The sequence below is a fragment of the Zingiber officinale genome, chromosome 7A, assembly GCF_018446385.1.
Source record: "Zingiber officinale cultivar Zhangliang chromosome 7A, Zo_v1.1, whole genome shotgun sequence".
NCBI lineage: Eukaryota > Viridiplantae > Streptophyta > Magnoliopsida > Zingiberales > Zingiberaceae > Zingiber > Zingiber officinale.
The window spans coordinates 104855115-104927203 of NC_055998.1; the positions used below are offsets into that span (position 1 = coordinate 104855115).

General features: G+C 37.8%; 1 protein-coding gene and 1 pseudogene across 1 annotated transcript; one reads left to right on the forward strand and one right to left on the reverse strand.

Annotated features, from left to right (window-relative positions):
• Window positions 1-27418: 27418 nt before the first annotated feature.
• Window positions 27419-28418, reverse strand: LOC121999587 (annotated as a pseudogene).
• A 5426-nt stretch (window positions 28419-33844) lies between these two features.
• LOC122001940 (10 kDa chaperonin, mitochondrial-like) lies at window positions 33845-37179 on the forward strand. The gene is made up of 3 exons (XM_042556934.1): window positions 33845-34047; window positions 35725-35864; window positions 36928-37179. The coding sequence occupies exons 1-3, from the start codon at window positions 33943-33945 to the stop codon at window positions 36974-36976; spliced, it is 294 nt and encodes a 97-aa protein (XP_042412868.1). The 5' UTR covers window positions 33845-33942; the 3' UTR covers window positions 36977-37179.
• The last annotated feature ends 34910 nt before the right edge of the window (window positions 37180-72089 follow it).

A 72089-nucleotide genomic window follows, 5' to 3' on the forward strand; every position in this document is an offset into this window, starting at 1 on the left:
CTTGAGTTAGTTTAAACTTATTTTCTTTTTCATATTATAAATATTTTTGCAATTTCATTTTTATAGATATATCTTACATTTGCTTACTTTAATTTTTGTAATTTCTTACCTGCAATTGATTTCTTGAACCTTGAAATATACTTTGGAAATTCTCGCTGTTAAGATCTGTATTTCTAGTTAGCAAATCAATTAATCAGATAAAGATGGTTCAGAGACCTTTGAAAGATTACTTTGCTCTTAAATTAGCAAGGAATTTGAGTATGATTATATTACTAGAAATATATACTTCCAACTTTGCTATCAATCCAGCCTTTATTTATAAAGTTCAAAAAAATCAATTTGGAGGATTAAACTCAGAAAGTCCATATGCACATTTGACAAAGTTTTACAAATATTGTGACACAATGAAGTATGAAGGGATTTCTATTGAATGGATTAAGTTAGTGGTTTCCCTTTTAGCCTTAAGGACGCTATGGAAGTATGGCTGAACACTTTGTAATCCATAAGTATAAGGACTTGGAACGAACTCAAAAGGAAGTTTTTGAACAAATATTTTCTCCCAAGGCAGACAACTCAACTCAGGAATCAAATATTGAACTTCACATAGAAAGAAGGAGAAACATTATGCTAAGCATGGAGTGGATTCTTAACTCTATTATACCAATGGCCACATCATATGATTTAGGACTGGCTGTTAATTCATATATTTTATATAGGGATTTCCAAAATAAGAATATACTAGATTGGGCATCCGATGATTCTTTACTCGGTAAAAGTTTGAATGAAGCATGTGAAATCATCGATCGAGTAGCAACGAATCTTAATAAATGGTAGGGAGAAAACCATATGACTCTCTCATTCAGAAGTCCAGAGGGTGGAAAAACCCAAAATCATTTTGAGGAATACATTCATCTCCACCATAAAGACCTTATAGAGCTACTGCCCTAGTGTAGAGGAGCACTGACACAGATGCTAGGAGGTATGAATTCTCCAACTAAAATAATTACAGACTTGGATTGGGGAGACTCCTTAGATGGAAATGGGTATAACGGTGATTGTTTGCTCCTTCTGTTAGAGTATATACTAAAAGTCTAGCTTTTTGTATAAATAATCATTTTGAAATAAGAATCACATTGGTCATATGTCGACATTTGTGCTAAGTGTAGTAGTCCATTTAATATATATTATAGATAACATGGTGTGAGGAGACACATAGAAGATTATGTTATCAGTTCCTTATAAATTATAAATAGTTGCTCACAACCAAGATGGAATGGGACAAACAATTGAAATGGTTGTAGTGTAATTTGGTATGAGTTTATCTTGACTATAAATTACACTAGTACACTTTGAGTGTATTGTGCAGGACCATTTGAGGTTGTTCTTTTTATACTGACTGTTAAAAAGAACAAGATCTCTGTTATTATGGAAGTGTGTACTCTTAATCATGATATAATAACAAGCACGTATACTTAATATTTATTTCTTTAATTTATCAAAGGGTGTGATTTAGTTCGTTAAATCAATATGCCCGATAAGTTGGGAAATGATATTATTTATATGGTGTGTTGTTGATTATAGAATGAAACTATGTCCTAGTAATCTAGGTTGATGATGCCCCCTTGAGGAGCTCATAAGGATTGTCATGTAAACCCTGTAGGTGGACTTAGTCCGACATGACAATAAGGTTGAGTGGTACTACTCTTGGAGCTAAGATATTAATTAAGTGAGTTGCCAGTGACTCGTTTAATTAGTGGACATTCGATATCTTAAACACAAGGAGACTAACACACTCATGATAAGAAGGAGCCCATATTGTAATATGAGATTGGTGCGGTAGTGCGATAATAACTCTTTAGTGGAATGAGATATTATTGATGAACTTGAGTTGGGTGTTTGGGGCAAACATGGGAAGCTCAAGCTCATCGGGAGACCAAAACCAATTCCTCCTCTAGGTCCCTATTGTAGCTTCTTGTATAAAGCGTTATATCCACCCAAAAGCCTAGTTTCTTAAGGTCTAAGCTAGGGCCGGCCAAGCCTTGATTGGAGACCAAGCAAGGGGCCGGCCAAGCAAAGCTTGGAGCCCAAGCTAGGGCCGGCCAAGCCTTGCTTGGTGCCCAAGCAAGGGGCCGACCACACACAAGAAGAGAAGGAAGTTTTATTTTGTAAAATCTTTCCTTTTATAGAGATCCATAAAAAGGATTTAAAAGGATGATTTTAATATAAAACTTTCCTTTTTTAGATTGGTTACAAAAGGAAATAAAAGGAGTTTTTATTTTCCTTTTATGATGGTTTTGAAAGAGAGTTTTAAATTTTAAAATCTTTCCTTTTATAGCTTTCTACAAAGGAATAAAAGAAAGATTTAAAATCTTTCCTTATTTGTAGTTATCTATAATGTGAAAGAAAGGTTTTAATTTTTGCTATAAAACTTTCCTTTTTGTAACCATGTTTTATTTTAATCTTTTATTTTATAGATATCCATAACAGAATTTAAAAGAGAGAGATTTTAATTTATAAAACATTCCTTTTATAACTATCCATAAAAGGGATTTTAAAAGAGAGATTTTAATTTTGTTTAAAATCTTTCCTTGCTTGGAGCACAAGCTTGTGGTCGGCCATGTCATGGGAGAAAAGGAAGTTTTATTTTTTGTTATAAAACTTTTCTTTTTTGACAAGACCAAGGAATGTAAAAGAGAAGGAGGGGGTGTCTCACCTAAGAACACATCTTTTATTCCTCTCTATTCTTCCTTGGTGGCCGGCCCTTGTTCTTTCTCTTCTCTCCTTTTGTTTTCTCTCTTGGAGGCTGACGACATCAATTGTGGGAGATATCTTGGTGGCCGGTAGCTTGAAGGAGAAGAAGAAGAGAAGGAAGCTCTCTTGTCTAGCATCCCTTGGAGGTTATTTGGTGCCCGGATCTTGGAAGCCTTGGAAGAAGCTTGAGTGGATTTCATCTTGGAAGATCGTCGGCCACATGACGTTCAAGAGAAGGAGAGGAATACAATAGAAGATCAAGAGGTCTATAAGCTATAAAAGGTATAAGTAGTTATCAGTTTCCGCATCATAACTAGTTCATCGTTTGTATAGATCTTGGAAAACTAAACACAAGAGGTTATTGGTTTTAGTTATCATTTTTGTTATCGATTTTATTTTTTTATTTCATGTTTCAATAATGTGTTTCTATTGAGGTCTCTATAGTTAAACCTAGTTTACTGTAAGAAGTTAAATATCCAATTTCTTTGTGAGACTTTATCTAGGAAGTGGTGGATGATCTCATACCCAAGAAGACCTAGTGCCTCGCCATGTTTAACCTGGAAGCCGATCTTTGAAATAGATATTTGATAACTTCTGTAATATGGTTTAACTTAGGAAGATCACATCGGTTGAACTTGGAGTAAGAATGTTAAGTTTCGTTCTCAATCCAAGTTTAACTTCTAAAGGGGAAATTTGGATTAATAATGTTAAGTATCATTTGCAATCCAAATTTAACTTTAGTAGAGCACATGGGTAACTAGGATAGTTCTATGCTTGTAGAAATTTTTGTACAGGGGAACTAGGACGGTATTCCGAGTAGCAACCAACAATTGGTATCAAAGCTAGGTTCTACCTCTGTGTGTTTAGTTTTTAGTTTAATTATGCAGATGTCATACATATTTTAGGTAGAATAATAGTAGGATGTGCAAATACATTAACTCTGTGGTTGTAGGCTCTAACTATTATGGCCTATTGTGATTATGTGTGATTGGACCCTCGAACATGTCGAGGGATTTTATGTGTGTGCATTATTGTATGTATTAAATACAGCAGGAGCTGTATTAGTTTTAGGATTTTACATTTTGTTCGATCTAGACTTTATGTACATTCCTTTATGGAATATAGGATCGATATATGTAAAATTTTATTTTTGTCGCGGATCGTATTCTTGCGAGGCGTGGTACTATTTGAGGACCATAGGCGCAGTGGAAAAGGAAGCAAGATAGATGCGATAACTAGACCTGATTGCGGTGGCTAAAGTTGGGAGCAGCTAGGGTTGACAGCACACGGAGGACAATGATGGAAGAGGCCATAATAGTTGGAAAATTATTTTTCCATATTTATTGCTTTTATTTGCTATGATGTGTGTGTGCATGTTAACATCCTCATCTTAAATAACTAAGTGGGAGAGGGATTTGTAAATAAATTCCACGGTCTCCATTACTGGCTTGTAAGTGATGCAAACAAACTTGCGCGTTGGCTCTGAGTGCCTTCCTCCACATTGGATGAGTTTGTTTGAGGGTCACTAGATCAAACTTCCTCTAGGATGGTTATAGGAAATTATTTAAGAGCGTGTGATCTTCTCCATCTGAAGGGGCACAATCCTATTTAATGGACTAAATATCAAGTAATGGTTTACACTTAGGCACATTTAATAGTATCCTCCCCATCGGAGTCACTGCTATTATATGTGTGACCAAAGGAATACCAACTATTAATTTTATTTGCCATAAAGTTAGGTTGACAAGAATAAAATTAATGGGTAAAACCTCCTCTTACAAATGTTTGAATTTGTATACGTCCACACTATCGTGGTATACAAAATTCACGGTGTTTTGAGGTGTTGGTGAATTTAAATAATATTGTTTGAGGACTCAATATTATTTTAAATTCTAAAGTTTTGACCAAAACTTATTTTGTGATTCTTAGGATGACTTTCAACCCACTAGCTATTATTCTAAAAGAGAACAAACTTACTCGTCCCAATTACATAGATTGGAAAAGAAACTTGGATATTATCCTAACTACTGAAGGCTATAAGTTTGTACTGATAGAGGTCTGCCCTAATGTACCTAATAGCGATTCTAGTGAAGAGGAGATTGAGCATCATAGGAAATGGGTCAAGGCAGATGAGATGGCGCGGTGTTACATTTTGACTTCAATGTCAAATGTACTGCAACATCAACATCAGGACATGCCAACTGCTTATGACATGATGAGCAATCTCAAAGATCTCTTCAGACACCAAAATCGGGCTACTAGGAACTGCTATGAGAAACTTAATGACAGCCACCATGTCAGAGGGGACACCCGTAAGGGATCATATCCTCAAAATGATGGCTTACTTGAACGAGATACAAATCCTTGGAGTTGAAATCGATGGGGAAACCCAAGTCGATATTATTCTCCAATCGCTACCCAAAAGTTTTGAGTAGTTCTGCCTAAACTACAATATAAATAAAAGGATTTATTCATTAGCGGAACTACTGACAGAACTTCAAGCAGCAGAAGGGCTATTTTGTCATAATTCTCAAATTCATTTTGCTGAAAATGTTTCTACTTCTAAGTCAAAAGGCAAGAAGAAGAAGAAGAAGAAACAAGCTGGATCGGCAAAGAAAGTGAATCGATCTCTAGGTACTGGACTAAAAGCAGGAGTGAAGAAGCCGAAGGGCAAGTGCTTCATTTGCAAGTAGTCTGGACATTGGAAGGCGGACTGTCCTCATAGGAAGGAGAACAATAAAGGTATATTTTATTCTCTAGTAGTTGAAATATGTTTAACGGTGTTATCTGTCAGTACCTGTTGTGTAGATATAGGAGTCACTAATCATATCTGCAATTCATTGTAGGGGTTCCAGGAAACCCGACAACTATATGAAGGAGAGATAACCGTCTACATGGGCAATGCTACGAAAGTGGCAGCTGTTACAGTGGAGATGTTTACTTATCATTTGATAGGAATAGAACTTTGATTTTGAGAAATTATCTTTATGTACCAAGTTTTAGAAAGAATTTAATTTCAGTTTCTAAACTATTTTTGGATGGATCTACTGTTTCTTTTGATGACAAAGTGGTTATCAAGAATAATAGGGTAGTTATCTGTTCTGGTACATTAGTTGGCAATTTGTATACTCTAAATCCGCTAACTCCTACAAAGCAACAAATGAAAATTAATAACACATCCTCTAATTCTAATAAGAGAAAGGAACCTTCGAAAATGAACCAAACATATCTTTGGCATCTAAGACTTGGTCATATTAACTTGAGTAGGATTCAAAGGCTAATAGCCGATGGACTTTTGGGTTCATTAGTGTTGGAAAACTTTCCAACTTGCAAATCTTGCTTGGAAGGAAAAATAACCAAGAGACCTTTTAAGGCCAAGGGGTATAGAGCAAAAGATGTGTTAGAATTAGTTCATTCTGATTTGCGTGGACCTATGACTATCCAGGCGAGAGGTGGTTTCGAATATTTTGTCTCTTTTATAGATGACTATTCGAGGTATGGATACATTTACTTAATGTACCGCAAGTCTGAGTGCTTTGATAAGTTCAAAGAGTACAAGGCTGATGTAGAGAAATGTCACAGTAAAAGTATCAAGACACTACGGTCTGATCGTGGTGGTGAGTACCTCTCAAGAGATTTTAGGAATTACTTATCAGAGGTTGGGATTCAATTCCAATTGTCTGCACCTAGTACACCCCAATAGAATGGTGTGACAGAACGAAGGAATAAGACTCTTATAGAAATGGTTAGATCAATGATGAGTTATTCAGAATTACCAAATTCATTCTGGGGGTATGCTTTAGAAACGACAGTATACATTCTGAACTTGGTACCTTCTAAATCAGTACCCTCTACTCCCACAGAACTGTGGAATGGGCATAAGCCTAGTCTGAGTCATGTTCGGATTTAGGGTAGTCCAGCACGTGTACTGAAGGGAGATGCTGATAAGTTGGAATCTCGTACAGAAGTTCGCCTGTTTATAGGTTATCCCAAAGGAACAAGAGGTGGTTTGTTTTATAGTCCTAAAGATCAAAAGGTCATTGTTAGTATGAATGCCCGATTTTTAGAAGAGGGCTATGTAATAAACCACAAGCCCATGAGTAAAATTGTTCTAGAAGAAATGAGAGAGGACACGCCTACTTTAGTACCAAGAGTGCAAGATGAAATATCACAAGAAACTGCAATACGTATCACAAATGATACACAACTACAGACAGTACGTCGTCGTAGTGGGAGCGTTGTGAGACAACCTGAAAGATTCATGTTTTTGGGAGAGTCTTCGGACTTGATCCCAGGTAAACATGAACCTGATCCCCGAACATATGACGAAGCACTCCAAAATAAAGATGCAGCATCTTGGCAAAGAGCAATGAATTCAGAAATAGAATCTATGTATTCTAACAAAGTCTGGGAGCTAGTAGAACCATCAAATAGTGTAAAAGCTATTGTATGTAAATGGATCTACAAAAGGAAAAGAGGGACAGACGGGAAGGTGAAAACCTTCAAAGCAAGGCTTGTTGCGAAGGGGTATACTCAGAAAGAGGGAATCGATTATGAGGAAACCTTTTTACCAGTAGCTATGCTTAAGTCTATTCGGATACTCTTATCTATTGCTGCTCATATGGATTATGATATTTGGCAAATGGATGTCAAGACAGCTTTCCTTAACGGAAGTCTTAAAGAAAACATCCATATGAAGCAACCAGAGTGGTTTATTGTAAAGGGCAAAGAGCATCTTGTACGTAAGCTCAATCGGTCTATTTATGGACTGAAGCAAGCTTCAAGATCTTGGAACATCCGGTTTAATGAAGTAATCCAGTCTTATGGATTTATTCAGTGTCCGGATGAGTCTTGTGTATACAAGAAGTGTGATAGAAACGTGGAGGTATTTCTTGTACTATACGTAGATGACATTTTGTTAGTTGGAAATAATATCAAAATATTGTCGGAAGTAAGGGTATGGTTGTCCAAGCAATTCGATATGAAGGACTTGGGAGAATGCACACATATTCTTGGGATCAAAATGATAAGGGATCACAAGAAAAGAATGTTGTGTTTATCCCAAACTTCATATATCGATACTATCCTAGCTCATTTTAGCATGCAAGACTCCAAGAAAGGTTTTCTACCTTTTAGGCATGGAGTATCTTTATCTAAAGAGATGTCTCCGAAGACATCAAAAGAGATAGAAGAAATGAGGGTAGTTCCTTATGCTTCAGCTGTAGGAAGCCGAATATATCCTATGTTATGCACGAGACCGGATATCTGTTTTACCATGGGCATGGTTAGCAGATATCAAAGTAATCCAGGGCAGGGACATTGGACTGTCGTAAAGCATATATTAAAGTACCTGAGAAGGACTAGAGATTATATGCTGGTTTACCAAGCAGATAATTTGCTCCCTATGGGTTACACGGATTCTGACTTTCAATCAGATAGGGACAATAGTAAGTCTACATCAGGCTATATGTTTACTTTAGGAGGTGGAGCCATAGCATGGAGGAGTGTTAAATAAAAATACATTTCTGACTCAACCATGGAAGCTGAGTATATGGCAGCCTCCGAGGCAGCCAAAGAAGTTGTATGGCTCAGGAACTTTTTGATGGACTTAGATGTGATTCCTAGTTTGCCCAAAATCATCACAATTTATTATAATAATAGCGGTATAGTAGCAAACTCGAAGGAACCACGAGCCCATAAGGCAAGTAAACACATTGAGCACAAGTACCACCTGATACGAGACATTATAAAGCGAGGAGAAGTTGTTGTCACCAAGATTGCATCAGCAGATAACCTGGCAGATCCTTTCACTAAGGCCCTTCCGACGAAAGCTTTTGATCGGCATGTTGAGGGGATGAGAATCAGATGTATAGCAGCGTTTATGGCAGCATAGTATTTTAATATAAGTGGGAGATTATTAGAGTGTATACTAAAAGTCTAGCTTTTTGTATAAACAATCATTTTGAAATAAGAATCACATTGGTCATATGTCTACATTTGTGCTAAGTGTAGTAGTCCATTTAATATATATTATAGATAACATGGTGTGAGGAGACACACAGAAGATCATATTATCAGTTCCTTATAAATTATAAATAGTTGCTCATAATCAATATGGAATGGGACAAACCATTGAAATGGTTTTAGTGTAATTTGGTATGAGTTTATCTTGACTATAAATTATAGTAGTACACTTTGAGTGTATTGAGCAGGACCATTTGAGGTTGTTCTTTTTATATTGACTGTTAAAAAGAACAAGACTTCTGTTATTATGGAAGTGTGTACTCTTAATCATGATATAATAACAAGCACGTATACTTAATATTTATTTCTTTAATTTATCAAAGGGTGTGATTTAGTTCATTAAATCAATATGCCCGATAAGTTAGGAAATGATATTATTTATATGGTGTGTTGTTGATTATAGAATGAAATTGTGTCCTAGTAATCTATGTTGACGATGTCCCCTTGAGGAGCTCATAAGGATTGTCATGTAAACTCTGTAGATGGACTTAGTCTGACATGACAATAAGGTTGAGTAGTACTACTCTTGGAGCTAAGATATTAATTAAGTGAGTTGTCAGTGACTCGTTTAATTAGTGGGCATTCGATATCTTAAAGACAAGGAGACTAACACACTCATGATAAGAAGGATCCCATATTATAATATGGGATTGGTGCGGTAGTGCGATAATAACTCTTTAGTGGAATGAGATATTATTGATGAACTTGAGCTGGGTGTTCGGGGCGAACATGGGAAGCTCAAGCTCATCGGGAGACCAAAACCAATTTCTCCTCTAGGTCCCTATTGTAGCCTCTTATATAAAGCGTTATATCCACCCAAAAGCCTAGTTTCTTAAGGCCCAAGCTAGGGTCGGCCAAGCCTTGATTGGAGACCAAGCAAGGGGTCGGCCAAGCAAATCTTGGAGCCCAAGCTAGGGCCGGCCAAGCCTTGTTTGGTGCCAAAGCAAGGGGCCGACCACACACAAGAAGAGAAGGAAGTTTTATTTTATAAAATCTTTCCTTTTATAGAGATCCATAAAAAGTATTTAAAAGGATGATTTTAATATAAAACTTTCCAGATTGGTCACAAAAGGAAATAAAAGGAGTTTTTATTTTCCTTTTATGATGGTTTTGAAAGAGAATTTTAATTTTTAAAATCTTTCCTTTTATAGCTTTCTACAAAGGAATAAAAAAGAGATTTGAAATATTTCCTTATTTGTAGTTATCTATAATGTGAAAGAAAGATTTTAATTTTTGTTATAAAACTTTCATTTTTGTAATCATGTTTTATTTTAAATCTTTTCTTTTATAGATATCCATAAAAGAATTTAAAAGAGAGAGATTTTAATTTATAAAAATTCCTTTTATAACTATCCACAAAAGGAATTTTAAAAGAGAGATTTTAATTTTGTTTAAAATTTTTCCTTGCTTAGAGCACAAGCTTGTGGCCGGCCATGTCATGGGATAAAAGGAAGTTTTATTTTTTTTTATAAAACTTTCCTTTTTTGACAAGATCAAAGAATATAAAAGAGAAGGAGGGGGTGCCTCACCTAAGAACACATCTTCTATTCTTCCTTGGTGGTCGACCCTTGTTCTTTCTCTTCTCTCCTTTTGTTTTCTCTCTTGAGGCCGACGACATCAATTGTGGGGGATCTCTTGGTGGCCGGCAGCTTGAAGGAAAAGAAGAAGAGAAGGAAGCTCTCTTGTCTAGCATCCCTTGGAGGTTATTTGGTGGCCGAATCTTGGAAGCCTTGGAAGAAGCTTGGGTGGATTTCATCTTGGAAGATCGTCGCTCACACGACGTCCAAGAGAAGAAGAGGAATACAATAGAAGATCAAGAGGTCTATAAGCTACAAAAGGTATAAGTAGTTATCAGTTTCCGCATCATAACTAGTTCAACTTTTGTATAGATCTTGAAAAACTAAACACAAGAGGTTATCGATTTTAGTTATCATTTTTGTTATCGATTTTATTTTTCGATTTCATGTTTCGATAATGTGTTTCTATTGAGGTCTCTATAGTTAAACCTAGTTTACTGTAAGAAGTTAAATATCCGATTTCTTTGTGAGGCTTTGTCTAGGAAGTGGTGGATGATCCCATACCCAAGAAGATCTAGTGCCTCGCCATGTTTAACCTGGAAGCCGATCTTTGAAATAGATATTTGACAACTTCTGTAATATGGTTTAACTTAGGAAGATCACATCGGTTGAACTTGGAGTAAGAATGTTAAGTTTCATTCTCAATCCAAGTTTAACTTCTAAAGGAAAAATTTGGATTAATAATGTTAAGCATCGTTTGCAATCCAAATTTAACTTTAGTAGAGCACATGGGTAGCTAGAATAGTTCTATGCTTGTACAAATTTTTGTACAGGGGAACTAGGACGGTATTCCAAGTAGCAACCAGCACCTTCCCACTATAGAAGACCCCTAGAGGAAAGTTTGAGATATGAAGAAGTAAAGGGAGACATGGATAGAATTGCTAGACCAATATAGGAGTATAAACAAATAATGATAATTGGGCAGAACTCTATTATACTCGAAAGTTTTCCACCTCAAGTGGAACTAAAGACTTTGCCATCTAATCTCAGATATGAATTCTTAGGACCAAACTCCACATTTCTTATAATAAACAATGCAAATCTGAGTAAGTTGGAAACCAAGAAACTGTTTAGAGAGTTAAGCTTGCATAGAAAGGTGATTGGGTATACTATTGATGACATAAAAGGAATCAGTCCTTCTTTATGCATGCATATGATTTTGTTAGAAAAAGGCCATAGAAGCTCCGTTAAACATTAAAGGAGACTCAACCCTAACATGAAAGAGGTGGTACGAAAGGAGGTACTAAAGATGCTAGATGTAGGAATTATATATCTCATCTCTAATAGTGAATGGGTAAGCCCAATACATGTAGTTCCAAAGAAGGGAGGAATGACAGTAATCAAGAATGACAATGATGAATTAATTCCAACAAGAACGATTAATGAATAGCGGATGTGTATTGATTATCAAAAATTGAACAAAGAAACGAAGATCATTTTCCCCCTTCCCTTTATTGATCAGATGCTCGAAGGGCTAGCAAAATATTCCTACTTCTACTACTTGGATGAATACTCTGGATTTTATCATATTCCAATACATCCCCATGATCAGGAAAAGACTACTTTTACATGCCCTTATGGAACTTTTACTTATCAACAAATGCCATTTGGATTATGTAATGCTCCCGCAACTTTCCAATGTTGTTTGATGGTCATTTTTACATATTTGATAGAAGACATAATGGAAGTATTTATGGATGACTTCTCAGTGTAGGGACTAACTTTGATTCATGCTTATCTAATCTCTGTAAAGTCTTACAGAGATATGAAGGAATAGTGTTGGGACACAAGATCTCAGCACCCAAAATAGAGGTCGATCAAGAGAAGATAGAGAAACTTTCCCCACCAATTAATATGAGGGGAGTACAAAGTTTTTTGGGGAATGCAGGATTTTATCGAAGATTTATAAATGATTTTTCTAAAATCTCCAAGCCATTGACTAATATTTTGATTAAGGATACAAAATTCTATTTTGACGAGAAGTGCTTGAAAGCCTTCAATAAAATCAAAAACGCTCTTACCACTGCCCCAGTAATCCAAGCATCAGATTGGGAACTCCCTTTTGAAATAATGTGCAATGCTAGTGGATAAGTCTTTGGTTGTGGTTGTACACTAGTAGTCCTTATGACCCGGAACAACACTGAGACTCTATATGCTGGGGTTGCACTTTGACTCATTTATCGACTCTAATAGGGTCATCAGGTGGTGAGATTGGGTATAGTAACGAAACATATAGGAGTCAGTGTATTATAGTCGTGGATTCACCGCACACCTACAGGTGTGGATAACCTATGTAATATATTCTTTTTTAGTGAATGAAGTCTCTGATTAGAGTTGTAAGATGTACTTTAGGAAAGGAGTTTTCTAATTACACATGCGATATCACTATAAGATATATCACATGGTTGTCAAATCAATATATAATCCTCGATGTACCAATGATTGTAGTCGTAGATTCGACCAGGATATATGAGATGAAGGGACCGAACTGTACGTTAACCATAATCAACTGGTTCTTGCAGGCACTATTCAGTGATACCTAGGAAATTATGAGGCGGTGCTGCTAGACGCTCTTACCATGATTCGTTGGGTGTTAATCAGAATTAGTTCTGACGTCCTATAATTAAGAAGTTAATCATAAGATGAGGCTATTAAGGGTATGCCCGAATAAAGGACAAGTATAGCCCTGAATCACAAAGAGTTATGAACTCACGGCTACTGTATCCCTGAACCATTGAGAGTCACACAAGTATTGGTTTCCCTATTTTCTATTGAGAAAGTCAAAATTCAAGTAGTTGAATTTGACGAATAAAATTTGATATGATCAAATGTTAGATTGATTTCCAAACAATAGAAATAAGAAGAGTGGAAAAGTTCCACACAAAGTCTATAAATTAAATTTATATTATTGTAATAGCGAGCAAATGTGTTTGCCATATCAACGATATTAGATCGTTGATATGATTACAATGGACTCGTATTATTGGGTTCTAATAAAATTTTAAAAATCGAATAGACCAATATGAAAGAGATAATGGATCTTAAAAATTCAAACCTAAGAGGAAATACAATTACAATTAAAATTACATCATGAGAAAATAAATAAAAAGAAGGAATTTCATTTCAACGTGAAATGCAATCAAGAGAAATAATAATAATTAGTTTTATACTATTATTTTCCCCACCATCCACATTTTTCCATTTTCCCACTCATTCTCTCCACTCCTCCACATAAGCCACGTTTTTGTTTTCTTTTGACAATTCCTTTAAGAGTTGAGTGGTGAAGTTTTTTCATCTCTACGGCTTCATTTTTTTTAGAAAGGAATTACGGCAGCTATTTTTGAGAGCTTGCTGAATTTTGATGTAGTTCTTTTTTTCCTTTGAAATCTTCGGTGGCTACCTCAATGCTTCATTTGAGAGAATTTGAACAGTGAGGTTTTCTATTTCAAAGAACTTAGACAGAAGAATTTGGACAGTAGAATCTTCTCTTTTCTTGAGAGTTGCGGTAGCCCCTTTGAAGAGTAAAAGATAGAGATCTTCTCCCTCTTTTCCATCGAAAAAGTCACGTCTCCTTATTGTTACTTCTCCTCTTTGAGAAGCATTGTTACTTCTCCTCTTTGAGAAGCATTGTAGCTGCCCACCTTCTTGAAGAATTTTAGAAGGCGTAGCCCGGAGGGTTTAGGGTTTAGACAACCCCTTGTGTAGGGGTAAGTGGGCAGCCCCTTCCTCATCTTCGAGGAAGTCGTTTTGATTGTCTCGACAAAAAATGACACTTGATCTCTAGTGCGATTAAATGTTGGAAAGATGACTTCGATCGTGGACCGGATTAGACGAAGGAAGTACGAACTCGTGACAACAACGAGGATCTATTTTATTACAACCGGAATAGTTGGAGTCATCCTCAAATGCAGACTGTTTGAAAGGTATGTTTATACTTGTACTATGATTCATATGTATGTTAATGAATGTTAATAGTTTTATTTATATTATGCTTAAATGATCTAATATGCTTATTTTAGATAGTTTAGCATGTATAAATAAAATGATTAAATTAGCATTATATGAATCAATCACATAATAGTGTATGTTTAATTATTATGCTTTTAGGATCTTACTTATACGGTTAGATTGTAATGCAAGCTTAGATAAAGATCATGCTTATGTTTGTTTTAAAAATTATACGAACACTCCTTTGATTTAATTGTTAAATAACAAATAAAATTTTAAATTTCCGTTGTGCATAGGAGTGTAGAAATACGATCATTGAATCTCAAATTTGGTTCCAACACTACCCTCTTTGAAAACTCTCTCAACTCTCATTCTCTTAACCTTTCTTGTGACCACACACAACCTTGATTGTCTAGATAAATTACTTTACAAACTAAGCTAGTGCTTAATCAATAGCTCCTGTGGATAGATATTTTATTATTTGACAATAGAATCGTGTACTTATGATTTTTCACATTAATTAATTGACCACATCAAAATTATCCTAGGGAATTTACAATCTTTCACTTTTTGATGTGCATCAACCTGTTAAAATTAAGGTAAACAAACAATAAATAATTTTAAAACAATTTAAAATTAATAAATTTTACAATTAAGTACAAGTAAAATTTTACAATCAATCTCCTCCTTTACTTAACCCCCATAACTTCTCGCCCTTTGATTACATTAAAAATAGAGTAAACAAAATGAAAAAAAATAGAAAATTTTCTAGGGGTTGTACCTCCAGAAAACCAGTCTACATGTATTTTTCAAAGAATTATTTTCAAATATACGAATTTCTATGATTAAAAACTAGATTTTCTAAAAGAATAAAAATTATTTTTAACCTTTGAAAAATTATGAAGCATTTTGTCAATGTAAAACACAAACAATTTAATCATAACAAAAATTTTCATAAGAAAATAATTTTATCTTAAAGTGAGAAAATAATTTTATTTACAGAAATAGAAATTGTTGAACTTAAATACTTAAAAATAGATTTTAACTTCTAAAAATCTTTACTAATTTTTCGGAACATGAAAAATATACTAATAATCCATATAAAAATTAAGGCAACATTTGGTTTGTAGATTTTCTATTTTTATTTTTAGAAAATAAAAAATATTATTTCGATGATAATTTTTATATTTAATTTTTAGAAAAGAAGATATCATTTTATGGAAAAATAGAGAATATCTAAAGTCATTTTCTAAGAAAAGAAAAAATATGTATTTTTTAGAAAATGAAAATAGAAACCAAACGCTCTATAAATTTCTCAAAAATTAATCTGATAAACATTTTTAATTTTAAAAATTCAATTTTCGTTGAATAATTCATAAAAGATTAAGTAACGATCCAAAAATTTCAAAAAAAAATTAAGTTAATATATACCATTTTCATTTATCAAAAAAAAAAAATAGAAAGCTTTATGAAAAATTAATTTTACTAAAAATTCAGACAAATTAAAATTTTTATCAATTAAACCCAAAAGAAACAATCTAATAGGTCAAAATAGATTTTAGAATATAAAATAAATTTTTACCTATTAGATTGATCAGATATTTTTCAAGAATATTATTTTTTGGCACCTTTTTTGTAATTTGGCTCTTTTGATTTTTAATATTCTAGTTAAGTCCTCCATAATATCTAAAGCTTCCTTTTAGAGCTTGTAAGAAATTTGAGCATAGTCATCCTTCTCTAATATTTCTATTTTATTTTCCAATTTTGCGTTTTCAGTTAAACCTTTATTAAATTCTTCTTTTTTGTTTTTTCAACTCTTCTAGTAAGCATGCATATTTTTTCGTTTCATTTATATATTTGGTTCTAATTTTAGATAAAGTTCTACATAATATTTTAACAACATCATACATTTGGTCGGAGGGTAAGAATTGTACCTCACTTACTATGTTAGATTCGTAGGTTGAGGTTCTCCCTTCATCATTGCTCTCTTCTAAAGTGGTTTCGACGTCTTCTTCTTGGTGGCTAGCAATTAGTGTTAGCTTGGTGTATTGTTCCATCTCGAACTTTTCTGATGATGATTCACTCCATATTACTTATAGGTTCTTTTGTTTGGATCTTCTTATCCCTTTCTCCTTTTATTTGTTCTTCAATTTGGGACAGTTATCCTTGATATGACTTTCTTCATTACAGTTTTAGCGCCTTACCATTCTCTGTTAGGACCAAAATGTAGCTAGAGGGGTGAATAGCTCTTTGCGCTCTTCGTTGCTTGTTTCTTCAAGGATATGCAGCGGAAATACAAAGAAACAAAATACGCAACGCTAACAAGAGGATTTACTTGGTATCCACCTCACAAGAGGTGACTAGTCCAAGGATCCACACATTCACACACCCTCCACTATGAAATCACTCATTTTCAGTAACTACTGAAGGCGGAGAAGCCCTACAACTCTCACAATACAAGAAGAAAGCAAGGGAAACAAATACAATAGATATCTTACAAGATATGGAATGAAAACCCTAACCCTAGCTTTCTTCTTCTTGCTTTTGATCCGCCTCTTGACTTGGGAAACCTCCAAGAACCTTCAAGAACTGGCGATCTGAGCTTGAGAGAAGTGTGGAGAAGTCGCTGTATTGATTTGAGATGAAATCGTGAAGTCCTTGCGCAGCCATCGCACGCCTGCAGCTCAAATATGACGCAACGGTCGGATCCCGATCGATTCAAAAGCTCCCAATCGATCGGGGAGGCTTTGGATCGATCCATGGATCGATTCAGAGCGCCTCTGTGCTCTGGGAAAACGCCTGGATCGATCCACGGATCGATCCAGCGCTTATCGCGTGAACCAGTAGCGTCCCAATCGATCGGCTGATCGATTGGGACCTCTGGATCGATCCACTGATCGATCCAGAGGCTCTCTGTTTGCTGGGAAAGGCCTGAATCGATCCACTGATTGATCCAGAGGCTTTCTGTTCGCTGGGAAAAGCCTGGATCGATCCACTGATCGATCCATCTCTTGGTTTTTTGCCCAAAACCAAGTCCCAAGCCTCTCAAACCAACATTCGGTCAACCTTGACCTGTTGGTATATCATGCCTAGTATCTGGTCACTCCCTTGACCTGCCAGGACTCCCCACCAAGTGTCCGGTCAATCCCTTTGAACCACTTGGACTTTTCTCTTCGTGCCAAGTATCCGGTCACTCCCTTGACCTACTTGGACTTTCACCAGATGTCTGGTCAATCTTGACCCATCTGGATTTCCCCGTGTCTGACTTCACTCACCAGGTCTTTCACTTAGCTTCACTCACTAGGATTTTCACCTGGCTTCACTCACCAAGATTTTCTTCTGCCTGGCTTCACTCACCAGGACTTTCTTCTGCCTGGCTTCACTCACCAGGACTTTCTTCTGCCTGGCTTCACTCACTAGGACTTCTCTTCTGCCTGGCTTCACTCACCAGGTCTTTCACCTAGCTTCACTCACTAGGATTTTCACCTGGCTTCACTCACTAGGATTTCCAATCTGCCTAACATCCCAGTTAGGACTTCCCAGTCAAGTATCCGGTCATCCTTGACCTACTTGACTCTTCTTCAATCAACCTTGTATTGTCAAACATCGAAACACAAACCAAGACTCAAGCTTGGTCAACCAGGTCAACCTTGACCTGAGGGATGTTGCACCAACAATCTCCCCCTTTTTGATGTTTGACAATACCAACACTATCACTTACAATACCATATGTAAGTTAGGCTAATCTCATAGCCTAAACCTTCTTCATGCCACTAGGTAATGAATACATAAGTTAAGCCCTTCATTTTCCCCCTAAGAGGGCAAACTCCCTCTAGGTAATGAAAGCCTAACTTACTCCCTTTCATTCTCCCCCTATTGGCACACATCAAACCATGCCCCATTTTTGGGCACACATCAACAAATTCACTTGTTGAAAAATCTCCCCCTGAAGAATTGCTCATCGTTGTTCACAACTTCACTCGTTGTGATCAACACGATAATGAAGATCTCATACCCTTCATTATCCTTAACCCTACATTCTCCCCCAATGTAGGCAAATGCCCATCCTTGAGCATTATCCACTTGAAACCACTTGAACAATAAGGATATCCACTCCCCATTAAAGTTCAAACGCTCAACCTTGAGCATGTTCTTAACGGAAGGTTTACCACCTTCCAAGGTTCATGAAAAATAATTTTCATGTCTTTAAAGAGTCCCTCCCCCTAAAGACATAGTGGTAACTTCTGTCATTGCACTAACAATGACTTGGAATCCCTAAAACTTTAGGAAACCCAATTTTAGAAGTTTTGAGGTTCAAATATTCAAAATTTGAAACAAACCTCAACCTAAACTTCAACTTAGCCTTCCTTAACCAATCCATCCTTGTTTTCCACACGAAAACACCCTTTTTATGTATACAAATGTATTTTCAGGGGTGTGGAATGGTTACCTAGACTAAAATAGGTTCAAAGAGGCTTAAATCAGACCTTCCCAGCCAAAATCAGCATCTTCGATCGATTAGAGTTGGGTTCCAATCGATTGAACCCTGCTGAATCGATCCACTGATCGATTCAGTCTTCTTGGATCGATCGGCTGATGGATCCAGCGAGCTTCTGCTCGCGAGAAATGCCTTCTCAATCGATCGGCTGATCGATTGAGGCACTCCAATCGATCCACTGATCGATTGAAGGCCTGAAATTGCTGAAATTCAATTTCAACCAATTTCAGAAACCCCTAGAAAATTCTACAAAATTCCAAAAATCATAAAAATTTGTGTAGACATTATTTTGGGTATACTTTATCATGGAAAAATAGTTTTATATGAAAATACATCATATTTTCAAAGATTGACACAAGCTTGAAAACTTGCTAAAACTTTATCATTTTCTTCAAGTTTGTGTCTAACTGTTCAATGGTGATTACTATCAAAAGGTAGCCTTCACCAAGATTTTCCAAAAGCCTCTTAAAATAATTTTCAAAACCAATATCCCATCACATTCCTTGGGCTTAATGCACATGATTTGTACATTAGCTTTCCCAATGATGGGAAAACACATAATTATGTGTTTTGATGAACCTAAAACTCAAAAGAATGCACTAAATCAACATCTTGAGTTTTATTCATCTTCCTAACATCTCACTTGTATCTAACGTGCACTAAAACACATACAAGTCATTTTATGTGTCTTTGTGAGATGTAAAATTTAGTTTTGCCCTAATCTAGGGATCATGCATATCTATCTAGGCATTTTGTGGATATTGAACATCCACTTAGGATGTTACTTGTTAATACCACTTGTTGACAACACTTGTTGAAAACACTTGTTGATAAATGCCATTTGTCCTTGCTTACAAGGAATTAAACTTAATGCATGATCATGTTATGGCATACATCAAAATGAAATAGCTTTCAAAAGAAATATTCCTATAATTACATGATGTATGTATGACATGACATGGTATTTTTGTATTTTTCATAATAGGTCATGAATGAAAAATATAAAACTAAATATGGTGTTATGGCATGTGATGGGCAAACATAACATGGCAAGTTTAGCATAAATAAAATTGCCTAGATTACCTATCTAAGTATCCTTAATCTTAGCTAACTTAAAAATTAAACCTAGATTGCCCAAAAGTGCTTCAAGAAAATGCCAAAACCTATATTGGCATTTCTAATTCTCTTGATTAATTTTTGCCAATTGAAATTAAGTGTATTCCTCAAATATTGGCAAATTTCATTTTTCCACCAGAGTAGCATTTTAAATTAAGGCTTAGATTTGCCTTAAATTACTAAGCAAATACCAAAATCCCAACTTGGTATTTCTTATGTCTTTCCTAAACAGTGTCATTTTAAAATAAGATCAAGATTTCTCAAATTTGGCACATTTTACTCTTTTCGAAGAGTAAACAGTAATCCTTTTCATTTTCAAAGGTTAATAATAACCTTGAAAATGCTTCTTGAGTGTCAATTTCTTCAAAGTTGGGTTAATTACCCTTCTTCTTAGAGTTGACACTCTCTAACCCATCTATGGGGTAGAGAAAATGCTCCTAGGAACCCAACACCTATTGGTGCTCCTTGGATGCTCTAGGTATTTACTAGGGATAACTTCCCTAGATACCTTCCTAGTGACCTTGTTTGGCTTCTTCGAAATCTTGGTCACATTTTCTTGGTCAACTCTAGGGATAGTCTCCCTTGTGACCTTGTTTGTGACTTTCTTAGACTTCTTAGAAGCCTTAGTCACATTTATTGCAAAAATACTCTTAGGGATGACTTCCCTAGTATTCTTGACTTGACCACTAGACCTAGGGTTAGTTCCATAACTATATGGAACCCTATGGTACGAAATTTTATCTTTCTTAGCCTTAGGTTTGTATCCCAAACATCTATGGTCATTGGATGACTTTGATACTCCTAGACCTAGATTTTGCTCATTTTGCCCTTTTAGGATATTTTCCATCCTTTTTAGGGTCTTTTCCATTTTATCAAGCCTTGACCGCAAGACTTGATTTTCTATCATTAAATCCTTAGATTTTGATTTTTCATTACACCCATGAGCATTTTTGTTTCTAGGCTTATAACTATGGTCCTTAGTGTGATTGCCTAGATTTTTATCTATCTTCCTAATCCTAGGTGTGGTAGTCTTAGCATGATAAGCTACATGATTTTCTTTAATTTTATCATGCCTCCTATTTTCATGATAAATAGCATTAAAATGATATAAACTTGAATTAGTATACTTTTTACCATTATGCAAGCGAATAGGCTCAATGAAAGTTACCTTTCTTTTTACCTTAGAGGCTCCCCCTTAAATTGAGCTTCCTCCTTGAGCCTTGACCATCTTCTTCCCCTTGGGGCATTGACTTCGGTAATGCCCCTTTTGATTGCAAGAGAAGCATATAATATGCTCCTTGCTCTTCTTTGTATTGGGGATGGTCTCCTTGGGCTTCACCTTGCCCTTTTGTGCCACTTGGCCCTTCTTCTTGGCCAATTTAGGGCATTTACTTTTGTAATGCCCATGTTCCCTACATTCAAAGCATATGATATGATTTTTATCATTAATTGAAATGTTTATACCTTTGCTTGTAGGGGTGGAATATTCTCCTTTTGATCTGGAGGTAGAAGCTTCCTCTTGATCTGAAGATATTCCTCCATTCGATTTTGCTTGACTTGCGGAGGTGGAAGCTTCTTCATCCTCATCTTCTCTTGACCCGGATGTGGAAGCTTCTCCTTCTACTTGATCCGGTGTCACCAAAAGTTGCTCCCCCTCAATCCTAGAGGTGGAGATTTCTTCACCTTCATCTTGTAGATGGAACAAGGAGTATGCTCCCTCCTTGCCCTCTTTACTGCATCCCTTTGAAGATGAAGCTTCTTCTTGGACTTCTTCTTCGGAAGTCGAGCATCTCTCAACTTCGGAGTCCTCCTCTTGGTCTTGATCCAATGAGTCGCCCTCTTTGGATTCCTCTTGATTCGGTGCAGTGGAGGGGATCTCATGGATTGATGCCAATTTGCTCCAACGCTCCTTGGCATTCTTGAACTCTCTAATTTTTCCAAGAATGTGGCTAGGCAATAGATTGACCAAAAGCTTGGTCACTTTATCATTGGCCTCACATCTTTGGATTTGCTCTTGGCTCCAATTGCTTTTCTTGAGGACTTTGCCCTTTGAATTTCGTGGAGCCTCGAAGCCTTCCATGAGAGCAAACCATTGCTCTATCTCCATCATCAAGAAATTTTTGATTCTTGATCTCCAAGAATCGAAGCTTGTGGATGTGTACGGTGGAGCCACCCTTGTGTCAAATCCAAGTCCATCTTGGAATTGCATCTTGAAGTTGAGCCTTTTGATGAAGTCTTCGACTTGTAGAATTTCTTCAACTTCTTCACCTTCTAGCTTTGCTTGTTTTGTTTGCCCCTTCTAGCGATGATTCCGGTGAAGAGCGGCCTCTCTCTGATACCACTTGTTAGGACCAAAATGTAGCTAGAGGGGGGGTGAATAGCTCTTTGTGCTCTTCGTTACTTGTTTCTTCAAGGATATGCAGCGGAAATACAAAGAAACAAAATACACAACGCTAATAAGAGGATTTACTTGGTATCCACCTCACAAGAGGTGACTAGTCCAAGGATCCACACACTCACACACCCTCCACTATGAAATCACTCCTTTTCAGTAACTACTGAAGGCGGAGAAGCCCTACAACTCTCACAATACAAGAAGAAAGCAAGGGAAACAAATACAATAGATATCTTACAAGATATGGAATGAAAATCCTAACCCTAGCTTTCTTCTTCTTGCTTTTGATCCGCCTCTTGACTTGGGAAACCTCCAAGAACCTTCAAGAACTGGCGATCTGAGCTTAAGAGAAGTGTGGAGAAGTCGCTGTGTTGATTTGAGACGAAATCGTGAAGTCCTTGCGCAGCCATCGCATTCCTGCAGCTCAAATACGACGCAACGGTCGGATCCCGATCTATTCGAAAGCTCCCAATCGATCGGGGAGGCTTTGGATCGATCCACGGATCGATTCAGAGCGCCTCTGTGCTCTGGGAAAACGCCTGGATCGATCCACGGATCGATCCAGCGCTTATCGCGCGAACCAGCAGCGTCCCAATCGATCGGCTGATCGATTGGGACCTCTGGATCGATCCACTAATCGATCCAGAGGCTCTCTGTTCGCTGGGAAAGGCCTGGATCGATCCACTGATCGATCCAGAGGCTTTCTGTTCGCTGGGAAAAGCCTGGATCGATCCACTGATCGATCCAGCTCATGGATCGATCCACTGATCGATCCAGCTCTTGGTTTTTTGCTCAAAACTAAGTCCCAAGCCTCTCAAACCGACATTCGGTCAACCTTGACCTGTTGGTATATCATGCCTAGCATCTGGTCACTCCCTTGACCTGCCAGGACTCCCCACCAAGTGTCCGGTCAATCGCTTTGACCCACTTGGACTTTTCTCTTCGTGCCAAGTATCCGGTCACTCCCTTGACCTACTTGGACTTCCACCAGATGTCTGGTCAATCTTGACCCATCTGGATTTCCCCGTGCCTGGCTTCACTCACCAGGTCTTTCACCTAGCTTCACTCACTAGGATCTTCACCTGGCTTCACTCACCAGGATTTTCTTCTGCCTGGCTTCACTCACCAGGACTTTCTTCTGCCTGGCTTCACTCACCAGGACTTTCTTCTGCCTGGCTTCACTCACCAGGACTTCCAATCTGCCTAGCTTCACTCACTAGGACTTCTCTTCTGCCTGGCTTCACTCACCAGGTCTTTCACCTAGCTTCACTCACTAGGATTTTCACCTGGCTTCACTCACCAGGATTTCCAATCTGCCTAACATCCCAGTTAGGACTTCCCAGTCAAGTATCCGGTCATCCTTGACCTACTTGACTCTTCTTCAATCAACCTTGTATTGTCAAACATCGAAACACAAACCAAGACTCAAGCTTGGTCAACCAGGTCAACCTTGACCAGAGGGATGTTGCACCAACAATCTCCCCTTTTTGATGTTTGACAATACCAACACTATCACTTATAATACCACATGTAAGTTAGGCTAATCCCATAGCCTAAACCTTCCTCATGCCATTAGATAATGAATACATAAGTTAAGCCCTTCATTTTCCCCCTAAGAGGGCAAACTCCCTCTAGGTAATGAAAGCCTAACTTACTCCCTTTCATTCTCTTCTTTCGAAGTAGTCTGTCTCTTATCAAAGTTGTTAGTTTTAAAGAATTTATTGAACTTTCTTACCATGCATGCTTCTTCGTTTTCATTGAGGGATGACTCCAAATCCTATTCAATTTTCTTGGCTTTTAGTACTAAATTCTGACTTAACTTCTCTTTATTTCATGAGCCTAGACATCTAGACTCATATAATTCAAAGATAAAAAATAACTATTCAAAAGTACTTACCTCTAAGTCTTTTGAGATGTAATAGGAATCTACTATTAATGTCCACTTTTGGATTCTTGGAAAAACATTGAATGCATATAAGAGAGAATCCCATTTTGAAATTGTTTCTCTAAGGTTGGTCAATCCAGTGATTAGCTCTTTGATCTTTGCATGTAGTTAAGTCATCTTCTCTCCCTTTTCCATTTAGAGGTTCATTAGTTGATTTCAAAGAATGTCCTATCTTGCTAGCTTAGCTTTCGATATTCCTTCATAAAGCTCTAGGAACTACTCCGAGAGTTCTTTGGTAGAGTCATAGGTGCCAATCCGATTGATTTCTTAGGGCAGTAATATACTCAGCAGATAGAACTTTGCTTTGTCATTGGCTATAAAGTCAGTCTACTACTTCTATTCCACTGCTACTCTTCCTTTTCTTCTCTGTTCTTATCCCTAGGTGCTTCAAAATCATATTTAATTGTTAACAATCTATCAAAATTTATTTTGAAAAATACTTCCATACAACACTTCCAAAGCATAAAGTCTCCCTCAAACTTCGGTGGATGAATGCTTGATTTGGTCATCTTCTTGTTGCTTCAGTTGATGATTAGTCCTTCTAAAGTGGTTGGACTCTGATACTACTTATTGGATCAGGTGGACTGATTAGAAGGGGGTGTGACTAGCCTACAAATACAATTAGAACCTCTCTTGCTTCTATCTTAGCAAGGACACACTAATTAATTAGATAAAGAATAACATAAAAATAAAGAAGGGGCTCAGAAGATTTACTTGGTTACAATCTAGGTGGTTGTTAATTCAAGACAATGGAAAACACTAAAAGAAAATTCTTCTTCAACAAAGGTCAAAGGCGGAGAAACTCCTTACAATAGTTGGAAGCTTAAAACTTGATTACAAAAAATAAATATTGAGTGTATGTTTGAACTCCTAGCTCTACGGTGATATTTATAGTGTTTTGATCACAAGTGACCGTTGATGACGTGGCATTGGAGGCATCTCCAATGTCAACCAAGACGCCTCCATGTGGATAGAATTTTATCTACTTTGCAATGACTTTGCGCCATTGGAGGCACCTCTAGTTGATCTGAGACGCCTCAACTACTATTCATTGGAGGCGTCTCGGGTCTTTTTTACCACAGTTGTTCTATTGGACATCCGAGGTGCCTCCAGTCCCATATGAGATTCCTCAAGCACTATTCATCTGAATGGTCAATCTTATCATTAACCATTCTTCACTACAACAAAAACCCTCATAGACATCGATTTTCCACCAGTGTCTATTACATTTTCGACCGATGTCTATGAAGGCGATGTAAAAGGTCTGTCATTTTAGACATCAGGTTAAAATCGGTGTAATATCACTTAACAATACCAGTGTTCGAATCAGTTATTAACTGGTGTAGTATCACTTAACGACACTGTTTCATCAACGATGTAAAACCGATATAATATTATATGTTAATAACACCAGTTTTGGTAACGATGGAAAACCGATGTAATATCAATATTGTTTAACGACGTCGATTCAATTTCCGAAATAGTGAAAACCATTATTATACAACATTTTAATAGTACAAAATTTAGTTAATATTATTATACATCGGTGTATCTAAACACACCAAGTCAATATCCATGTAACCAACACATAAATATTATTCTTACAATATAAAAAGATAATAGATATTGTACACATCAAGTCCGTAACCACAAATTACACAAATATTCTTCTTACAACATAAAAAGATAATTAACTATGATGCCTAAATCGCATTGGCTGATGACAAATCACCGACAGGGGCTAAATCACCTTGAAAAATTATATCAAGCTTATAGTTGCAGGGAGCAGTGTTGCCATTTTCAGTCAACTTCTGTAAAAATCTTCTACCATTGTTGACTTTATGTTTGTGGCTGATGCTAAATGCATTTCATCAATTTCTATTGTAAGCAAGGCGTCGCATACAACCCGTCCAACTTGGAGAATTTTTAGGCAACCTGATAGGATGTAGTTGTAATGAGCAAAAAGATCAACAACGAAAGATCAACTGCAATAGATAGGGCACTTACCTGCAACTGGGCATCGAGGATGTGGTTTCTTTGTGCTTATGTAGTGGATTACTGGTTCCTTCTCATAAATGTGTTTGCAGTCCATCCTGCTTGATGAAGAACAACAGACAGAAAGAACATGGTTTATGACTTTAATAATAATAATAACATACCTTTTGCTTGGGAAACAAAAAAAAAAAGTGAAACAGACTAGTAAAAAGTTCTTCATCACTTGATAAATAAATATATATCAAGCATTGTTCAAGGAACATGAACAATTGAATCAACAGAATCTGTTAAAAGGTTTTTTTGAGTTGTTAGAAGGAAATATAAGTAGAAAGCTATGGAATGTTGTCTACAGCATTAACATATCCTGGGAATACGCAAGGACCAATGTTTAATTGTATATGATACCAATGTTTTATTGTATATGATATTCTCATTTTCTAAAAATGCATTATAAACGATTCTAACGTTTTTCCATTCATAATTTCCAAATGCCTTACTATTAATATTTTCTTCAAATTAACATTAACAAGTACAAAAATTTACTGTCTCCTTTGGTCTTGAACACAGTAAAATGTTTTAAGGATCGAATATACTAATTACCATGATGTTACAAATCAATCGGAAGAGAGCTAAATCACTGCTTTGTACACTCTACACACTAACAACATGATTCACAAACATAACTGCTACTAGCATTGTAGATCAACATTGTACAACATATGATTACCCAGTATGTAATATTTTTATATTACCAAGATACAGAATATGAAAGAAAGAATTGACCAAACCCAAATTCTAAGGTTTTTTCAGTATCAAGAAAAGAAAAAAAAAGCAACATGCAAGGATGGTCTGAACTTAACAACCATATAAAAAGCATAGAGATTTTTCTCTTAGTGAAAGATGAGACTTGATAAGAAGACAATCACAATCCCAAAATATGCAATCAATGAGTTAAAGATCGATGCAATGAACTTGCAGGATAATCAGAACAATAAGATAAGATGACATTCATAATTGTATTATTATGCCATAATTAAAATCCATGATGAAGTAATGCCAACTGTATCAGATTCTTTCCTACTTTGACAAACACACTCATAATAGCATTAAATAGAAAGTTGACCACAAAAGATTCAACAACGCCTACTTTATACATGAAAATGCATCAATCAATGAACTTGCCACAAATGAAAACAATATGAGGCATGCATGATAGCAAGGATACACTTTCCAGCATCTGAAGGAAGAAGTCTCATTTAAGTGACTTTTGACAATTCCAAATCATCATTACTTTCTGAATCTGAGCTTTCAGACTCTTCATCTTCGTCGCCTATCTCGATCTGATGAAGAATCCAACAAACAGTACATAAGCAATAAAGCAAAAAAACAGCACAGGAGCCATCAGCCAATCTGACTATCCTTAATGGTGTAACTCAAATTTGCCCCTCGAATAATTCAAATCCTTCAGGACATTATTACTATAAAGGACCATTCTCAGCTAGTAATCACCAACTCAAATAGGCAACCTCAAGCACCAACATGTAGCTATCCAAGAAACAGCTTACCGGTAGCCCCTTAATTCATGCTTAGAAAATTCAAGTCAGAGGCAACAAAAGTTCAAGTTTACCAATCAGTGAGGGAAAATAGCGCATTATCGAGCACCACAATGAATTCTCCAAAAAAACACAGAAAGCTTTCTAATGTTCAAGATAAACAGAAAAGAAAAAAAAAGTTACGTTTTGTAATTTTGATCCTTTGGATTCAATAGAAGTTTAGGTAGAACCACCCCAAACTCAGTCATAGATCAAATACCTGAGTATAGATGCAAGGAAAGGGGTAGGTCTCCAGGTCCCTTGACACAGCGTGGAGGGACAACGACAAGAAATCCACCGCATACCCTTTCCCTTTGTCGGCGTCGATCAGCCAAATCACCTCGTGCAGGATCCACTCACATCTGAGAAAAGACAAGAAGCAAGAAACTGAGTGAGTGTGGCACTGATACCTTGAGGTGACGTAGAGAGTTCCAGGCGACTCCATGGGTCGGGAACCGAGGGCGATGGTGATGCCAGGCTCAACATGCATCAGCTCCTCACCGTCGTCGGATTCCAGCAGGGGACGTCCATCGTCGTCGACGACGCGACCATCGAAGTGCAGTAACCCTAAACCCATAGCGGGAGTATCTTAGGGTTCCCAGGACACAACACCCCTTTTTAATCTAGCACAGAGAGCTCAAAGGCCTTCTTCAGAAGGCCTCTCCGGTGCTTGGAAAAGGTCACCTGCCGGCTGGCCAGGTTCTCTATCCTCCTCATCTGTGTCTTCCCCCTCACCATGTCGACCGATTAGTTGATAACACACCTGGAGGCAGCGTTGAATCCTACCGCGAGCAGCAAAATCAGCGAGCAAGGAGCTCCGATCAGTCCTGGCCACACGAGGATAGACAAGGAGGGATTAAATCAGAAGAAGGAGATGAGGAATCAAGGTTACCAGATATGGGATCGAGAAAGAGTGGAGGAGGGTGACTTCTAGCGACCCGACGACGACTCCAAGCCACACAGGTAGCCTCTTCTCACCCAAAGGGAGGAGTTGGAGGAGATGTGGTGTGGTTGGATGGAGAAGCAAGGATGTCCTATGTTGATCTTGATCGGGAGAGGAAGGGACGTTGATCTAGGAAGGGGAAGAGGGAGATGAGGCGACGATATACGATGGACGACGCGATATAGGTTTAGGTTTAGAGGGAAGAGTGCAGTGTTGCAAATTTCGGCTAAGTATTGGTGGGAAAATTATATTATTTTATTTTATCATAGACACCGGGTTTTAAAAACTGCTGTTAAAATCGGTGTATATTAACGAAAAAAAGGCGCTCATTGACATCGGCTTAAAAATCGATGTTTATGAGCGAAAATCTATGCTTATAGACACCGATTTTTGGAAAAATCGGTGTAAAATACTTAAAGACATCGGTTTTTACTTAAAACCGTTGTTGTTCCACCGTTGTTGTTCAAAAAAAATTTATGTTAATATATACCATTTTCATTTATAAAAAAATAAATAGAAAGATTTATGAAAAATTAATTTTTCTAAAAATCCAGACAAATTAAAATTTTTAGCAATTAAACCCAAAAGAAACAATCTAATAGGTCAAAATAAATTTTAGAATATAAAATAAATTTTACCTATTAGATTGATCAGATATTTTTCAAGAATATCATTTTTTGGCACTTTTTTTTAATTTGGCTCTTTTGATTTTTAATATTCTAGTTAAGTCCTTCATAATATCTAAAGCTTCCTTTTAGAGCTTGTAAGAAATTTGAGCATAGTGATCCTTCTCTAATATTTCTATTTTATTTTTCAATTTTGCATTTTCAGTTAAACCTTTATTAAATTCTTCTTTTTTGTTTTTTCAACTCTTCTAGTAAGCATGCATATTTTTTTCGTTTCATTTATATATTTGATTCTAATTTTAGATAAAGTTCTACATAATATTTTAACAACATCATACATTTGGTCGGAGGGTAAGAATTGTACCTCACTTACTATGTTAGATTCGTAGGTTGAGGTTCTCCCTTCATCATTGCTCTCTTCCAAAGTGGTTTCGACGTCTTCTTCTTGGTGGCTAGCCATTAGTGTTAGCTTGGCGTATTGTTCCATCTCGGACTTTTCTGATGATGATTCACTCCATATTGCTTATAGGTTCTTTTGTTTGGACCTTCTTATCCCTTTCTCCTTTTCTTTGTTCTTCAATTTGGGTCAGTTATCCTTGATATGACTTTCTTCATTACAGTTTTAGCGCCTTACCATTCTCTTCTTTCGAAGTAGTTATATTGTCTGTCTCTTATCAAAGTTGTTAGTTTTAAAGAATTTATTGAACTTTCTTACCATGCATGCTTCTTCGTTTTCATTGAGGGATGACTCCAAATCCTATTCAATTTTCTTGGCTTTTAGTACTAAATTCTGACTTAACTTCTCTTTATTTCATGAGCCTAGACATCTAGACTCATATAATTCAAAGATAAAAAAAAACTATTCTAAAGTACTTACCTCTAAGTCTTTTGAGATGTAGTAGGAATCTACTATTAATGTCCACTTTTGGATTCTTGGAAAAACATTGAATGCATATCAGAGAGAATCCCGTTTTGAAATTGTTTCTCTAAGGTTGGCTAATCCAGTGATTAGCTCTTTGATCTTTGCATGTAGTTAAGTCATCTTCTCTCCCTTTTCCATTTAGAGGTTCATTAGTTGATTTCAAAGAATGTCCTATCTTGCGAGCTTGGCTTTCGATATTCCTTCATAAAGCTCTAGGAACTACTCCCAGAGTTCTTTGGTAGAGTCATAGGTGTCAATCCGATTGACTTCTTGGGGTAGTAATATACTCAGCAGATAGAACTTTGCTTTGTCATTGGCTATAAAGTCAGTCTGCTGCTTTTATTCCACTGATACTCTTCCTTTTCTTCTTTGTTCTTATCCCTAGGTGCTTCAAAATCATATTTAATTGTTAACAATCTATCAAAATATATTTTGAAAAATACCTCCATACAACACTTCCAAAGCATAAAGTCTCCCTCAAACTTCGGTGGATGAATGCTTGATTTGGTCATCTTCTTGTTGCTTCAGTTGATGATTAGTCCTTCTAAAGTGGTTGGACTCTGATACTACTTATTGGATCAGGTGGACTGATTAGAAGGGGGTGTGACTAGCCTACAAATACAATTAGAACCTCTCTTGCTTCTATCTTAGCAAGGATACACTAATTAATTAGAGAAAAAATAACATAAAAATAAAGAAGGGGCTCAGAAGATTTACTTGGTTACAACCTAGGTGGTTGTTAATTCAAGACAATGGAAAGCACTAAAAGAAACTTCTTCTTCAACAAAGGTCAAAGGCAGAGAAACTCCTTACAACAGTTGGAAGCTCAAAACTTGATTACAAAAAATAAATATTGAGTGTATGTTTGAACTCCTAGCTCTACGGTGATATTTATAGTGTTCTGATCACAAGTGACCGTTGATGACGTGGCATTGGAGGCATCTCCAATGTCAACCAGGACACCTCCATGTGGATAGAATTTTATCCACTTTGCAATGACTTTACGCCATTGGAGGCACCTCTAGTTGATCTGAGACGCCTCAACTACTATTCATTGGAGGCGTCTCGGGTCTTTTTTGCTGCAGTTGTTCTATTGGGCATCCGAGGTGCCTCCAGTCCCATATGAGTTGCCTTAAGCACTGTTCATCTGAATGGTCAATCTCATCATTAACCATTCTTCACTCAATTGGGTGATGCTCCAGCCGTCCAAAGTTGAGCTAACCCGAACCTAACTCCGTCTTTCTCCTCTAGTAGCCTTCCTCCTGACTTCTTATCCCTCGGATGTGTCACGTACACCCTTTTCACTCCATCAGTGTACTCTTCTGTAGCTCTTTGTCCCTCAGATGTACCAAGCCTGTCGACTCCCTTGTCGTGTCATCCTTTCACTCGATGCATCTTCCACTCGACTTCTTGTATTCCTAAGTCCCTACACATTCAGACATAAGACATCAAATATAAAGGGTCTAACTTAACTCGGTTGATCATATCAAAACTATATTGGAGAACTTACACTTTTTTGGCCTAATATAGCCTGACTCACTCAATAGGGACTGTTGGATCTCTATTGTTACTCGGTTGACCATCTTCGGGCGCCCGAGCTCTCCTTTTTTCGCACTTCTCTTTCCAACAAAAAAGAGTTAGTCCAAACAAATAATATATAAAGAATGACAAGATTTGATAGCCTTCGGACTGTCCAATCTTAACTTTGAGTTTCGCTTAAACTCTAGGTCGGACTAACGCCTATTGTTCCCTCTTCGATGAATGCATTCTCACCTACTCCTCTTAAGAGATATTACCTTTTGCTAGAATGGTCCTCCAGACCGTTTGAACTTTTGCTCAGCGTTCGAAACTTCATGACTTCAAGCTAAACGTCCTATCCACGACTCGTCCAGTCTTCCACCTGGTGTTCCCAACCCCCGGGATTTTCACCTAGAGTCCTCGACTTTAGGATTTTGTCCAAAGTCTTCGACCCTCCAAGACTTCGCCTAGTTCTCCGGACCAAGAGTTTGTTGTCTAACCGCAACTCGGACTTTCCACCTACCTAGTCTCAACTAAGACTTTCCTTTACCTAAGATCACTTAGGATTTTCCTATAAATTCAATCACACTTGTTAGATCACAAGATAGCTTAACTTTGAACCTTTTTTGCCATTATCAAAATACAAGTTCGATCGTCTGGTACTTTTTGCACCAACACTGCGTACATCAAAACCCTAATATTCATCTTTTTCTTCGTTCTCCCACTTAAGCGTAGAGGTAGTTGCGTTGAGGAACCCCCGGCCATCATTCTAACTCTTTTCCTCTTATTTGCCTTCATCTAGACTCCTAGAACTGCATCATCATTCTCATTGTCATTCAACGGTTGATTATTAAGTTGACAATAAAGTTAACTCACCAGTGATTTATTCGTCAACATTTATGGGCAGGATCTTGTAAATGTTTAGGACTTCAAGGGAAATACTTATTATGAAACATTACAGATATTTGAGTACTATTGGTCCACCAAAGTCTCCATAAGCAGGATTAGGCATGGATCGATTCTCAAGGGCTTCATTGCCTTGGGTTATGTTATCCCACCTAGGAGGCAGCTACATTCCACTTTGATTTTTATTAAAAGGGTGTCCTATCATCTTGTAAAATGATATAACTGTCCTTTAGTATACTATTTGACATTTTACATTGTTCTCATTATTATCCCCCTATATCTTTCGCCTAAATCTTGAATCGGTCAAATGTGCTATAGTATATATGAAACTATAGCTAGTACACATATTATAGCATTTCATAATTGCTATTATAACAGTTATAATTTATAGTTGTAATAGTTACGATTCTATATGTGCTACATCATAGAAAATAACCTTAATAAAGAGGACTAAAATATTTCAGAGTCTGAAAAATCTTTAAATAATATTTTTGACCTAAGACTAGGTTATTATGGATATCCAATAATAAATATATATCTCTCTAAATAAATTTTGATTTGATATATTATACATCTCGTGATCGTGATTCAATACGAGTTAAAAATTATAACCTCTCAAAATATATCTAACATTCATTAATAATAATAGTTTTGTAACTAATATAACTGTGTAAGAATGGGAAATATAAGTGAAAGATAATATCAAGAATAATATAGTGGAGGATAATTAGGTAATTGTAGGTAAGATGTTTTTTATTTAAAAAAAAATCAAAGTAAGGCGATATTGATGTTTCCAAAAATAAAGAGTACCTTTTCATGTTTGCACTAGAAATTTCAAAAGAAGGGGCATTTCTGAACAATTTCAAACTCAGAGGTTCGATTTAGGAAATTCGCCATCACGGTTCTACCACACTCTCGAATGTTCTGCGCGGCAGCAAAACCCTAGACGGCGAAACCAAACTGCGATGCTTCGCCGATCCAATTCCACTTTTGCCTCCTCTCATATGGAAACCAATTGCAGAAATTTTACAACAATGAGGGGTATATTGGTCATCTCAATCAATATACCCTGGCGCTTCTTAAGCCCTCGCGTGTTCGTGATTTCTAGCCCCCGAGCAGCCGCTAAAGAGTGCCAAAGAGGAGGGTCTCCGGACGTCATTTGTTGTCGCTGCTATCGTGTCCATCAATGGCGAGGCGTCTGATTCCGTCCCTTAACCGCGTTCTCGTCGAGAAGATCGTCCCTCCCTCTAAGACCAGCGCCGGAATCCTCCTCCCAGAGAAGACGAGCAAGGTCAGTGTAGTTTATCCATGATCTGTGCTTCTTTTACATGGATGCCTTAATTGATGTCTTGCTTGGCGATTAGACGATTGATGCGTATCACTTCTGTTTTGTGCCCAATGAACAGCCCACTGAAATCTTCAAACAGAGATACATTTTTCAGCTAGGTTTTGTTTTGCTGGATTATATTTGAGCACTACTTTATTTGTGTGTTATTTTTCGCCATAACTAAATTGGTTGATGAAGGATGAAAGCCTTCAACTGTTGTTCCTGAGAAGGATAGTGTTGAATTTCAGTGTCTTGATGTATATTACAGGGGTTTGCCTCTGGTTGATCAACTTGTCCACAGTCCATATTTTGATGCTTCTTCTGTTTGTACAATTTGTCTCTCTTTTTTTCATGTTTCTCGGTGCGGTTTAAGAAGTTGGATCACCAACGAGACAATGACACATCTTTATCTAGTAGTTTAAAGTAGAAAAGTCATATAGGTTAGGAGTTTACTACGACCAATATGGGAAGGAACGATAAGAAGTGCCTTTGGCTGGAAACAGGGCCATCGTCTCTTATTAGACCTTTACATCCATTATTATGAACGCTAAGAAATTGGTATTTCTGTAACATTTATCCATCTAGATGTTTTTTTAGTACTATTAATTTAATGTGGAACTGTTCTTTGTATTTGCCACGCACAAATCCATGCTGAACCCTTGATAAGGCATGACCAAATGAGGTTACTACACAGGCTAACTATTTACACTTGTAACGTTCTTAACATCTGATGGAGACTTTCCATTATTTGAATGAATAGGTTTTTAATATTTATATTGATATCTTTAAATATAATTTGATGATGCCTCTTGATTAATTGACTAAACAAGTCAAATAGCCTTAATATTGAAATTTTTAAATAGTGAAGTTAGGTATTTTTACACCAGTGATACCAAATTGTTTGATACATTACTTGGTGTGCAGAAATGCTAGGAATTCATTTTTTGTTAGACTCATTAATGACACATTGTATTATAACTCATTTAGTTGAGTCTGTTATATACCAAATTGTTTTTTCTAAAGTTTGTGTCCCTTCTAAGCATGAGTCATCCTACATTGGAATGTAAAGGATTGTGTAGTAACATATGATCATACTAATTTCAAATGATTTTTGATATTTATGATTTATTTGAAGTATGAGTGTCATATTCTATTATTGGCAGGCAAACATTCTGAAAATTGATGGTTGATCGATAAGACAGTTAAATCCTTATGTCAGTGTTAGTTTAATATTGAGGTTGCAATGCAAAAGTTAGTTAAGAATATTTTAGTTTAATATTGAGGTTTCAATGCTAATGTTAATTAAGGATAGCACAAATTGAATCTCTATACAACTAAGCCTGGTGACAAAATGAGGGGGGTGTAAGGCACAGTGGTTACATAGGCATCTTAGGTTTATGTTCAATGATATCTAATTCAGAGATTGTTATATTGCCGGGTCAAATGTTTTAATTTGGCATTATCTCTGTGCATTAAAATTTGTGTGTAATATTTGAGGTATCATTCTCCTGCAAAGTTTATAGGTTTCATCCATTCAAAGAATTGCTAATAAAACAACTGTTTCACTAGTGCAACATCCTCTTCACAAACTAACAAAGTTTATTCCAATCCATTTGCTTGACTTGCACCCTTTTTTTTCAGCTGAACTCTGGAAAAGTTGTAGCAGTTGGTCCTGGGACTCGGGATCGTGATGGGAAATTAATCCCTGTCACTGTAAAGGAAGGAGATACGGTTCTGCTGCCGGAATATGGTGGGATGGAAGTTAAACTCGGTGAAAAAGAGTATGTTAACTTACCTTTTATGACTGTCACCTTTAAGCTCAATTAAATTCTAAAATAAAAGTTAGAAAAACTCTGTAGGTTATTGTTGTCAGTTCTATTTTCTTTAGAAATTGTCTCATTATCTAAGTTAGATTTTTGTATTAGGGGCATACTGTTTGAGAGCGAAAAATGATTAACATTTTTTTGGGGAGTTTTAGGGTCAATTAACTCGAAGGGATGAAGAAATACTAGGATGAATTATCATGGGTAGATGCATAAATAAATGGACAATATTGTTTAATTTATCCTTCTGCTTGTTGTCAACTTACCCTTCTTGTCCTCAACTCGTCAAGCATGCTCAATCCATCCCACTCTTGCTCGTTTGGATTGCTTGGTTTTATTGAGATGTTTGCATTTTCATCTGCTTGGATCTCTTGGCTTGGTCAGCTCATTTGTCTGAATTGATTGGCTTGATTAGCTCATTTACTTTATGTCTTCTTGGCTCATTGAAACTATCGTTCTGAGATCCACGTTTGAAGCATCCCTCTTTCTTGCCTTGTTGGAATTGCCCGCATTTCTGGGCTTGATTGTCTTATTCAAACTGTTTGTCTCGTCCGGCTTAACCTCATCGTGCATTTGGAGACCACCCAATCCAAAGAACAATGATTTAGTTTTCACTCAATTTGGGTGATCCAAAATGGTGGGTTAGAGGTGTTTTATGGTAATCATGTGAAGTTTTAAAACCTATTCCCAATAATTTATCCTCCCAAGGATAAAGTGAAGAGGAGCTTTAAAGGCAATCATGTGAAGGGGAGCCTTGGTGCAATGGTAAAATTGTTGTCATATGATCAAAAGGTTATGAGTTCAAGTCATGGAAAGTGTCTCTTGCAAAAAGCAGGATAAGGTTGTGTACAATGGATCATTCTCCGGGACCCTGTATGACGGGAGATTCGTGCACCGGGTTGCTTATTATTATTTTTTTTAAATTCTCCCAAGGATATTTGTGGTGTGATTGTGTTTGTTATGCATCTTCTACAGCTGATGAAAATATAAATTCACTTGCTGTTTTGTTTGTGTTTTGCAGGTACCATTTGATCAGAGAAGATGACATACTCGGTACTCTTCATGATTGAATATTTAGCAGGTTTTTCTCAGTTCTCTCTCAGGTTGTCTCCAGTTAGCATTGATGAGGATACGCTATTAAGAGAAGAACTCTTGTAATCCTTCCCGTTTGCTATTAAGATCAAACCCAAGTGGTGGAACAATTATTGTTTTGATAAATTTAGACATGGTTCGCTACGTATCTCTATAAGTGATCACTATTCATAAATTCAAATTACAAAGATATGGGAAGGGGGCAATTGGCCCAGTTGGTAAAGGACCTTGGAACTTGTTGCGAAGGACTTGTTTTGAAACTTACTCTTACTGTTGTCTTTTCAAATCAAAACAGGGCAGGGTTAGCTATTGAATTGATTGATAAGGGGCTGAGCTTAATTTAGTCGGATCAGATCAATTAAGGGAATTCGGTTGAATCAGTCTTCTAACTGATTCAATTGGAAAATTTAGGATTGTGAGGTTTGATCGGCTTAAACAATTTAGGGTTGAAACACCATTATGCAATGGATAACAAGAGTTTGTATTAATGCATCAGGACCATTGGTGTGTTTGGTGTGCCTGCATTTTAATTTTCTTAGTTTTTTATTCTTTATATGTTTTTTTGTCAAAAATTTTAAAAATCTTTTTATATATATAAATATCCAATTAAGATCTTTTCCATTTGAAACTTATAAGGTTTGTCTTTATATAAAACTTCTAAATTATTTATTAGAATAATTCAACAATGATCAATATGAGCACCATTGGGGGCCCCTCATCTACTGACATGACTTGTTATTGCAAGGTTATTGTTGGTGCCATTGCGTCTCATGTGGTTCAGTGTTTTTGATATTTAGATAAATGATTTAAATTAGACATGGCACTATTCACTGCTATTTTGATATGTGTTTTTGTATGCAAGCGGATTCTAGGAATACTCAGAGATTGGAAGCTCATGGTTAGTGTGATCAAGGTGGTACATTTAATGACTTGTTATTGCAAGGTTAATGACATTTGAGAGACATTAAGGTGGTGTTAGAGCAAATAAAGTTGGCCAGACATTATAAAATGTCTTGTAATTTTTATAATATTCCTTTATAATCCACTGATTCACAAATATATCGTACTATCATTATCATAGACTATTGAGTGGGTTCTTGGAGGCTATTGAGCCACATTAAATAGATGTGTTAGCAATTTGGTAAACATGATTGTGAATGCTTTTATTTCCGATGCTAATGTGTTCCTTGTAACCTTGCTATTGGTAGAAAGAGTATTTCAGGATCATCCAATTCCAAATATCAAAGCGGGTTCACTCTATTGAACTAACACCACCAAGAGGACAAGTTAAAGATGGCTAACATGACATATAAGGCGTCTTTATTTGATAAAAACTATGAAATATCACCATATCAAGACAGTTTTGGAAGGATATGAAGCGGGTTGCCACATGGAAGGATATGATGGTGCATTGCCTTTCAATCAACTAAAGAAGAAGTTTCACCATGCTTTAGGAGTACACATGGCCTAGAAATGCTAGAGGGCAAGAAAATCTCAAGAAGAGATCAGACATAGCACCAATTCCGATTATATGAATGAAATAAGAAAATTTAGAATTCTCTAGTGTTAATGGTGCCCAAGAAAGGAGAAAAAGCAAGCTAGGAAGGACCTTTGAGTACTTCCACTAACACCATGCCGAAGGAGCACATTGTATGTTATAGGTGCAACTAAAGGGGACACTATAATAATCAATGTCCATTAGTCGAGAAAAAGGCAAAAATTCATATAACCCAAGTTGTAAGAAGAAGGAACTAAGAAGAAGAACTATAATATTTTCTTCACATGTAGGGAGATTGCATTGCCACTCTGCCCAAAGAAGGGAAGGTAAAAAAGAAATACGTGAAGAGATGGAAGAATAGAAGTATATGTCAATGGAGATCTTTAAAGGAAAAGGAGAATGTATACTCTCCTAATTTGAATTTGAATTTGAATTCTTTCATGTTTAAAGGTATAGTATGCATGTACCTATGTAAAATGTTAGCTTCAAATATCATGATAGATATAGGATTGTAATGCATGATAACTCTAGGAAACAATTCTATGATAGGACTACCCTGTCTAAAGATAGGAAGGTAGTTGGGGACCTAAGCATGCAATCAAAAAAACAAAAGGTAGACATATGCTTGCAAATAGGTCTACAAATGTTCAAGGCGGGCAAACCAATTCTATGATTCAGAAGCTAAATTGGAGAACTAAGCTTTGAGGGAAAAGATTATAGACTTAGAAAAATCTCAAAAAATTTTATCAATGGGGTAAGGAACTTAGATGCAAGACCCGAGTGCCATAGATTAGATTTGGGATATGGATTTTCCACATTTAAGGTTGAGGCATTGTCATATGCTAGGATCATAGACAGATCCAAGTAAGGGTTGTCCTAGGTTATAGCACAACCCTTACCTTACTTGGACTATATTAATTTTGTTGCATCCTTTAGGTAAAGAAAAAGAGAGTTATGAAAAAGGATTATAGGATAGCCCTTATTATTTAGTCATGATTTTCCATAATCTCTCTTTTACTATGATTTTATTATAATCTAATGATCACGGACGGATTCATGTATGTCTTACCCTCTTTTTCACAAGCTATTATTTTTTATTATCCATATAAATTTTGTTGAGTATTGAAATTTTTTTGACAAAATAAATAAATAAAACAAATTGAATCATCAAATAAGTAAAAGTGTTGAATTAAAATCGGATCGGGTCAAATAAAATTCATCGGATAGGTGTGGAGATAAGGAGTATGTTGGTCCAAACAAGGTAGATAAGAAGCATATTGGTCCAAATTGGGATAGATAAGAAGTATGTTGGTCCAAATCGTGGTTGATTTAGATTTGATTTAGCCAAGTTATGACCAAACCAATTTAATTGAGTTAAATTGATTCAATTGGTTTAAAATGAGTTTGAGAATTTTTGAGAAAATCCATTCTCTCCTCTTTTTTATTTTTATTCTCTTCTATGTACGTGCAAGCCTCTCTGTGTGCTGGCTTCTTCTTCTTCTCTTCCTTCACCCTATTTTTTCTTCACAACCATAACTTAGTTGTTTTTTTCCTTTTCCAACAATAACTCTCTTTTCTTCTTCAGTAAAGTAGTCCTTATCTTGTCTTTTCTATCATTGAAACTAATCGAGATCATCAAAAAAGAGAATTTATTACATTAGTTCAAGCCCCCTTACTCTAATTCCTGAATTTGAATCTGTCCTTGTCAAGGATGATCTATGACTACAGTACAAGAAAGACTCTTAAGGTGAATCATACCATGGTGACATTTGGACCTAGAGGGCAGCTAAGGTTAGAAGGTTTAGAGGGAGCTTCATAAAGCCAAGTTGAGATCTATGTGTTGGTGCAACATCTCTCAGGTCAAGATTGACCTAGTTGACCAAGCTTGGTCTTGGTTTGGGTTTCGATGTTTGACAATGCAAGGTTGAATGAAGAAGAGTCAAGTAGGTCAAGGATGACCGGATACTTGACTGGGAAGTCCTAGTGAGTGAAGCTAGGCAGAAGGAAAATCCTGGTAAGTGAAGCCAGGTGAAAGACCTAGTGAGTGAAGCTAGGCAATTGGGAAAGTCCTGGTGAGTGAAGCCAGGCAAGAGAAATTCAGATGGGTCAAGGTTGACCAGACATCTGGTGAGAGTCCAAGTAGGTCAAAGGAGTGACCGGATACTTGGCACAAAGAGAAAAGTCCAAGTGGGTCAAAGGGATTGACCGGACACTTGGTGGGAAGTCCAAGTAGGTCAAAGGAGTGGCCGGATACTTGGCACAAAGAGAAAAGTCCAAGTGGGTCAAAGGGATTGACCGGACACTTGGTGGGAAGTCCAAGTAGGTCAAAGGAGTGACCAGATGCTAGGCATGATGTACCAATAGGTCAAGGTTGACCGGATGTTGGTTTGAGAGGCTTAGGACTTGGTTTTGGGCAAAAATCAAGAGCTGGATCGATCAATGGATCGATCCAGGAGCTGGATCGATTAGTGGATCGATCCAGGCATTTCCCAGTGAACAGAGAGCCTCTGGATCGATCCGTGGATCGATCCAGAGGTCCCAATCGATCAGTTGATCGATTGGGACGCTGCTGGTTCGCGCGATAAGCGCTGGATCGATCCATGGATCGATCCAGGCGTTTTCTCCAGAGCACAGAGGCACTCTGGATCGATCCGTGGATCGATCCAAAGCCTCCCCAATCGATTGGGAGTTTTCGAATCGATCGGGATCCGACCGTTGCGTCGTATTTGAGCTGCAGGCGTGCGATGGCTGCGGCACCGCTTCACCGATTCAACTCAGATCTTCACCAGCTCCTCCACAGCTTTTCTCAAGCTCGAGATCGCCAGTTCTTGAAGGTTCTTGGAGGCTCTTCCAAGTCAAGAGGCGGATCAAAGCAAGAAGAAGAAACCAGGGTTAGAGTTTTTGTACTCATTGTAAGCTTGTATTTCTAGTATCCCTTCCCTCTCTTCTTGTATTGAGTCTTGTAGGGCTTCTCCGCCCTTGGTAGTTACCATAAAGGAGAGGTTTATTTAGTGGAGGGTGTGTGTGTTGGTGTGGATCCTTGGATTAGTCACCTCTTGTGAGGTGGATACCAAGTAAACCAACCGTGTTAGCGTTGTGTGATTGTTTCTTTGTATTTTCGCTGCACATCTTTGAAGAAACAACCACCGCCGAGCACCGAGCGAACGCGACGAGCTATTCACCCCCCCCCCCCTCCCCTCCCCTCCCCTCTAGCTACTTTTGGTCCTAACACTATGGTCTTTGAATTCCAAGCAAAGGACCTTAGATACTAAAAAAAAGGTTCATAAGATGTGCCAATTGGTTTGAAAATGCATAAGAATCTAAACCCTTGGAGATTGGCACATTAAGAGGGAGTTTCATTAACATGAGGGATATGCTCTTGAGGCATAAAATTGAGATCCAATTGTATTAAATATCAAATAAACAATGCAATGGGTGCATTTCAAGTTTGGTTAGCCATATACATTGGGTGAGAACCAAAATTAGGATTTTAGATTAAGGTTCATTTGAACCATTTAATTAGTTTTAGGTTTCATGTCAAACTTGGGATTGATAAGGATTTTTGGAGGAATCCATTTTTCCGAAGTATTTGGGTTAAAATTTCATAATTTTAAGATTTTATAAAAAAATTATGAATTTCTAAAATTAACTTAGGTGAGAATTTGAAAACAACAATTGACTATTTTAGAAATCAATTTATTGAAAAATAATTATTTGTTATTTAATACCCTAGCTGAGAGATTAAACAGTATTGACCATCTTTGAAGCAGTCAATTGAAAATAGTTTTAAGTCAATTGGTACTATATTGAAAGTTGAATTTGGGGTCTTAGCTTGGAAAAATGACTATAGAACTTAGTATTCATGTGTAATCTAATGGGGTTTTAGCTTGGGTCATTGAAGATGAGTGAAAACAATATTGAGGACATCTCTTTAATGTGTGACTAAAAGGAGAGTAGAGAAAAGGTTTAAGTTGGAAAACTTGTCCTTCTCTTGGAAGGTTCTCCTATGTTGGAATGAGGAACTTGATTCTTTTTAATCCAGATATGCAGTTCTTTAAACCAATTAATCCTAAAAGTGAGCGGTCTGACCCCACAGAAATTTTCAATCGTCCATCAGGATAAATCGAAAAGTGCTTATGGAGGTTCATCCAAATTATCAATATTCTTTGATCCACTTCTCGCTTGAGGAAAAATCCTCAACTTGATTTCATATTAGAGGAAGAAGAGAAAAAATGTTATGGGAATATTATTCTATGCTAATAATGGATTTTGAGAATTTCTAACTCTAGGGAGAGCTTCGATGTAGGGGATCCTAAATATACGTCCCAATGTATAATTTTTCATTGATAACATATGCATGATCATGTTATTGTTGTTTTAGTTTCTATAACTTAAATACATTGCAAACATAAAAAAAAATAGAAAGATTGTTAATGTAATCGTGCACTAAATTGTTCGATATGACCTTGAATTTTGAAAGGTAATCCCATATGATTTTTGCTAAATCTATTCAAGTGTATCCTAGGTACTCACCAGTGGATAAGGATGTAATGGAGGAACCAAAAAAAAATATTGCACACGATGAAGGAAATTCAACAACGGAAAGCACTTCTCAATAGGGAGAAAGGAAGGGATTGACAACTAAACTAAGTAAGACAATCTAGAAGAAACGACTAAAACTCACAAGTCAAGCACAACTCATCTAGTCAAACAAGCTGTAGGAGATATCTCCTAAGGGGTAAGAACAAGAGCCAAAGAGCATAGATGAGGCATTGCATGCGTGACTTGAACTATGAATTGTCTCAGTGTGAGAGAAATAAAGTTTATAAATTAGTTCTGAGACTAGAGGATTGCACAATCATTAGTACTTATTGGGTACTTAACAAGAAAATGAATGAAAATAGATCTATGGTTCAAAACAAGACTAGACTAGTGATCCAAGATTTAAACCAAATAAAAGGGTTGAATTATAATGAGATTTATACTTAGATTTTACAACTTTTAAAGGATATTTTTACTTTGTCAAATGTATGTGAAATCAATTTTTAAAGGAGTTGGTAGAAGAGAAGTCTTAATAGGCCATATTTGACTGGATGCCACACGAGAAGCCCTGATCATAAGTTCTCTTGGCATGTGAGTAGTGAAGGGTCTTAAAGTAACATGTATTTTAGCTTTCGATAGTTTTTTTTACTCAAGTATAGACTCTTACACTCTACTAAGTAACATGTATTTAGAATTGTAGTCAATATTTCAGTGAGCTGAGGATTAATATTTCATCAACTAAGTAGTCAATCAAAGACAGGTTGTTTACCAGCAAAAAGGTTATATTCAAAGTTAACTAAATAAGAATTTAGTAGACTAAAGTAAGTTTAATCGACTAAGTGTTGGAGCAATCATCCTTGGTCAAGATTTATCAATTTAATTGAACTCGAGTTGGCTCAAGTTTGAGTTTCGATATTTAGATAATGTGTGTGAATGAGAAGTCAAATAGCTCAAGATTCACCAGAGACTTGACTAGTAAAATCATAATTATAAGTTAGACAAACGAGAAGTCCTAACTGAAAGTTAGACAAGTGAAATCCTAGTGGGACTAGGAAAACCTAGTTGGGAACTAGGTTAAGTCCAAGGTAAGTTAGCCGGGAGCTAAACACTTAGCATAAGTAAAGTCATAGTGGGACTAGGCAAACCTAGGCCAACTAGGTTAAGTCCAAGGTGAATTAGCTGGGAGCTAAACACTAGGCATGAGAGAAGTCCTAGTTGAGAACTAGGTAAGGGAAAGTACATGATTGATTGGACACTTAGTAAAGAAGTCCTGACAGACCAAAGTTGATTGTATACTAGGTAAAGAAAAGTCCCAACAAGTCATGGAAGACTTTGAGTTGGGCAAAGGAATCCTAAAACTAGGTTTAGGTGATTAGGGTTGGGCAATCAATCAAGTGATTGATTGGTCCAAAGTCAATCAATCATGTGATCGATTGGATGCTTTCCTCACGAAACAGAGGGGTTCTTGATCTATTGGGCAATTGATCAAGATTATCTCTAATCAATTGGGCAATCAATCAAGATTATCTCTAATCGATTGGGTAATACCCAATTGATTGAGAGGAGCTTTTCGCAAAAAATAAAAGCTAATTAGTGAATCGATTACGCAATCGATTCATCCCTTGTAATCGATTAAAAAGAGTTTTTCACGAAGCTTGGTGAATCGATTAGGTAATCGATCCAATATTTCTTAATTGATTGGGCTAATCGATTAAGGCATTTCGTGAGAGAATAGAAAGGTTGAGAATCGATTGGATAATCAATTAAGGCCTTGTTAATCAATTGTTATGGTTCACCAATTGATTAAGAGTTCAAAAAAAGAGTCTGTTCTATAAATGAATTGTTATATCATTGAAAACTAAATTTTAAAGTAAAAGGGCCTAGTTAAAATTCTTAAATTTTATTGGACTTTTTTTGCAAAAGCATGAAAAAACAGGGCACAACCGAACTTTTCTCTTCCCCGTGACTTCGTCTTTTCACATTTGTCTTAACCTCTTTTTAATCTCTCAAAAACCTAATCTCTCCAAACCTAAACTTTTCTTACCCACAAATCCTTTTGTCATTGATAGTGTTGGTGCAATTTACATTAATGATCTAACTCAGGTTTTGATGAATGATAAGTGGATTAAAGTTAAGTATTTGTGGACTAATTATTTTACTAAATGTGCAGGAGTTAACGGGTCTGAAGGACCTAACACCAGGCTAAAATCTAGCTATGTCTATTGGATCCGATAGTTAGTGGGAAGTCCAGATAGGTCCGCGGAGCCCGATATCTAGCGAAAAGTCCGGTTAGGTTTGCCGAACCTGACAACCTGTTGAAGTCCAGTTGGGTCCGTATGACCTAACAACTGGCGAGAAGACTGGTGGGTCAAAGACAAAGTCAAGCGATTGCAGTTGGTAAGAGGAGGTAAGCAACTGGAGGGGAGATCCAGTGAAGACACGTTCTCGATTGAGGGAACTGTAGGCATCGGTCCAACTTAAGTCCATTTGAGAAATCTAAGTTGAGATATTGACTAGATGTCACGCCCCAGAGGAGTCTCTGTCCGAAGAAATTTCGGCAGCATCTCCCCTGTACGACGGACAATATGAAACTTTCTACATATCACATATACATCAGCCACAGGCGGCTGGAATGATAACAAAAAAATAAAAACAAACACCACGCAGTTTATAAAGATATTCAGCCTCTGGCTGTCACAACCACGCAGTTAATAATAGTAATCAATAACAATAGGACTCTGACTCGAAATCCACCTACTCCACTACACTCGTAAAGCTCAAATCCAACGAACTCACCTCTTCTGCCGTCCAGGCAGGCACGTAGTAGAATGAAATCCAATATCATATCAAAAATCCATCAAAAGGTATCACTCCATACAATATCCATAGGAAAAATCCAAAGACAACACTAAAACAAAGTCTGATATAGAAAAAGGCTAAAATAAAACAAATAACGAACTAGTAGAGAACTGGCTCTACGTGCAGATGGGGGGCCAGCGACTGGAACTGCTCCGGACAGCCTCAACCTGAAAATATCAACAATGGAGGCGGGGTGAGTCCAACACTCAGCAGGCACAACTGATATGCATAATAAAACAAATAACAGACAACACTAATCATGCGTACAGTCTCCTAAATACGAGAAGGAATAAATGCAACTGAAACGAAATCAGGAGATAACTGTACTAACCGGAATCAAGGTACAAAGGTAACAGGTCGTCAGACCGAAGAAATCATAATCCTATATGCATGTCAATCAGATGCATCCATACAAATGCAGCATATAAGTGCAGCAATCACAATCAATAAAATGCAATAAATGCATATGGTGACCGTGCACTCGGACATCACTGCTCCTGACAGTGATTGAGTGGACGGAATGCTGTCGGAGTACTCCTGTCCTCTGGCCCCAAATCATAAATGGGGGAGCTCAATGCTCTCATCTCCCGGTACACAATGACGGGGAGGAAAAATCTCTGCCGGCTACCACGCTGAGTCTCCTGACCAACGGAGCCAAACAGAGTCCACCATCTGCCGGCTACCACGCTGCTACACTAAATGCCAACGGAGCCAAACAGAGCGGGACTGACTGCCGGCTACCACGCTGAGTCCTCAGACCAACGGAGCCAAACAGCAGAACCGCCACACACCTGTCTGATATACCACTAACCCATGGGTGGTGGTGGTGTGTGCAGTACATGTAACTGGCGATGGGCTCAACCATAGTGGAGCCGACAATCGCACAACATGCAAACATGATGCATGATACTAAGCATGACAATCTCATGAATAGCATAGCAAGATCCATACATAAATAAAAGGTGTACCACAAGTCAATGCATCGGATGGAAGGTACACAAACAGATAGGGTATCATGTAAACCCTAGGTCCTGAACATGATGTATCATATGGTTGGGTCACTATCGAAAGCATGTATGGTCAGATAAATAATAACATGCTAATAAATAAACAAACAACATGTAACAGATCATGTAGTGACCAACCGAATCAAATGGAAACACAATTCTTGCTATATGTTAAACACTTTATCGTGCATATCAAAAGACATAAGTCAAAGTACCCGCCTCCAATAAGAGATATCCAAATCTAGTCCAAATCTGACGTCGAGATGCTCGTCTCGTGTCAAGGTCCTGTGTCACCAACATATATACATTTTTATTTAGCTACAACTCATATGAATAGCTAAATAAAAATCCTTAAGAACAACAAAATAAACTGGGTTCTTCTACATCGTGTCAAACCCCCAAGACAATATAATTTGGATAACTATCTACAAAAGTCCTCTTCACTACATCCATAAGTCAACTCAAACCTTGGAGTTTCCACATTATTCAAAATTCCCAATTAAAACAACTCAAACCTCATTCAACAATTTAATTTATCTATTTGACCAAATCATCCCCAAGAATAAGCTCAAACCAAAACTCACCTGAGTTGAATGCCTCAGCCGATAACTCACTGTCGGAGAAGTTGCTGCCAAAGCTTGCTTCCCAAAGAATATTGCTACCAACGGTCTATTAAGATCTATTACTCTCTATGTCAGCATTCCCAAATCAATCCAAATACCCATAAATGTCTTACCTGCAACGGTGCCAAGTTCTTCCTCTCTACCGGAGATTAAACAGAGGAAAAGACTAGGCTGGAATTCCTTGCTCCTGTCTGAACCCAAAGTGAGTTGCTGGATCAAAAAGAAATCTACAGCGCATAAAATTCCAAATTCACAGGACACAATACCTATACCTCTCAGCCGTATTTGTTGCTCAACCCTCAACTAGTCGCTCTTCCTCTCCACTGGTTGGAGGTGATAAGGATCCGGCGACAGCGCTAGGTCACAGTGAGGTTGGCTGGTGGAATCTTGGCAAAGGTGCGAGAGGAAACTCGACACTAGTGGCCTAGTTCTTGTAGTGGTCGTAGGTGGAAGGGACTCGGACTGCCGGCGAGGAGACGTCGGCTGGAGACTAGGGCACGGCTTGACACATGGTCTCCCAGCGAAGAGGGCTCGACTGTCGACGCTAGGGCAAAGGAGCTTGGCCGGCTGCCGGCGCTCGGAAGAGGAGAAGGGGGATCGGTCGGGCTAGGGCAGAGGAAGCCGCGACGCTAGGGCACACAAGGAAGACCGGCGGCACTTCCGTCCGGCGTCGACACTGTGCAGAGTAGAGGAGAGGCGGCTCTCGTCGCCGGCAGTAGAGAGGAGAGTGTGTGCACGCGAGAGAGATGAGGAGAAAATCGGGTTTGGGAGAGGAAACCGGCGCGAGGAAGAAGGCGAAAAGGAACGGGCGGAGAAGGTGTCGACAACGGGGAAAAGAATAAGAGAAAAAGAAAAAGAAAAAGAAAAGATAAAGGAAAAGGAAATAAAACTTTTCCTCATTAAAACAGGGTAGCCTAAACAGGCTTTTCCGGGCCCCGTTTTTATCCCCGTTAACTCGTCCGTACGAGCTCCAAAAAATTCCCAAAAAATTTCCAAAAATTCCGGAAAATTCCCTTATTAATATTCGCCTATTTTCCGGTATTTTACATTCTCCCCCACTAATAAAAATTTGGTCCCCAAATTTCGTTATCTACCATCAGCAAGTACTAACAACAGATATAAAGTATATATGCTGAACGGTAAATAAATCACATACCTCAAGTGAAAAGATAGGGATATCGAGCTCGGATCGTATCCTCGAGCTCCCAAGTAGCCTCCTCATCCCAATGATGCTGCCATCCGACTTTAACCAGTCGGATAGTCTTGTTCCGCAATTGACGCTCTTTCCGGTCTATAATCCATACCGGAATCACCTCATAAGTGACGTCAGGCTGAACGGAAACTGAGATATCTGTCAGCACATGTGTCGGGTCAGGTACGTATCTCCTCAGCATAGATACGTGGAATACATCGTGGACGCCTGCCAAAGACGGCGATAGTGCCAACCGATAAGCTACCGCTCTAATCCTTTCCGAGATCTGGAAAAATCCAATATATCGCGGAGCTAGCTTACCTTTGAGGCCAATCTCTTCACCCCTTTCGTGGGTGAAACTCGTAGAAATACCTGGTCGCAAATGGAGAACTCTAAGGGTCTCCGACTCCGGTCAGCATAACACTTCTGGCAGTCTTATGCCTCTAACATCCTCTGTCTGATAATATGGACCATTTTGCCTCACGTTGAGCTCTATGAGGTCTCAACAACTGGGTCTCTCGGATTCTCGTCCTGATTGACGACTGAGCAACTATGGTAACAAGAATACCCTGCTCTGTCTGTCCCTGCTCCTCAATGTCTAACTCAGAGAAATCCTGAATCAAATCTGTGACCACAACTCGATGGCAAGCTAAAGTCCCTCTGGACCTCTAGCTAAGTGTATCGGTAACCACATTAGCTTTTCCCAGGTGATAGCTAATGGTACAATCATAATACTTCAGGAACTCCATCTATCTCCTCGGTTAAAGATTAAGTTTCTTCTGAGTGAACAGATATTTGAGACTCCGATGGTCAGTGAGAATCTCAATGTAATATCATACAAGTACTGCCGCCAAATCTTCAGGGCAAAAAAAAAAATAACAGCGGCCAACTCCAGATCATGAACTGAGTATTTTCTTCTCGGGCTCCCTCAACTATCGAGAAGCATATAAGAATACTCTACCGTGCTGCACCAGAACAGCACCCATACCCTGTAGAGACGCGTCGGTGTAGAGGACAAATTCGTCCTCTTCCGTAGGTAAAAACCAAAAATCAAAGCCGACACTAGTCTCCGCTTCAGCTCCTAGAAGCTGGTCTTGCAATCCTCAGTCCAAGTAAACTTCACGCCTTTCATGGTCACGCGTGAAAGTAGCATAGCTATGTGGAAGAAACCCTCGACGAAAGGTCTGTAATATCCTGCGAGTCACAAAAGACTGCGGATCTCCTACATTGATTTTGGCTGCTTCCAACGGTAACAACCTCTATCTCCTGTGGAATCACGGTACACTCCTACTGGTGACTGTGTGTCCCAAACATCATATCAAAAGACAATCCAAACCAGCACTACTGATAATCACATATAGATGCTCTCGTCGAATCATCTCTAGATCTATGCAAAGGTAGTGTACGTGACTCACCTTGGATCCGTAATAGATCACAACATCGTCCACAAAGATAATGGACACCTATCCAAACATCCTCGACATACCAGGATCATCGAGTCCCTGAAAACATCTAAGGCACTGAAAGCCTATATGGCAAAAACCAACACACATAATGTCCGTATCACAGACATTCCTATCCATAAAATCTCCAATAACAAATCGAAAAATCTGATCATCAATAACATAAATCACCAAAGAATAAATCCTCCAAGGTGAGAGCAACGCTCCATCACAGGAAATACCACATATGTGGGAGCAACGCTCTACCACAAGAAATCCTCAATATGTGGGAGCAATACTCCACCACAAATAATCTGGAACATGTATCTGCAATAAATATAGGAGCAATGCTCCGCTACCAGCAATCCGTGATATGTGGGAGCAACGCTCCACCATAAAACAACACCTAAGTACCCCAAGGCACCTAACTATCCAGCTAGAGACTGTACAAAATCTCTCTACCACAATTCGCTGTGGTTAACCTAGGATATAACAACCTAGTAACTACTCCAATCCATCATCAACTCTATCAGCATCCTAGTGGGTCATCCACTGATAGGAAAATTAGTTGATGGGTTAATTCAACAAATGACATAATGCAGTCACTCCACATTCTGCATTCAGTATAAGTAGAATCATCATACTGCTACCAATGTATACACCTAGCACACATGCTCACACAACATATGTATGATCAACAAAATCCTCCAATTATTATACACCAAACATACTCACAACTCAGGTATATTCAGTATGATATCTCCAACAATGCATACCGAACCCGTGTGCAAAATCAACATAGGTAAAATCAACAATACACCTCAAACCACACTCACATGACATATCTTCACCTATTCCAAAAGTATATCCAACATTCACTTCCAAATAAGCATACTAAACCCAGGTGCACTCACAAATCAAACATAATCAAAAAGATACCTCAGATATCACACCAAACACATACGTACATATCACAACTTAGATTAAATCAACAAAATGCCTCCATCAAAACACCACCGATGTACTTATACTACAACTCGGATTTAATTGACGAGATATCTTCAATAACACATCCAAATACATACACCGAACTACATATCTATGATCTACAAGGAACCTTCAAATCATATCAGAACATGGATACATATACTACTTGCAAATGGACAGTCTACCATAGGACTCCCACAACACATAACAAATCATAATATACATGCAACATAGACATGCAAAATCAGCATACCAGCTCAACCAAAGAGACCAACCTTATGCTACCAACACTCATGGGTTACGGATATATCTAAACAAAATTCATGCATATGTATCAAGCATGAATACATCAATCAAAAGCAACCCAAAAATAAAGCAGTCTAATCATCCAGTAACAACCCTGCTCTAGGTTCAAAGGAACTAATATCCGACAAGAAAGATATACACACCATAGTATAACATTGCAAGTCAATGTCATACACTACCAAGACCATATCTAATGGGGGAAATTTTATCATCATAAATCTAAATGTACTCTCCCAGTATACACTAGTAACGATTTTATCCCATAAGTGTTAAGCAATTAGCTCTACACTTCTTTACATCAGCAGGGTCACATATCCCAATGCACCCTCTAAGTTATTCCACCAGGTATATACAGTCCACGGTCAAAGTCTTCATGGAATAAAATACATCGATCCTTTATAACCTATCCAAGCCGATAATGATATATGGCTAAATCAGTCATTTTCACGTCAGTACAAAACATGTACTCAAATGTGCTCTAGATACATAACTAAGCACAAATAACCTAAAGGTTCGAACCTCTAAAAATAGAGTATGGTCATCCTCTACTGATCAACCAACAAAACTAAATCATTCATCTACTAACTAATCAAGAATACCTTAATCCTCCACAAGCAACTAAGGTATATCCAACCACATAATATCATATGTATAAATGTGTACGACCCAAAAGAAAAAGTCAGAATTTAAGAACATCAAGACACTCTCATCTTCATCCTCAAAAACATCAGCCCACACTATATCAGATGAATAAATCTCTTCTCCCCATGAGGGCAAGTTAGCATTCAAAACATCAATCATTATTTATCCACATAGTCCCATATCAGAGGAAGCATATATCATTTTTTTTATATCATCCTGTTAACTATCCATAACCAACCAGGTTTATTAAAATCTCATAGGCACATTCAACCGTAAAACTCTCCAGCACCCAATTTATAATCTGATCACCAACCATAATCATCAAACCTGTGAATATCATAAATGACACTCACTATGTCACCATCAATGACAACCCAAAATATAAATCATCAAAATAGTTATCCACTAATAGATCATCAAAACAAATATCTAGTAATTGATCATCAGACAACCACATAACATTTACTCTCATAAATCATTAGAAATCAACATATCATAATATCTTATATCACAATATCCATCAACCTCAAACCATTCTCAACAATGATCAAACATGGTAACCCCAAATGACCAATTTCCATCGTACCTGGTACCCTAATATCCAAAAGATATGAGTATAAAACTCTCCTGGCTAAGTCAATAGGAATATGTAGGTATCATCTACTACCCAACTAACAATAGCAGAGGCTGGTATGTGCCTCCATCTCCTACGAGTAGTAACAGAAGCTAACACTACTGATGGTATGATAAGAAAAATCACCAGAGATTATAATCCTTTATCTCTATTAAGGTCAACCATGCTCAATGGCTAATCCATCACATGTAAAATGCGCTACTACAACCAAACAGGTACTACATAAAGAATGCTAATACCTATCATAAACTATAAAATTAAACACCATACCTATATGCCGTCTGAAGATGTTCCATCGCTGTCCAGTCCCCAAATTGACCTCGGAATTCCGTACGAGAAAAATAACACTGGAAATCCATATAAATCAATAACAGAAGTCCATAACAAAATCGAAACAGAAAATCCGTGTAACCCAAAATAACTGCCCAGACTAATCTGTCTCGCAACTAGGGCTAGTATAAAAATGTCCAAAATACCAAACGCAGCTATCACACCCTGCTCTGATACCAATGAATTGGTATCAGACAAATCCCGAAAATCCAACACACGGAAATCAAATAAATATCGCCAAACTTTAGCGCGCTGATACCCAATAAATTGATATCAGATTATTCAAAGTATCCTTAATACGAAAACAAAGATCGTATAAATCCAGAACACACAGCAAGTATCGTATACCTGCTCTGATACCACTAAATTGTCACGCCCCAGAGGAGTCTCTGTCCGAAGAAATTTCGGCAGCATCTCCCCTGTACGACGGACAATATGAAACTTTCTACATATCACATATACATCAGCCACAGGCGGCTGGAATGATAACAAAAAAATAAAAACAAACACCACGCAGTTTATAAAGATATTCAGCCTCTGGCTGTCACAACCACGCAGTTAATAATAGTAATCAATAACAATAGGACTCTGACTCGAAATCCACCCTACTCCACTACACTCGTAAAGCTCAAATCCAACGAACTCACCTCTTCTGCCGTCTAGGCAGGCACGTAGTAGAATGAAATCCAATATCATATCAAAAATCCATCAAAAGGTATCACTCCATACAATATCCATAGGAAAAATCCAAAGATAACACTAAAACAAAGTCTGATATAGAAAAAGGCCAAAATAAAACAAATAACGAACTAGTAGAGAACTGGCTCTACGTGCAGATGGGGGGCCAGCGACTGGAACTGCTCCGGACAGCCTCAACCTGAAAATATCAACAATGGAGGCGGGGTGAGTCCAACACTCAGCAGGTACAACTGATATGCATAATAAAACAAATAACAGACAACACTAATCATGCGTACAGTCTCCTAAATACGAGAAGGAATAAATGCAACTGAAACGAAATCAGGAGATAACTGTACTAACCGGAATCAAGGTACAAAGGTAACAGGTCGTCAGACCGAAGAAATCATAATCCTATATGCATGTCAATCAGATGCATCCATACAAATGTAGCATATAAGTGCAGCAATCACAATCAATAAAATGCAATAAATGCATATGGTGACCGTGCACTCGGACATCACTGCTCCTGACAGTGACTGAGTGGACGGAATGCTGTCGGAGTACTCCTGTCCTCTGGCCCCAAATCATAAATGGGGGAGCTCAATGCTCTCATCTCCCGGTACACAATGACGGGGAGGAAAAATCTCTGCCGGCTACCACGCTGAGTCTCCTGACCAACGGAGCCAAACAGAGTCCACCATTTGCCGGCTACCACGCTGCTACACTAAATGCCAACGGAGCCAAACAGAGCGGGACTGACTGCCGGCTACCACGCTGAGTCCTCAGACCAACGGAGCCAAACAGCAGAACCGCCACACACCTGTCTGATATACCACTAACCCATGGGTGGTGGTGGTGTGTGCAGTACATGTAAATGGCGATGGGCTCAACCATAGTGGAGCCGACAATCGCACAGCATGCAAACATGATGCATGATACTAAGCATGGCAATCTCATGAATAGCATAGCAAGATCCATACATAAATAAAAGGTGTACCACAAGTCAATGCATCGGATGGAAGGTACACAAACAGATAGGGTATCATGTAAACCCTAGGTCCTGAACATGATGTATCATATGGTTGGGTCACTATCGAAAGCATGTATGGCCAGATAAATAATAACATGCTAATAAATAAACAAACAACATGTAACAGATCATGTAGTGACCAACCGAATCAAATGGAAACACAATTCTTGCTATATGTTAAACACTTTATCATGCATATCAAAAGACATAAGTCAAAGTACCCGCCTCCAATAAGAGATATCCAAATCTAGTCCAAATCTGACGTCGAGATGCTCGTCTCGTGTCAAGGTCCTGTGTCACCAACATATATACATTTTTATTTAGCTACAACTCATATGAATAGCTAAATAAAAATCCTTAAGAACAACAAAATAAACTGGGTTCTTCTACATCGTGTCAAACCCCCAAGACAATATAATTTGGATAACTATCTACAAAAGTCCTCTTCACTACATCCACAAGTCAACTCAAACCTTGGAGTTTCCACATTATTCAAAATTCCCAATTAAAACAACTCAAACCTCATTCAACAATTTAATTTATCTATTTGACTAAATCATCCCCAAGAATAAGCTCAAACCAAAACTCACCTGAGTTGAATGCCTCAGCCGATAACTCACTGTCGGAGAAGTTGCTACCAAAGCTTGCTTCCCAAAGAATATTGCTACCAACGGTCTATTGCCGACACTGCAAAGATCTATTACTCTCTATGTCAGCATTCCCAAATCAATCCAAATACCCATAAATGTCTTACCTGCAACGGTGCCAAGTTCTTCCTCTCTACCGGAGATTAAACAGAGGGAAAGACTAGGCTGGAATTCCTTGCTCCTGTCCAAACCCAAAGTGAGTTGCTGGATCAAAAAGAAATCTACAGCGCATAAAATTCCAAATCCACAGGACACAATACCTATACCTCTCAGCCGTATTTGTTGCTCCACAACCCTCAACTAGTCGCTCTTCCTCTCCACTGGTCGGAGGTGATAAGGATCCGGCGACAGCGCTAGGTCACAGTGAGGTTGGCTGGTGGAATCTTGGCAAAGGTGCGAGAGGAAACTCGACACTAGTGGGCTAGTTCTTGTAGTGGTCGTAGGTGGAAGGGACTCGGACTGCCGGCGAGGAGACGTCGGCTGGAGACTAGGGCACGGCTTGACACATGGTCTCCCAGCGAAGAGGGCTCGACTGTCAACGCTAGGGCAAAGGAGCTTGGCCGGCCGCCGGCGCTCGGAAGAGGAGAAGGGGGATCGGTCGGGCTAGGGCAGAGGAAGCCACGGCGCTAGGGCACACAAGGAAGACCGGCGGCACTTCCGTCCGGCGTCGACACTGTGCAGAGTAGAGGAGAGGCGGCTCTCGTCGCCGGCGGCAGAGAGGAGAGTGTGTGCACGCGAGAGAGATGAGGAGAAAATCGGGTTTGGGAGAGGAAACCGGCGCGAGGAAGAAGGAGAAAAGGAACGGGCGGAGAAGGTGTCGAGCACGGGGAAAAGAATAAGAGAAAAAGAAAAAGAAAAAGAAAAGATAAAGGAAAAGGAAATAAAACTTTTCCTCATTATAACAGGGTAGCCTAAACAGGCTTTTCCGGGCCCCGTTTTTATCCCCGTTAACTCGTCCGTACGAGCTCCGAAAAATTCCCGAAAAATTTCCAAAAATTCCGGAAAATTCCCTTATTAATATTCGCCTATTTTCCGGTATTTTACACTAGATCCTTGTATCGGAGAGATAGAATCTAATTACTACTACTATCATCTTGAATTGTGATAACTTTGTTGCACAAGAAAAAAATTTTTTTGCCTGGACTAACTTATTTTTAGGAAAGAAAAGTTGTACAAAGAGTGTTCGGGCGCCCGGAATCGGTCCTGGCGCCCGGGCTAGAAAAGTTATCCAGGAGCTGAGTTGGAGTGCGTCGACTAGCCTAGCCCACGTCAAAGATCCAGGCGCCCAGAGAGGGTCCGAACACCTGAAGGTGGATAAAACTTCGCAGATGAAGTTTTGACAAGAGATCGTTATGTCAGCATGGTCCAGCGCTCGGAGGGGTTCTAGGTACCCGGAATGGACCTATATAAGGGCATTCGGCCAGCAGCTTCAGAAGATCAATTGCTACAATTTTCGTACTCACATGATGCTCTGAAAAGGTTTTTGGGATACCTAAAAGCTGCACCGACAACCTGTGCTCAAGTTTTCAAAGTTGTATTGTTGATATATTTTAATTCCTATAATTATACTTAAATTCTATAATTACTTCGTGATTATAGTGATTGTCCAACTAAAACACTCAGCGGATGCAGGTCTTGGAGTAGAAGCCATCAAAAACTCCGAACTAAGTAAACTCACTTGTGTTAGCATTCATTTTTCGTCTCTATTCTTTTTTGCTACGTACTCTTGATTTCTGAAAAAGCAAAAAACGTCATTCACCTCCCTCTCCTAGCTAGCGTATTTATGATGACAAAAAAGAAACGAATACGTTCGCCCCCAGCGGCCCCGCCAATCTGTCCCAGGGCCAACACGGAGGAGGTAAATCATGGGCGGCTACTAGTATTTGGAATAGTGACTAGCACATAAGGGAGACATTTACCTCGGCTTTGCCGAGATTCGAACCACAGACCTCATGATGACAACACATCATGCGCTAGCCACTAGACCCATCGAGGGGACCCTAGCTAGTGTATTTATGGTCCTACAGACAGTTACTTCTGCCATTTCAAATGTTGCTACTCCACCACTGTTTTCTCCATCATTGTTGCTCCATCGCCGCCATCGCACACTGCCGTCATCGCACTGCCAATGCTAGCTCCACAACAGCAAACTCAATAAAACCTTCAATTTAGGTGGGGGGTTTCTTGCTTCATTCTTTTCTATCACCTTCGTGATTTGTTACTTTTCTTTCCTTGTTACATAGAATAACTTATTTCAAAGGGTGTGCAGATCCTCTTGTTAAATCTCCCTATATAAATAGGGCAGTTTGAATGAGGATAAATTGAAAATAATTAGTATCAGTTACCTATCAACTTAGTATGATATCTTGATTGTGATTCAATTAGTTCCTTCGGATGGATCTAGTGGCTAGTGCATGAGATATTATCATCATGAGGTCTGGAGTTCGAATCTCGGCAAAATCGATATAAATACCTCCCTTATATGTTAGTCACTATTCCAAAAGCTAGTAGTCACCCATGATTTACCAAGTATATTCACCTTTTGCCATCTTGATTGTGATTCAATTAACAGTAGTAGTTCAGCTTGATTAGGAATCAAATTAAAACTTTATTCCAAATGTTGATTACTATTGCAAATCATCTTAGGACTTACAATAATAAGTACACAAGAATTTCATTATACATGTTAGAACTAATAAATTGCATGATTTTATATATATATATATATATATATATATATATATATATATATATATATATATATATATATATATATATATATATATGTATGATCTTGTTATTTACTTGTCTTTCTTTTCATATACTACCTATTGTTGCCCTTTCAAAATTTAATAATGAAACTTAAATTGGGAAATAACTTGAAATTGTTATGAGAAATAAAGAGTGGGTGAATATCATAAATAAATTATGTTTGTGTAGTTTGTATAACTAAAACAAACAATATAACCTTACGAGAGGCTTTTGGCTCAACGCTCGTAAGAAGTTATATAACTTCTCAATGAAGTTAAGAAAGAAGTAAATGTAACTCTTGTGCCATAGAACTTTAGATCTATAATTTATAAAAGACATCAAATTATTTTTGTCAAAGTATAAGTGAAATAACTCTAATGAAATAACTCTATAAATATAGAGTTGCTTGCTCCGCGGTTTAAAAAGGGCTTTCGAGTCTTTCCACGAATACATAAACTTAGCAAAATTGAGATGATTCACCTCACGGGATGGATTATGGGTCGTTCTTCTTATTTTTATATGAGGCACTTTCGGATGGATTGTAGGTCGTTCACCCTATATATGTGTTTGTACATGTGCATTTACATGATGTACTTTGTATTGGGTGAATTGTGGGTCGTTCACTCCTTGTATATATGATATATCACCTTTGGATAGATTGTGGGTCGTTCACCCTATCTATGCATGTATAGATGCATACATATGGTGCATTTCATTATGAGTGGATTGCAGATCATTCACTCATCTATACGATGCATTTTTCTCAAATAGGTTGCAGGTCACTCACCTTGATATTTTCATTTATACAAGTTTGTGTTTGTATTAGGTGGAATGTATTTGATTCACTTTTATTTAGAATGCAGGTGGTTCACTTTATTTATATGGCATATCTTGAATGAGTATAGTATGTTTCGTTCACCCACTCAATAAATTATATTGAGTAATCAGATAAAATAAGACAATAACATTTGAAAGGTTGGAAACTGATGAAATTAATTAAGAATGGAATAAAAAACAAAGGACATGAAAAAGATAAATAGTAAATGATGTTTTACCCTCTTTAATAATATTTTTCATGCACGTCTTTCTTATCTCTACTTTGTACTTTGTGTACACTTTTCTTTTCCTTTGACCTCTAGATTCGCAGACGTTAGGCTATTTTCGAGGTTTGGTCAATAAAGTTTTGACAGTTGTTCAGATATGCTTAGCGATATTTATGGAGACAATTTCTACAGAGTCCATCCAGTTCATTTTTGTACTACATAGTTTGAGTTATTTATGCATTTGGTTATTTTAGTATTTTTTTTTCCATTTCAATATATGCATGTGGTCAGTTTGTCAGTCGGGTCATGAGCATAGTAGAGTCATGTGTTTGCATTTATTGATTTAATAACATGTTACATGTTCATTTTTGTACAACCTGGTGTACCCTTTTCAAGTATTATTTATGAATTTAATATAGGGATGAATATGGTTTGAGCAAGAAGGCTATGTCTCATATAGGGATGAAGTCTTCAAGTCATGACATGAACGGTTGAATGATGATGTGGCAATTGATTAGGGAAAAAGTTTAATCAATTAGAGACATCAAAGGAACCCTAGAAAAGAGTATTCACGAATGATTAAAGCACTATTCTTAGCTACCAGTTCTTGAGCTCTCGGAAACAAGTGTTGCTGTACTTTTCATACATCAAGAGACATATTCCAAGCAAGAAGAAAGCAAGCTATGCAGATTCAAGTATTGTAAATCATTTTCAATTTTCATTTGTATTTGCTTCTTGTCTTCTTGGTGTATTCTCGTATTTGTACTTGTATGAGGCTTCTCTGCCTCCAAGAAGGAGGTATTCATAGTGTATTTTTTAGACTCCGTGGTAGTTTTGATGTGATCAGCTAAGTTAAGTTAGGTTCTATTATATTTTGATCCTTGTGTATAAGTGTACAGGAGCTTAGGAACATAAGAAGTCGACTGGAAGACGCAGCTAGCGAGAAGGATGACACGAGAAGAGAGTTGATGGGCTCGGCGCATCCAAGGGATGAGGTGCTGCGGAAGAGTACACCGATGGAAGAGAAGGACGTGTGCGACGTTCCGAGGGACGAGAAGCCGGAGCGGAAGCCTGCTCGAGGAGAAGGCCGAAAATTGGGTTCAGGTGAGCTCTATTTCAGTTGGCTAACATCACCTAGGCGATCAGAACAGTAGGAGAGCAAAAGAAGACTGAAGATGTTGCTAGAGGCGCCTTTAAAGGGAATTGAAGGTGCCTTTGAGGCGCCTCCGCGGTACCTCCACGGCGCCTCTATGCCTCACTGTGGAAGGTGCCTTCCATGGCTGGAAGGCGCCTTAGATGAACAATACGAAGGCGCCTTCCAGCCTTATGAAAGGCGCCCTCTACCAGGCTGATATTGTCGTTGCCAAAGGATAAAGCTTTATCCTTTGGTGCCACACTGGAGGTGCCTTCCAGCATATTGGAGGCGCCTTCCAGCCACGGATAACTTTTCCCAGGAGCTATAAAAAGACCCCTAGACTTAGGAAATAAATAATCAACTCTGGTTTTAATTTTTCTAGCAACTTTCTAAGCTTTCAACTTGTGTAAGAGGCTTCTCCTCCTTCAATGAAGGAAATTTTCTTTTAGTTCTTTCATTGATCTTGGATTAACAACCACCTAAGTTGTAACCAAGTAAATCTTGTGCCTCATCTTTTAAGTTGTTATTTTCATTTGTTATTATAGTTGCTTTTAATTAGAGTTGAAAGAACGAGAAAGGTGTTTGTTATATTTTCACAGGCAATTCACTCCCCTCTTGTCGGCCCCGCTACGCCAACAGTATCTATGAGCGAAAAAGTGGACCATTGGATTAGTCACCTTAAGGAGATGGATACTAAGTAAATTGGTGGTGTTAGCTTTCAGTATACGTTACAAATCATCATCGAATAAGAGAATGAAGCTATTCAACTCCCCTAGCTCTCAAAGTGTCCTAACAAGTGGTATTAGAGTGAGATTGTTCTTATTTGGACTAATCATCGGAAAGTGTAAAGTGTTGGAGCAATCCCAATGGTCCGCGGGACCATGTGTTTTGGTGTTTGGGCAAAGGGTTTAAGTTAGGTTTACCCTCGTTATTTGATATGTGTACTTGAGTTGTGCAGGACTGCAGGTGACACATATGACTCAGGCTGACGGCTTCGGGTCTGGTGAAGGATGGAGCATCTGAGGGACCGTGGACAAGGCAGCAAGGACAAAGGCCGAGGGAGGCGACTTCGAGGCATACACGAAGGATGACATTGGGGAGGAGCTGTGGGGTTGAATGCATCCGAGGGACGAGAGCCAAAGGAAGTAGGCTTGAAGGCAAGAGGTCAAAGCTGCAAAGAAGAGTCAAGTGAGTCGTGAGGGTCCGAGTGCTGAGAGAAATGTACTCGGGATAGGACCAGTCGACTGGTACTGGGATCAGTCGACTGGTGGTGAGCACAGAAGCTCTCTGTGCCCGAAATGGCTGGGATCAGTCGACTTGGTCCTGGCACCAGTCGACTGGTAGATAGCCGTTGAGAGAGCCGTTGGGCTGGCACCAGTCGACTGGTGCAAGGACCAGTCGACTGGTAACGGGCAAATCAGCAAGGCTGATTTCCCCAAGCTCTGTAAGAAGGAGCTTTGCGATGGCCGGCCAAGGTGATGAAATTAGACTTGGTTAAAGCCTAATTAGTAGTCACCAAAGTGCTCAAGGTCTCTTATGTCCAAGTGTTCTTGGTTGAAGTTGTGGTGAGGTTTCTCCACTCACAAGGAGTTGCTTGAGTAGCCAGAGTTTGCAGGGGGCTAATCCACCGAAGGATCGGGATCGTCCACCTTACGGATAGCTGTGGAGTAGGAGCATCATCTCCGAACCACGTTACATCAACGTGCATTGGTTTGCTTGTTTTTTTCTTTGTCTTTAGCTTTTGTATTCGTAATTTGTATTGTATTATTCCGCTTGCGCACTAACGAATACGTACGAAGCGAGTAATTGGGGGCGCCGTCTATCCAACCCCCCTTCAAGCCGGCCGCAAGATCCTCCAACAAGTGGTATCAGAGTAAAGGTCGCACTTCACCGGACTTATTACCGAGAAGAGCAAATACAAGAAGATTACCGGCTTGATTGAACCTCCAAAGTTTGAAGGAGGAAGCCTTGGGGACATCACCTATTGGATGATGAAGATGGAGATCTTCTTCGACACAGATTGGGATATCATGATGGTGATCAATAAACCGTTCGAAGTCCCGAAAGACAAGAAAGGGAAGAAGCTCCGACCACGACATTGGACGGAGGAGTAAACCACACGATCAAAGGCAAACGATAAGGTAATATCTATTTTGATTAATATTTTGCCTAATGACGTGATGAGCCGTGTAGGTAAATACGAGAACGACCACGATTTGTGGAGCAAAATAAAGAAGGTTCAATGGGAAGAACTCATGCCTATACAAGAAGAAGAAAAAGAAAAATCCGAAGAAGCGGATGTAAAAGCTCAAGTAGATGAAGTGGTCCAAGAGGAGAAGAAGGACCAATTGGATGTGGAGACTAATTCAACATCTAAAGAGGAAGAGGAAGTGAATTCGGTCACATCCGAGGAGAAGGAGGATGAGGTAGCATCTACATCCTCAAAGGGTGAAAAAAAATCCAAGACAAGTGAGGAAGAAGAAGAAGTCTTGGAAGTAAACCTAGTGAGCACCTCCACCGAAGTAAAGTCAAAGAACCACATAATATGCTTCGGGTGCAATGAGAAGGGACACTACAAGAGTAGATGTCCATTGGATAAGAAAGAGGTATATCCTAAACTCAATTCAATTCATTTTGAATCTAATTTGAGTTGTAGGAAGAAGAAAGAGAAGAAGCACATTAGATGCTTCACATGTGGAGAAATGTGTCACTACCACACCAAATGCCCAAGGAAGGAAGAGCTCAAGAAATTGGCGCATTTAAAGATGTGGGAAAAGAAGTGGAGGAAGAATGGAGGCTCGAGTCAAGTGAGAGCTCCAAAGGTAAAGGTTAAGGTAAACCCTAGTTTAAATTTGAAGTCAAGTTTAAATTCTTATACTCCCATGCATGCTAGGAATAATTCTTATTATTTACCCATGTAAAATTTTGGTTTTAGATATCATGAAAGGAATAGGGTTAATGTAGATCAAAACCCTAGGAAACCCATGCATGATAAACCTAGAAATGGTAAACCTAAGGAGAACCAAGGCATTAATCTCAAGAAGGGGAGGCATATGCCTAGGAAGGCTAGGTCTTGGAATGTCCATGGTGGACATGTTGATTCTAGGTTTAGGAACCTAGAAAGGGAAAATCAAGCTTTGAAGGCAAAGCTTGATCAATTGGAGAAATTCCTTAAGAGATTCACTATTGGATTTAAGGGATTAAGTATGGTGTTGGGTAGCTAAAAACCCAACAATGATAGATCGGGTTTGAGATACCGATCTAGTCCCTCCAAGGTCAAAAGGAGACCATGTGCTAGGGTGGCACATGATAAGGGCAAGGTAGAGTCATCTAAAGCCAATGAGAAGAAATATGCTAGGGTTGCATATGATTATGGCAAGGATGATGTGTCCAAGGTGCACCACTGTGGTTTAGCCATAATTGAGAAAGCATCTAAGAAGATGACTAAGGTTAAGAGCTCTAGGGGGAGCTCAAAGAGTCAATTTGAGACCCATGGCCAATGGATCTCAGGTGGGTACTTCTTGGGAGTCTAGGTTGGGTCATGAAATATGCCAAGTGGTTTGGAGATGGACTTGAGTCTTAAACCTAGGGATTTGGCACACATGGTTTGTGTTTCATGCAAGAAATATGACATTTGGGGTCATATAGCATGATAATTGATTTTGGATGTATAAATGCCATATAAACCAATGCTAGGGATGCATTATGGGTTGGTATGGGCAAATACATCAAAAGGAAGCCAAAACTAGGACTTTAGGTCAAGGTTCAATTGAACCATTTAGCTAGTTTTGAATTTTGTGTCAATCTTGGGATTGGTGATAGATACATTTTGTAATATATTTTTCCCAAGTAGACAAGGGTACAATAGACCTCTCTACAAAATTTGGGAATTTTTGGAGGTCTAGGGAATTTCTGGTGCATTTCTGAAGTTGGCCTAAAAAGGCTACTTTTTGCAGAATTAAGGTGCCAGTCGACTGGTTCAGATACCAGTCGACTGGTAACAGTGTTTTCGACCACAGAATGTTTCTGTAAGGTTGTGTCAAAGGGGGCAGTTGACTGGCACTTAGTGCAGTCAACTGATACCAGTCTGAAATTGTTTTCAGCATTGGTTTGTGACCATGTCAACTCGCTTAGATGTATGGGATCCAAGGGGGATTAATACATGAGTTTAGGGCCAGTTTGGATGATAAGTTTTCAACAATTGGGATATTGTTGGAGAACTTTTTGGATGTTAGGCAAAGGGGGAGAATTAAGGTTTAGTTGGGAAAACCTTTAGTGCCTTTACGTAGGGGGAGCCTTGTGATAGGTTCTTAAAAAGCCTTGTGAGGAAATCCTAGCTCATTGGGGAGCTTAGGTGTAGGGGGAGCCTTGGGATAGGTTCCAATGCATGTTTGCATTTTGTTTTGGTGGTTGTCAAGTGTGTAGCCTTGGCAACGTAAGTCCATTCGGTGGTGTAAGTCCAAGTGTGTAGCCTTGGCAACGTAAGTCCATTCGGCGGTGTAAGTCCAAGTGTGTAGCCTTGGCATCGTAAGTCCATTGTTATTAGCATGTTTATTTGCTATATGTTTTCCCTAACTTAAACGTTTTGCCAAACACCAAAAAGGGGGAGATTGTTGGAGCAATCCCAATGGTCCGCGGGACCATGTGTTTTGGTGTTTGGGCAAAGGGTTTAAGTTAGGTTTACCCTCGTAATTTGATATGTGTACTTGAGTTGTGCAAGACTGCAGGTGACACATGTGACTCAGGTTGATGGCTTTGGGTCCGGTGAAGGATGGAGCATTCAAGGGACCGTGGACAAGGCATCAAGGACAAAGGCCGAGGGAGGCGACTTCGAGGCATACGCGAAGGATGGCATTGGGGACGAGCCGCGGGCTTGAATGCATCCGAGAGATGAGAGCCAAAGGAAGTAGGCTTGAAGGCAAGAGGTCAAAGCTGCAAAGAAGAGTCAAGTGAGTCGTGAGGGTCCGAGTGCTGAGAGAAATGTACTCGGGATGGGAACCCTAGGTATAGGGTTGTACCAGTCGACTGGTATTGGGATCAGTCGACTGGTGGTGAGCACAGAAGCTCTCTGTGCCCGAAATGGCTGGGATCAGTCGACTGGTCCTGGCACCAGTCGACTGGTAGATAGCCGTTGAGAGAGCCGTTGGGCTGGCACCAACCGACTGGTGCAAAGACCAGTCGACTGGTAACGGGCAAATCAGCAAGGCTGATTTCCCCAAGCTCTATAAGAAAGAGCTTGGGATGGCCGGCCAAGGTGATGAAATTAGACTTGGTTAAAGCCTAATTAATAATCACCAAAGTGCTCAAGGTCTCTTGTGTCCAGGTGTTCTTGGTTGAAGTTGTGATGAGGTTTCTCCACCCACAAGGAGTTGCTTGAGTAGCCGGAGTTTGCCGGGGGCTAATCCACCGAAGGATTGGGATCGTCCACCTTACAGACAACCGTAGAGTAGGAGCATCATCTCCGAACCACGTTACATCGACGTGCATTGGTTTGCTTATTCTTTTCTTTGTCTTTAGCTTTTGTATTCGTAATTTGTATTGTATTATTCCGCTTGCGCACTAACGAATACGTAGGAAGCGAGTAAATGCGGGCGCCGTCTATCCAACCCCCCTTCAAGCCGGCCGCAAGATCCTCCAACATAAAGAACTAGAGGAAGAAGAAGAAGTTGAAGATTTAAGCCCTAATTTCAACAATACAAAAGGCTAATCATCAAGGCAGCTCAAGTTTAAAATGGAGTTTAGAGATGGATTCAGATATGATATTCGAGTACCTCCACTATTTGGTATGGGAAGTTTTGATCTTTGGAAATCAAAGGTTGAAAATTTTCTCATGATGGAGATAAAGCAATGGTTTGCTCTAATAGGTTTTGAAACTCCAAGAGGTTCAAAAACAAAATGGAACGAGGAGCAAATCAAGAGATGTGAGGCTAATGATAAAGTAACTAAATTATTGAATAATTTATTTCCAAATATCATTTTGTGCAAAATTGGAGAATACCAAGATGCTAAGGAGCTATGGAGTAAATTGCCAAAAGGGACATTATCAAAATTAATGTCCAAGGGGGAGAAATTTAACCAAGAATAAAGGAGGAAGCTCAAGTCAAGGGGAGCCTCCAAGGGAAAAATAACTGTATCATTAGTTAATGGTACTTCTTCATTTCATGATAACAAGTATGCTAGAAATAATTTTTATCATCTTAATGTTATTTATCATGAAAATAGAAAGAATGTTAATTCTAAGGAGAATTATAAATCATTTCATGATAGAGCAACCTTACCTAAGGATAGAAAGCTAAAAAATAATTTAAATAAGGAATCTAAGGAAATTAGATATGCGCATAAAAAGAAAAATATCTAAGGCAATAATAGAACATCAAAGAGTGAAGAGTTAAGGAAAGAAAATTAAGTCTTGAGATCAAGACTTGATAAATTAGAGAGAAAATGATAAATAATGCCAAAAGGTCTAAGAAACAAAACCCAGGTTTAGGAAGACAAGAGCCATCTAATGGAAAGAAAGGTTTGGGATACAAACCTAGGTCCAAGGAAAGTATGACCTCATACCATAAAGTTTCATATAGTTATGGAACTAACCCTAGCTATAGATGTCAAGTCAAAGTTAAAAGGGAAGTTGTCCCTAGAGTTGATCTTGAGAAGACTAGTGTGACTAAGGCTTCTAAGAAGCCTAGGAAAGTTATTAGGAAGGTATCAAGGGAAGTTATCTCTAGTGAGTACCTAGAATACCCAAGGAACACTAATAAATTTTAGATTTTTATGAGTGTGTTCTCTATACTCTAGATAGATTTAGAATGTGTCAACTCTAATTAGAATGGTAGTTAACTCAACCATGGTGATGTTGCCACTTTGGGGTATTTTTAAGGTATTGTTACACCTTGAAAATGAAATTTTGATTTTTACTATTGAAGAGTAAAAGTGTGTCAATCAAAATTTTTAAGAATTGAGCTTGATCAAATTGGCATAAATAGGATAGAACTCAAAGAAATGCCAAGTTGAGATTTTTAACATTTTTTAGGGAGATAAGAACAAACTTAGGTGTATTTTTGACTTAGCGATTAATAATGATACATAGATAGAAAATCTAGGTATTTTCTTTATGCTAAACTTGTCATGTTTTGTGTGCCCTATTACATATCATACATCTTGCATGGAAAATGATACATATTATACATACATCATTTAGGTTAAGATATGATAGTTTTCTTTTTGAAAATATGCATTTGATGTATGCGATAATCATTATCATGTATTATTTTTAATTCCTTATAATTAAGGATAATGGCATTAATTGATATCCTAGGTAGGATGATCAAAGCTAAATTGCTTAGTTAGATATGTATCATTCTTTAGTTTTAGGAAAACCCTATTTTACATCTCACAAGACCGTAAGCTTCACTTGTTTATATTTTTGAAACACATTATATATAAGTAAGATGTTAGGAAGATAAATAAAATTCAAGATGTGATTTAGTACATCTGTTTGAGTTTTAGGTTTATTAAAATAGTAAATTATGTGAAGTCCAATCATGAAAAACATAAGTGTACAAGTCATGTGCATTTAGCCCAAAAATCATAATTGGAAACTTGTTTTTAAAAAAATATTTCAAAAATATTTTGAAAAATCTTGGTGAAGTCTATTTATTGATAGGAATTACCATGATACAAAATAGAGTAAAATATTAAATTTTTTAATGATTTCTAATGTTATATCAATCTTTGAAAATGAGACATATTTTCATAGAAAACTATTTTTCTCTAATAATATATAACATAAATAATGACTATGTGAAATTTTGTGACTTTTGGAAAATCATAGACTTATTTAAGAGTTTCTGAATTTCAATCTAAAATTGATTTCAGAAATCAGAAACTCCAATCAATTAGGCACTGTTGCCAATCAATCTATCAATCAATTCAGACATGTTGTAATCGATTGGTAGCAGCTACCCATTGATTAGAAATACTAATTTTGATTTAAGTGGTCTTATTTCAGTCCATTAAGCCATGTTTAGTCAACTTAACTATTCATAACCCTATTAAAATAGTAAATTATGTGAAGTCCAATCATGAAAAACATAAGTGTACAAGTCATGTGCATTTAGCCCAAAGATCATGGTTGGAAACTTGTTTTTAAAAAAATATTTCAAAAATATTTTGAAAAATCTTGGTGAAGTCTATTTATTGATAGGAATTACCATGATACAAAATAGAGTAAAATATTAAATTTTTTAATGATTTCTAATGTTATATCAATCTTTGAAAATGAGACATATTCTCATAGAAAACATATTTTCCCTTATAATATATAACATAAAAAATGACTATGTGAAATTTCGTGACTTTTGGAAAATCATAGACTTATTTAAGAGTTTATGAATTTCAGTCTAAAATTGATTTCATAAATCAGAAACTCCAATCAATTAGGCACTGTTGCCAATCAATCTGTCAATCAATTCAGACATGTTGTAATCGATTGGTAGCAGCTACCCATGGATTAGAAATACTAATTTTGATTTAAGTGGTCTGATTTCAGTCCATTAAGTCATGTTTAGTCAAGTTAACTATTCATAACCCTATTAAAATAGTAAATTATGTGAAGTCCAATCATGAAAAACATAAGTGTACAAGTCATGTGCATTTAGTCCAAAGATCATGGTTGGAAACTTATTTTTAAAAAAATATTTCAAAAATATTTTGAAAAATCTTGGTGAAGTCTATTTATTGATAGGAATTACCATTTATTAGTTAGATACAAAATAGAGTAAAATATTAAATTTTTTAATGATTTCTAATGTTATATCAATCTTTGAAAATGAGACATATTTTCATAGAAAACTTATTTTCCCTAATAATATATAACATAAATAATGACTATGTGAAATTTCGTGACTTTTGGAAAATCATAGACTTATTTAAGAGTTTATGAATTTCAGTCTAAAATTGATTTCATAAATCAGAAACTCCAATCAATTAGGCACTGTTGCCAATCAATCTGTCAATCAATTCAGACATGTTGTATTCGATTGGTAGCAGCTACCCATCGATTAGAAATACTAATTTTGATTTAAGTGGTTTGATTTCAGTCCATTAAGCCATGTTTAGTCAAGTTAAGTACTCATAACCCTATAAAATTCTTTGATAAGTATTTAAGTGTAATTTTCTTGATGAACATAAGAAAGGAATGGTTCAAGGGGACTAACTTAGAGTTTAGGAAGAGGTTTGGTTTCAATATTAAATTTTTAACTCATAACTTTAATTTTAGAATTTCCTAAAGGTTTAAGGACTCTAATTTATTGTTGTTACAAGATAAAAGTTAGATCATGCTTTGAGGGAGGCCTTCTTTAAAGACACTATTTAATTTTTTTAAGGGGGATAAGGAGACAATGAGCACCTTTATTGTGATGAATGTATGATCAAGATTAAGCATAGGATACAATAAAATGTATGAAACTTTTATTGGGTTGTTTTGAATGAATTGACTTTTGGGAAGAGTTTTTGATGTATGTGTTAGATGTTGCATCAGTTGCAACGTCGGGAAGATGAAGGGGTGCCGATCCTTCATTTTCCTCCATTGAAAGCTAGCCATCAAAGCATCGGTTGATGACTGATGTTTTGCTAGCTATATAAGATGGCATCCAAGAGCAATCGACATCAGAGGTGAACAACGAGCAAGCGATCGAGGTGATCAGAGGAGCAGTGGAGGTGATCATGTGCGAGCAAAGGGAGAACATCCAGAGATTGGGATTTGGCTCGTGAACCTTGAAGCGCTTTCCGGCAGCTCCGTGATCGTGCTTCCGACAGCGGCAATCTCTTCATTGATCGGCGTCTTCGGTTGCGGTTCTTCGGGAGATCAATGTGAGTGTTTATGGTTTTTGTATTGTTTTTATCTTTGCTTAGTTTCGATTTTCATGCCATCTGAACCAACAATGGTATCAGAGCGTGCTAGATTTGAAAGCATAAAAATCGACGCGAAAAAATTTATGTTTTTCTTTTTCTGTCGCGAAGAAGACGATGAACAGTGAATATTGTTCATCAATTGAATCGATTAATCAATCGATTCAATTGAATTGAATCGATTGAAATGTAATTCAATCGATTCAAAATCGTGCATAATTGTTGGATCGATTCACGGATCGATTGGAAATAAAAAAAAATGCGAACAGTTTTTCCGAAGCATAGTGAGAAAAACTCACTGAATCGATTCATGAATCGATTAAATGTGTGCACAGTAATTTTTTTTATCGAAGCATAGTTTTTTTTTATTTTGAATCGATTCATTGCCAAGTTTGAATTGATTGAAGATTAAAAAGAAAAAAAAAGAACTGTGTAAAGAAAAAAAAGCATGCACATCTTTAATGTTTTTTTTTCACGAAAAGTGTTAAAATTTAATTAAATATTTTTATTAATTAATTAAATACATATAGAAATGTGTTATTAATTAATAAATAAATATTTAATTAATTTATGGTTTAATTTACTAAAAATTGAACCAGACCAACTTGTCCAATCAAATCCAGGTCTGGTTTAAATTATTAATTAATTTAAGCAGACCAGTTTGATTCAATGATACCTAAAGTTGGTTCAAATTATTTGTTGGTTTAACCAGCTCGGTTTATTGTTGAATTAATTAGGGTGATCTTGATTACAGAAGTTGAGTTGATCAAATATGATCGGATTAGTTCTGGTGTGTCAGATTTGATCATAAAAAATTAGATTTGTTCTTATGGGTCAGACTTAATCCAATGGGCATTGGTTGAATCAAACGGACCTGAGTTTGATCAATAAGTCTGAGATTGACTCAATTGGACTTAAATAATAACAGAACATAGGTCCAATTAGATTAGTTCTAATGAGGACAATAGATTAAACTTAAGATCCGGATTTCTGATCGACCAATCCAATGTGTCAGTCACATGAGACTCCCCAAAATAAGAAAATTTATTTTTCTTAATTGCTTGTGTATACTGTATATTTTGTTCTATATGTGGGAATTGAATTTGACCGGTTTTGTTACTGGTCAGTCAGTTTTGTACTAACATCATGATTTTCAATTCCAGATACAAAGAACGATATACACGATGACTGGTCGCTATGAACGATAACATGAGCTGTGGGAGGAGATCAAGAAACTGGAATATGACCCGGATCACGGAGTCGGTAGGCTTATTGGTCGGCTCGATTGGTTGTTCTGGAATCTCGAGAAAGAAGGATATCCAGTTCAAGAAATAGAAAGAAGATGGTATCTGGTTTATTCATTATCGGAACATCTAAGCAGATAGCATTCCAACTTTGGGATGAGTCTGAAGGGCACATCTCATACTCAGAGATGTGCAGATAGTTACTTCATTTGGAATGGGGTCCTGATGAATCTGAAGAGAATCCAGATCCCGAAAATATGGACCTTGGAGAATTTGAGGAGGATCCAGAAATGGATTCTGAAGATTTAGAGAAGGATCCAAATCCCGAAGAATCTGAAGATGATCCGGAAATGAATCTCGAAGAATTTGAAGAGGATCCAGAAATGGATCTTGAAGATTCAGAGGAGGATCCAGAGATGGATCCCGAGGAGGATTTAGAGATGGATCCAGAAGAATCAGAAATTGATCAATGTTGATTAGATTAGAACATACAAATGATGAGTGGAAACAATGTTATCATTTGATTTTGTAAACTAATTCTAATTTACACTGAGCCAATGATTAATTGCATATATATGAATTACACTGA

What these genes read in the sequence shown, in the direction of transcription:
- LOC122001940 (XM_042556934.1), top strand. Translation starts at nt 33,943, where the DNA reads ATGGCGAGGCGTCTGATTCCGTCCCTTAACCGCGTTCTCGTCGAGAAG. An exon ending in TCCCAGAGAAGACGAGCAAG is followed by an intron (nt 34,048 to 35,724) that starts GTCAGTGTAGTT and finishes CTTTTTTTTCAG; the next exon opens with CTGAACTCTGGAAAAGTTGT. An exon ending in GTTAAACTCGGTGAAAAAGA is followed by an intron (nt 35,865 to 36,927) that starts GTATGTTAACTT and finishes TGTGTTTTGCAG; the next exon opens with GTACCATTTGATCAGAGAAG.